The sequence below is a fragment of the Nothoprocta perdicaria genome, unplaced genomic scaffold, assembly GCF_003342845.1.
Source record: "Nothoprocta perdicaria isolate Ctin4 unplaced genomic scaffold, notPer1 scaffold_251, whole genome shotgun sequence".
NCBI lineage: Eukaryota > Metazoa > Chordata > Aves > Tinamiformes > Tinamidae > Nothoprocta > Nothoprocta perdicaria.
This window is the reverse complement of record NW_020455479.1, coordinates 32,432-104,520: the sequence shown is the minus strand read 5'-3', so window position 1 is coordinate 104,520 and position 72,089 is coordinate 32,432. Positions and strand designations below refer to the sequence as shown.

The window sequence follows — 72,089 nt, the reverse complement described above, 5'->3', positions numbered from 1 at the left end:
TGCCTGAAATATCCAAAGGAAAATAATCCTGGCAGTTGGAGTAAGCTCTCATAAACGTGAACTAAGAAAAGAGGCTCTATATCCTTTTTCCAATACGTACGAAACTGTGATAGTCTGGGTATCAGAAACGATTACAGAAAGATTACGAGTGAAAGCAGAGAGCAGTGAAATAGGTCGGTGAAATAGGGAAAGAGGAAGAGGTCAGTTTTAACATTTCTTTTTATTTCTTTTCAAAACCAAAACTCATCTCTTTAGAATTCGATTAACAATTAAAAATAGTATCACAATTAATGTAACAGAATGATAAGAAGCTATTCTAGTATATTTATGAATTAATGGATATTAATAAGAATCTTATTTTTATTGTTTTAAAATTAGTATTATCTCTATAAGAGTTAAATGATTTCGTATTGTTTAATAATATTTCATTTTATGTTTTATGCAGTTCAGAAATACACTTGAAGACCATTATTTAAAATAACTGGTTGTTTAGTGCATCATCACAAGAGTTGCTGCTGTTTAGTTCTCCAAATAAATGCAGTTTTCTTCACATAAAAATTATCACAATAACAGTAGGATCAAAATATTTCAGAATGACCAGGCCAAAACGTAGTCCTACCATCCTGCTATCTTTAAGATTTTCCTTTCCTAAAACAACTGAAAAACAACGGAAACAGTATATTTTTTATTTTCAAGGTTAAATCTGCTTYGATGTGGAGGGAAAGAAAATTGTTTAGTAGATAATTGCCTCTGAAATCAATGTCGGTGATGATCCTACGCAAACTTGATCAGATTTAGTTCATGAAACTTTTATGCTTTCTGTCTGTAGAAGGGAAAGGAAAAACTTAAGAGGCATCATCTATTTTCTCTATGCGAATATGTGAAGACTGAATTTGCTGGTAAAATGCAGCCTGAACTAACTGCATTTTAATATTTTGCTGTATACTTTTTGCCACATGTAAGTCCCAGTATCGCAAAGTGTATTTATTATTATTTATACAAKAAATATTAGTACAATGTTTACTAGTTGCAATGCTATTGTCTATATATGTAGGGATGGATATTAGATAAATGAGTAGCATAGACTGTAGTGGTAACATGTATGTTGATGTGAACGCAGATTTAAAACCCTGGCAATCCACTGAGGAGTAGCAGTCTTTCAAACTACTARTATTTCGTAAAATGTATTGATTATTTGCAGAGTCTCCTTTTACTCTTTGGTTAGTTCTGCACATTACAAACCTGTTACCAAAGGAAAGACACAGAGAGCGCCTACATTTTGATAATAGTGCAACTGGATTCCAAAGTATTGGCTCTGTAAATGTTTTTTGTCTCTTAAATTATTTCCTGAAATATATCTTCTCAATTTCAGTTATCTTTTTTTGAGGATCTCTATTGTCCTGTAATATTTTTTACTTCATTTCTCGTTTTAGCCATTTCTTCCCTTTTTTTTTTTTTTTTATGTCCTACATATAGTACATGCACTGTGTAACTACCTTGATATTTTCTCTTGGATCTAGCATTTCTTTTTCATGGGATTTGCAATCAATTGTTTCCAGGGAAAGGTTCATATCAAGGGGATATGATCAGGTTTAAATCAATCCAGATCTAAGGTGCTGCCCGTAAATCTGAGTCCTCCCTCTATCAGCTCCGGGGTTTCTTTAGCAACAGTTGAGGCCRGGCAGACACCAATCTGGCTGAGGGCTTTTTTTGTGCTAGGTCCGTCTCCAGATGAATTAGGATCTTATCCAAGTGTAATGAGTTAGGAGGGGGGATAAGGGAGCAGGAATGTGTAGCTAGGAACGGGACCAACATGGGAGGTCCCCCTTGACGGCAGCACAGACTTATGTCTTGCCTTAGCTTCTAGGAGGTGGTTGTTTCACCATCAGCTTATTCCAAATGTGGGTTAAATCCTCCGGAACAAATAGACCAGGTTCTTGCCTGCATTTCTTCCCTTATCAGAAAGGGCTATCTTTCCCTTATCAGAAAAACTACTTGGTATACTGTTTATTATCTGCCATTAAAGAGTCACAAAGTTGCTTCATTATGGGGATGGTCCAAGAAGTTGAAATGTTCTATGTGATGCTGTGGTTTCCTGACAGCACTTCAGTTTTGAATGCTTATAAAGCTGAAATTTGAAACACAAARTAAAGAAAATACAGAACTATATATTAAGATACAATGCAGCTAACTAAAATATTCACTATAAACTCTCATAGTTACGTGCTGTGGCCTCTAGATGTTTCCCAAACATTGTGATGTGCAGCAGGATCCTGATGCTGAATAGAGTTGTGCAGGTTTCACAAAAATGTATTCTTCAGGTTCCACTAAAGGTAACCAATGTCTCCCACGGAGACAGTCAGTATCCAGCTAACAACTGCCTTTCATTCACACCAAATAGTTTGCTTTCTGCACAGCCCTGGCGAAAAATAAAACTAACAAATTATTGCACTAAATGGCATTTATAGTTTTGATAGTAATCTTTATTGCCCTGAACTTGTTCCTATCAGTGAATATTTTGTTTGGGTGGTATCAGCCATTCCCTTTACAAAATGCCTTTTCACCAAGGTATCTGATTGAAAGAAAGACTGCAAAATGGCCCAAGTAAAATAAATAGGAAAGAACCTAACGGTGGGCAATTAATTAAATAATTCATTTAAGACTTTGTTGGTTGTCTTTGAGTCTAGCACTTGATTTGGGTGCAGTACAGACAAGTACAACCTGCTGCCTTGGAGCTCTAGTGCGCTGGTCTGGGACACCCCCAGAAGTGTACTGATAAACGAAGTTGGAGGCATTATGGTGACAAATCAAATAAGTCTTGACTGATGTTGGGAACRAAATCAGAGAAAACAAAGTTTGATAGGCAGCCTGTCAAAAATAAAAACTTCTATTTATCTTGGARTCTGCAGTCGTGGCTTTTGATCCACAACAGAATCTTTTATTTCCCTGTTCAAGCAAATTGTGGGCAGACTCTTTTCATCATCATTCTCAGACCATAACTAARGCCATTAACAGGGAGTTATTGCTTGATTTTCTTTTTCTCTACGTCTCCATCCTCCAGTGCTTCCTTTCAGCCTTCAGGCCTGATAAGCAGAGGATACCGTGTGCTGTGCAGGTGTTTTGAAGGTGTAGTAGAAGTCCAAGAGACCTTCCAGAGAAAAAATATATATATATGTGTGTGTGTGTGTGTGTGTGTGTGTATATATATATATATATATATCTTGCTCTGGTCTGCCTTTGAAAGCTGAGCAGTGATGTATGGACCCATCACCATTGCCGGTAATCTGCGCTTGCCAGGATTTGGTCCCCAGCAGCACTGAGATTGAGGAGAAAGAATATTTGCCCTCTTCCCTCCCCAACCCTTCTTTAAAATCTGTAGCTACAGGGAAAATGGTGGGAGGAGGAGTGAGCGAGGGGCTTCTCTTGGGCTTGGCCTAAGTTCATCCTGCTGAGGGCCATCTGCTTCAAACGGGGGGTTGAGTCCAGCTTAGGGCGGCACTGCCCTCCTGCGTTCACACAGGAGAGGTGGTGTGGGGAAATGCAAAAAACACCCGGGGGAGAAACGTGTTTGCAGTGCAGAGGACGTGCCAAGGGTTTTTTTTATGAATAACGTTGACAAAAAGCAAACAAAAGGATTCCTGTGCCCAACTCGCGGAGCAGGAACTCAAGGACATAGAGCTCCAGGCTATCCAGGGCAAATTCTGCACTCAGGCCCATCCCAGGAAAAGCTGATAAAGTGGTTTGTGGGGTTTGCTTTCTGACTGAGTTTGCTAATTATGCATTCACAATGTAAACTGGTTGGAAATTTTGCTTTGCCTTTCCAAGCAACAAATCCAGTTTTGTGTAGACTTGAGGTATCCAGAGCAGGTCATAGCTCTTTAGATTCTGTCTAAATACATACACAAACGTATAGATATGTATGCAGTGCTAGAAGGATACTGATGCAGATGTGAGGTTGCTCAGGAGCATCTCATGACCACTCAGAATGCTGCGGTCAGCAAATTCAGAGATTTTTTTTTTTTGGAAGTAGAAAATATTCTTAGGCTGGAATATTCTTAAACTGGAACACGTGAGGCTTAGAAGATCCCACACGGAGGCAGATGTCCATATGGTCCCGGGTCCATTGCACCCAATGGAGCTGGCAGTAGCCCATAGGGTTGACCCAAAGCCCTAGGGTGACATCCAGTGTGTTGGGTAGAGGGACACGACTGAAATGACTTGGCAGAGAGGGGCAGGGACATGAAGAGTTGGGGAGAAGAGTCTGATGGTGGTGGCTGGAGTGAGCTGGGCTCCAGGGTCTGGCAAAATCTTTTACAGAAGGGAGTAAGAAAAGCAGCTGGTTTTGAAATGACACTTGATACAAGGGGTGTAAGAAGGAGAGCAAGAAGTATGGGAAAAYCTATGGCCATGTATGGCGCGTTGCAGCTTGCTACCTAGTGCCCTCGGTTGCTTTATACAAATGAGGGGTTCACTGGAGGGTCACACACTTACTCATCTAAGGAGTTCRAGCTGCATATTGAGTAGGACTCTCCTCCCTCTTTTATGCTGGTGTGTCTTGGTGGCCTCTTTAAAATGATCTTGGCTTCTAGAAGACAAGCACAAAACCCAACGTGGAACGCAACTGAAATCAGGAGAGGAGACAGTAAAACCTGGAAGCCTGGAGAATAAGCACAGAGCTTTGCTCAGCGCTGCTGGCAATGCACAAACAGGACAGCTGCTGGGAAATCAGCTTGGGGTTTAAAATAATAATAAAAAAGTCATAGTAGTAGTCAAATAGGGGTGTATAGTAAAAATATAAAAATGCTGGTTCTTGCTCTTTTGGTTTGTTTTGTAAGCAATTTGTAATCTTCTGTAGTTTTGCAATCAGTTATTTTCCCTGGTACAAAAATGGAAGTATTGATAGAAATATTCATTTTCAGATATTTTCAGATATTTCTAAGCATGGAAGCYGAAAATCAAAAGAAGTCATTACCTTAAAGCCCCGGGGATTCAATTTTAATTTTACTGAATGGCTATATGCAGATGAATCTGCTTGGGCAGTAAATATAATTATTTACTTGTTGGCTCAAATTCYATCCTCATCTGATTCTTTCTTTGGCCTTGAGCCTCTCTGCATGTTATGTTTTAGGATTTTAAAATTCAGGATTTTAAAATTCAGGAGACAGAGCTTCAGCATGCAAATGATATGGCCATCAGAGAGCCCRGGTCACATCTATTCACAGCTATAGCTAAGAAACAAAGATTTCTGATCAATTAATTGCCAAAGTGAAGAGCTGCGGTCTTTGCTGTGTCCTGAATGTCGCCAAAGGCACAAACTGGTGGTTGGAGTACTTGGGCAAAGCAATACATCTTCTCTGGCCATGTACGTTGCACAAGAWCTGCTGAGCATCTGCCTCAGTGTCCATATGGATGACTTGGGAAAATCTCCAGGGAAAAAGCTCCAGTAAATGCACTGGGTGAACCTGAATTTGTACCCCTGTGGGGATCAGGGAACACGAACTCCTAGTTTGAGGAGACAGGTGACACTGGCACCAAGCGGTCGATCAGAGGAATGACTCTGAATTGTGGTCACTTGTGATGATTCTTTGGGATTAGTGCACTGGAGCAGTACTTTGGAGTAGCAGCTCTCAGTCCAACAATGAGCAAGGCTGATGAATTTGTTCAGATCAATAAACAGAAGCAAGAGTTGCAGAAGCTCCTWCATCTACATTACATTTACTTCAAGAGGTGTATACTTCAGATCAGATTTTCTGTGGGTCCCTGGACTCACTGTCCTAATCGCACTAGTGATGTGAAGCTGTCTGGACATTCAGTTCCTGGTTCAGACCCTCGTCCCTGCTGCTTGGAAACATCTGCTCTGCATCCAGAGTTCCTGCATTAATCCAATTCCTGCACTAGTTTCTTCTGAGAAGTGGGTATGCGTCCACCAAAACTGATCTGAAGAACCAAACAACCAATTGTAAGGGGAGATCACAGGGGCTTCCCTTCTAATCTGKAATGTTGCTCCAAAACATAATGCTTTGGTAGATGCAATCGCTGCCGTCTTGACTGCAAACGAGGGCTATAATCCACCATTAAAATCAGGTAGACAAAATCTCCACTTGCAGACTTGTATCTTCTGCTTTCACAGGCAGATTTTCATACATATATTAACAATAGTATTTTCTATGGGAGGTACCCAGAAGTGTTACAGTGCAGCAAGAACTCTGTCTTTCTGATTGCCAGTCCTCAGCATGTCCTTATGAAGGTGATGAATTTCTTATGGTGTTGTCAGAGGAAATATTTCAGATTTTACTCTGTGTATTCTTAAAAGCTTACATAAAAGCTTCACTAGAGAAGGTGAAGATATCATGGATTTTTTTTTCCCCTCATTATTAAATAGAAATGATTTTATAAAACAACAGGACACACCTTTAAGTATCAAAGAATGCATAGTGCTGACAATATAATGTTTGCATAGGTAATAAAGATTTTTTTTAAAGAGGTATGTTATTTCTGCCATTCAGAATAAGCAGCTTGAGAATACTCCAAAATGGGTAGAGATTTGGATCAAAAAATGAAAAGGGCATTTGTTTTATCCTAGRATTGCTTCAGGAGCAATACTGAGTTGCTAAAATCTTGAATCGGCAATTGTTTTCCAAAGTTACCATTATCAGCCTTGAAAGTCTGGGTTTTGAAGAGGGATCATAAACCTCAGTACTCTGGTGAGTATGGAATTTAATATTGTTTCCTATTGATTCTTATTGTTAAGAATATGGCAGTAGAAAATGCTCTCCTGCATTTTGAAGCCCATTTTTAACAATGGGCACCAAACGTGGTCAACATCACAACAGCAAGAGTGACAAACCGAAATCCTCTGTTTCCTTTGCCTTAGCAGGAACTCACCTATTTTTGTAAAAACAGTCTTCTGGGAAGCATCACATGCACCATTGCCGGTCTATTTGAGAACTAGGCTGAGGTGCACTGCTTGGTCAATGAGCCCAGTCCTTCGACAAGGACTGGCTTTTAAAGTATCATCTTGCCCACAGGCCTTTTTTTGGGGGTTCTTAGAGAAAGATCACATTTTACAGTAGCAATTCAGAAAGGGACATGCAGAGAATAACCCGGACTTGTAGGAGAAGCTTATTAGGCCTTGAAAGCAAGAGCCTTTTTCAAGAGGCTTCTTGTCCTCTGTGTGTGACCTTCACTAGCGTCTTCCTGCCTTGACCTGGTGATTTATTTCCCTCTCCCGATGTGACCTCATGTTTTATTATCAGTTGTCGTGATCAACWTTACTGGGACAGAGGGTAGGTACACGTGAGGATGACTATACCCAAGAGGAAGCATGTTTGCAATGCTGCCCCCCTTGCACCTCACAAGAGAAATATCCATGACCCAGTCTGCAAACAAAGGGATCATCAGAGAGCACCAGGAGTGCCCAGGCTTTTTGCCTTCACCATGGACGTGAATGGTACATTGCTCACTAGTACATCGACTCGCTTTGTTAGCATTTTATATCTTGCAAATCGAAGAAGCTTGCTTCTCTCTTTCTCCTTATTCTGAAGGCCCACAGACTCAACAAGAATTTACCATATCCCTGTAAAAGAAAAGGAAAGGCTCAGAAGTTTTCTTCTTAAATTTCAGGCCAATCAGCAAGTCTGTTGAGGTTTAGGTGCCATAGGTTTGATCCTGTTCAAACTGTAAAACTTTTGTAGATGTCTAGTTAAAGGCAACATGAAAGAGCACAGCCCTCTCTCGCTTTTGTGGCTCTGCTTCCCAACTACAATGTCCCACACCAGAGAGGGAGGGTTGGGAAAGCAGGAGAAAACCCATCAGAAATTTAGCAGCTTAAAAAAAAAAAAACCTGAATGTTTATAATCAGCTTGAGAGCTCAGTGGATTTGTGAAATCGTTTGGGATTAACAGGCTATTGATTGCTAATAAAACAATATTTAGCTTTGTCTGATGAACAGCAATGGAAAAAGGTGTGGGCACCTTGTCAAACACGACCCATTGAGGAGGGATGATGGGTTAAGTGTGGGGGTCTGAGTGGCAGCGTGGGTGCCCAGGCTTCAAGGAGGACTTGTCACTTGTTAGTGAGGCTGGTGAAAGGAAGGACGCCAGCGCCTGATGGCTGGGGTAGTATTGATGCAAGTTAGCTGACTAATCAGATTGAAAAAGTCCCATGGTATTTATGTCACTTTAATTTTCATCAAACAATCGGAGACGACAGGACTCTATTAAGGAGAGGTTGATCCAGAACTAAAGCTAAATAAATTAGGGTCTCAGTTTAATCAAATTATCCCTCTGCTGGCCTTGGATTAACTGAGGAAGACGGCGTCGGTAGAGGCACTTTCGATTGGCTGGGGTTTTTTTTATTTTTTTTTAAAGAAGCTGGTGCAAAGAATGGGAGATTTAACACACATAGCTACTACTCAAAATACCTCAAGCATCCACCTTTAAAAAAAGTGCAAATTAATATTTATCAGGAGAATTTGCAATGGGACTGAAGTGTATTTCAAGTTTTGTGCTTTTTTTTTTTTTTTTGTGAAATGAACTTGTGAATGTGAGTTGAAAAGAGGCAAAAAACTCTCAACAGAAGAGCTAAAAACAAGAAAACTCAGAAAAAGCCATCACAAAAATCTAAGCAGTAACCTAATGCCACTGAGTGGCTTCTTTCTTGATTCGGAATAGATGGTTTGTCTTACGTGCTCCTCTATTATTCTGTAGTCTGCAAAACTGCATCCTCTTCCTCTACTCGCGTCGCTGTTCTGCTCTTGCAGGCACCCTTAGCAAGCCTTGAAAATCTAGGCACTAAACCTCCAGCTCCAGCTGCAGATTCCTTAAATATCAAGGCAAATCTGCAGTAAGGCTTCTTTCCCCTATGATTCCAACATTATTCTTTAGGTATCATATTGCTGTTTAGGGCTTCAGAGGATTTGAACCCTATTTTCCACCGACTTCAACTACCCTAGGTGAATATAGACAAGAGCCAATGCTGCTCAGCGAGGTGTTTTCAAATGCTCAGTCCCTTGCAAAAAGGGCTTTTGTTTCCAAGTGACTTTTCTAGGTATTTACCTCCAGAGATGGCCAAATGCTTCGCCTCTATCATTGCAACACTAAATATCTTGTAGATATTTACAAATCACTCTATCTCAAAGAGCTGCTGTAGAGTTTTTTCGTTTGTTTGTTTTTAGTATACAGGTCTAGTAGTTCTGTTAGTTTGACCTGTTGGGATGTATAAACACCACAAAATGCCAGTCCACTTTTTTTTTTTTTTTTTTTTTTTTTTTTTTGTGGATTAGCTGAAATTGTATTTTTTTATGGTAAAGACAAGGCTTCAGGTAAATACTATATTTTACTTCAGATAAGAAGATGATTTCAGAAAATGCTTCTTTTATAATTTACCTCGGTAATGATTTGTTCTGATTCCAAGTGGTTTTCCCTATAGAAGCATAGATATAGAAAGCAGTTAGATTAACCTCTGTTCTGAAAACACTGATTTTTCCTTAATGTGCCCACTAGCACCTTTGTCTATATATATACACACATATATTTTTATACATATATGTTTGCACTGACTGGAGTTATTGCATTTGGACGCCAGTGGTCTGTAGACCTTTCTCAGACTACTGCCTAAATGCACATTTTAGGTGCTTCTCTATGTTGATAAATATATTTTGTTTCAGGGGAGCATGACACCTACTCAGGTGTCATRAGTATGCTGAGCATGCTGACTGAGACTGTAAATTCAGACTAGCAGCACTGCTTTTGATATCACTATTTYTTCCAGATAATAGGAATAAAGAAAGCCTTTTGCACCTCACTATATTAGTATTTGTTCCCTCTGCGTATTAATGGGGACTTAAWTTTTTCTGTTTTTCTTTTATTTAATCTTTCTCATGCTCTTGATCATTTTAAGAGTCAAAATTCCCCTTTCAGCTAAGAGCTAATAAGAGAGCAAGAGATCAGCAGCATTMATGCTGCTTTACTTGCACTGATGCCCCTTTAATACTCCGCAGATGTTTGTACCTATTTCAGTTGCATCTCTCACTGTTACAGCTTTGCAACAGTGCAGTGCTCGGAAGTGATAGCTTTCTAAGAACCTCCTTGAGTTTGCTTTATTAATTACAAGAAAATACTACAAACTGGGATGGGAGAACTGAATACCAGTGCCATTATGTTCTGTGGGATCAGCAGCATCATTCTTGGCACTGCATGTAGCAAGTGGGTGGCCTTATCTCAGGTATGTCACATAAAAATTGAGATGATTTGCGCTTTCTTAGGTAAAAATGGTTTTGTCAAAATTGTTTTTGGTCTTGAGCTTCATGGTTCTGTGGATTTTTGCATGTTCTATTGTAGATGTTGGGTGTTTGAAAAAAAAAAATCTAACTCCAGTTGCTACCGCATACTTGACCTAGGTGACTGACTGAGAAGCAGTAGGGTTTGCTGGGCAATGTTATTTCCTTTAAAACTTTTTTCTTTCTTATATATTTGACCAAAACAAAGAAATAGTTGTTTCATTTGTTGCCTAAGTAATATTTATTAATATACTTCATGTGCTTTTCAAGGATGACAAATATTGAAGGATGAAAGGCAGACACRGGTAGAGGATAGAATTACACGTGTTTGGAAATCAAGACGAAGTGAAGCCCACAAGTGATAGGTTGGTACTCTGTTTTGTGTGCAACCCTTGAACAACTTCTCCAGTGTTGTGTTTGTGGATCTGGAGGAAAGTTGGAAACTCATTTAAAAAAAAAAAAAAGGAAAAAAAAAAGTAAATATTTGATTTTTTTTCCCCTGGGCCCAGATTATAAAATTGTAATCCCTTACATTGTAAATCTTGCTGTACCATGCAAATCCCCTTATAAGGATTATGAGATTGCAACAAAGATGCTCATATTTCAAGAGGTACCGGTGTGGCTTCTATACTTTCGCTTCAGAATTTAACAGACTCTTCACACTGCACTGATCCAAACGGGCGCTTTACGTTTATGGAAAACCTGAATGTGTGCAATAATTAAAAAAAAAAAAAAAAGAAAAAAAGGTTCGGTTACAGGGCTGTGTGGCACACTATTCTCTGAGCAGAGTGAACAAAAGCAAAGAGTGCAACGGAGCAGAGACGATGCAATCAGTGACCCCCTGCCCCTGCCGTGGGGGAGAGCTTGGGTGTCTCACAAAGGAGCTGCTGTTCCTGCTCTTGCGCCTATCAGCCCAGGGACTCTCGGCACAGTCATTATATCTGTTTTATCTGTTATTATCTGGTTCTGGGATCAGGCACGGAGGCGAGAGCAGGAGGGAGGTGGACTTGCTGGAGTCTTGGGCAGTGCCGCTGAGCAGCGTTTGCAGAATTGCTGTCATGTTTCCTGTAGCAGTTATTACCATTGGAGACTGGGTTAAAAAAAAATAGATAAAATTAGGTCATATTMTTTTTTTTTTTCCTCCAAACTTGTCATTCTGGTCACAATAATCACAATAAATTACAATAAATCACAATAAATTTTCATGGGATTCACAAATAACCACAATAAATTTTCCACATTTAAATTTTTCATGGCCCTTTGACTGTAGCAAGGGCTTAATCTCGGTAAATCTAATCCACGTGTAAAAACTTTTCTTGTGGTTTACTTTCAGTTGAGAGGAGGATAACACAAAGGAAAATTAAGCTACATAGGGCGGATTTACAAATGTAGATTAGAGACAAGAGATTGTAACCMCAGAGAAGGATATTGGAATTTCCAGATTTTTTTCTTTCCTGCACTCYTCCCCCCCACACACAATTCTTTMTTTATTTATGTATTTATTTTCTTTATTTTAACTGATGGATTTGAATCTCAACACAATTATATTCAGGAAGGCCAACTGAACTGCGACCCTTAGGAAGAGGCGAGGAAATAAGGGTCAAACGCTAACGGGGCAGCTGCCACCTCAGCGAGAAGGGGGATGTGGTGCGTGTTTTATTAACCACACTTGGCGCCCCAGACCAACAGCGAGGCGCTTCAGGGCCGCGACGAGCTCGGCTCCTGCAATGCGGAGCCGTTGGGGACCGTTTGGCCGGGAAAAAAGAGCTCCTCGTTTTGAGCAACCGTTTTCCCGCCCGCCCTTACAAGATGGCGCCGCCAGAGGGCGCCCGCTCGGCCCCGCCGCGCCCCGCCCACGGTGACGCAAARGGGGCGGGGCGCCAGCCCGGAAGCGGCGCGCGGCCTTGTGGGTGTTGGAGGCGCACGTGGGGTGGCGGCTGGGGCGCTATGGCCGGGCGGGCGTCGGTGGCTGCTCCCGCAGGTGGGTGGTCGTGTGACGTCACCAACGGTCGCTGCGCGGTCCCTGCCTCCCGCTAACGGTCGCTGCGCGGGATCTGCGGCTACCTAGGCCCTCCTGTGTCGCTAACGGTCCGTGTCCTACCCCTGCCCGTCAGTGACGGTCCCTGTCCGTGTCCCGGGGGGTACCTGGGCGCTGCCCCCCTCACCTTTTCCATCGGTAACCAACCTTTCCTGGGCTTTGCAGGGCYGGGTCGGCCGCCTTTGGAAGAGGAGGAGATGCTTGAGCTGTCCGACGGTGAGGAGGCCTGGGAGGAGGAGGAGGAGGAGGGCTCCGCGGAGCGCCCACAGGCTCGCTGCCTCTTCTGTGACAGGTGAGGACGGCGACGGGAGCCCTGAGGGACCCACAGCACAAAAATGTGGTCCGTGTAAGTGCTCAAGTTCAGCCTGTATGAGGCAGGCAAGTTAGAATATCTGGAAGGTATCTTGACACAGTGTCCTCTTCAGCAGTCTTCAGAGCTGAAGCTCTAGAGATTTAGAGCTCTTTAGTGCTGAAATTCTGTTGAATATAGTTWAAAGGAGGGAGAAATGTTAAGAAGAGATAGGAATTTCCCCTTCTTCATCCTGAAGCAATATAGCAGTTTATCTCTTGACGTCTTTTGTTTTTTCTCACAGTCAATAAATACTAGAGAACATTTATTTCTATGCTGGTAAACAAATATGTACATGCAGTTTTTATATCTGAGAAGCAGTCTTTACTCGGAAGTATTTTGGGATAGTTAAGAGGTTCTTAGTACTGTGAAACAAAATTGATGTGTTTATTATGATTTGTTTGCAAAACATTTTATTAAATTCATTTTTCGTTGGGGGGAGGTGTTGTATGTCTAAATAGACACCTGTTCATTCTTGACCTGAAAAAAAAATATAAATACTGTGAACCCCTTGCCTAGCAAGTTAGASTGTAAATAAAACCTACAGGAAAGTTACAGAATCTAAATACTGCCATATTAATACTGTTTATTTAATAATTATTTACAGGTTGTTTAGTTCTGCTGAAGATGTATTCTCCCATTGCAAAATAGAACATCAGTTTAATGTTGGTGATGTGATCAGTAAGAACGGTAATTTTTTGGGACTTCTTTGGCTTTTTCAYGTGTGTATTGGCATCTTTTTAAAACAAATGATGATGGTGAGGTTGTTTTTAACTYTTTCTAGTTTTAGCTGAAAAGTCAAAGGTTGAAACTCCAAGTTATTATGGAAAAATGCTTATCTTTGCGCTTGCTGTATCTTATATCTTACATGCTCCGATGAAAATATCCACTAGTGCTCGAAGTAGGAGTGGTCTCTGCTGGCTTGTGCTGGAGTCCCTACTGTCTCCTAGATTTACCTGAGCCAGTCAGACTTACTGACCATAGAGGAAAACTGGGAAGCAGGGGAATAAAATTGGAGAAATACTAGGAAACAGTCCTAAAATTTCCTAGAAATACTGGGAAAATAGGAGAAATACTACTTCAGAAGTGTGCRGTAAAAAGGAGAGATGAGAGGATGTGAAGTACACAGAACATTTAGGGAAAAGAAGGTCTGTATATTTGTAAAGTTGGCCTGTTTCCTGTCTAAAATCCAATGAAAAATATTTTAAAGCTATGTGGTGACGGCAGGTTGGAGTACTACTTGTTGTTGTTCTTGAGGGAAGTGCATAGTATATTTAATGCTATTTCTGAGATGGGTGGCAGTTTTAAGTTGACATTGCTGTGTATTTTTGATTTGAAAAAGTTCATTGATCCTATTTAAGCAGAAATTTGAAAATATAAATGAGGATGCRTAACGGGAGCAGTCATTAAGATTGTACTGTAGTAGATAACTTGAGGTAGCTGACTTGATGCAGGGTTGTTTGCTGAACAAAGATGATAGTTGTCAAGTTTGTGTTCAGTTTTTAATTTGTGGCAAGTGTATTCGCGCTAACTGTGAAAATTTCACATTTAGAGCTAATGAGAGAAAAATCGGAAAAATGTAGATAACATTAAGATTGAAAGGCTAACTAATGTCCGTATTATTGTTAAATATGTGGTTTCCTGTGACATAATATCTCTTTTTCTTTCTTTCCAGGACTTGACTTTTATGGATACATTAAACTAATAAACTTTGTAAGATTGAAGGTAGGTATGCCACGTATTGCATAGTTGTGTTTACAGAATGAGAAATCAAAATGCCATGCTTTAAAATTACCTTTTCTTTTCTTTTTTTTTTCTTTTAATGTAACTGCATGGAATTATGTATTACACTTCTATGTATAAGAAATCAAGGAATCTTATCTAATTGYTTGCTTTGTTTAGAGATGAGTATTTGTGAAAATGTTTTAATTTTAAATGTATTTAATTGACGTAAGATTTTATTGATTTCAAAAGAGAAAATKTCAGGCTTATGAAAAGCCCAAGTTAAATAATGTCATGTTGTTTTTATAACTGATGACCTGTGACTTGCCGTGGTTCCAGCACTGGCTTTACTTCTTAGCAGCTGAAGCTTCWTATCTCTTGTATGTGTCCTGGAATGGAAGAGTCTCTCTTTCCTGGGGGTCTAAGCAGGACAGAATCTTGTTGGAAAGGATCACACTTGGTCCTTTAGATGACATGTTTTCCTTTGATTAACCTAAAATTTATTTTCAAGAATCAGCAGGGAACCTAGAGTTTTAAGTTACACCTAAGTGCATCTTGCGTATACTGCAGCTTCTTATTTCCTAAATGTTTAGATTTAGACTGAATAGTGTCTTACACTACTGAGTGTATGTATACTATTCCCAGTACTTAATTTTTTAAATAGCTGTTTAAGGCATAACTAACTAAAAAAAAAATCATAGTGGGGAGGGAAAAAAGGAGGTGCAGAATATGACATCTCCTCTCCCTACAAAATACTGGGAAGATTCAGGTAAGAGAGAAGCCTGTGCTTCCCAAGTTGATCCCTGATGCACTGTTGTTTAAAAGTTTGCACAGTTAAGATCTTGACCTTATTGATTATCTCTGTCATTATCCATGGACCTCCTGCAGTCAAACACTTGAGAAACCTTGGTTCCTAATAGGAATGTGGACTTCACTTTCTATGAGTCTGCTCTGCCKGACCTGAACTTCTTGCTCTTAAAGTTTGTTTATTTGCTCTTTATTGTTTGCTGCATCTAGAAACCCACTGTGCCGTATTTRAATTCGCTCAGCAGCCCACTCCCTTGGGAAGGAGAGGAATACTTAAAACCTGAACTAGAAGATGATCTCTTACTTCAGTTTGGTAAAATAAATAGTGATATGACTGTACCATGTTATGTGGTATTGGTAGATTTCATGCTATACAATGCATTATCACTGTTTAATAGTGTTAGATACTGCAGTAATGATGTTAAGTCACTCTCAAGACTCCTTTTGAAAGTTTTGCCAGAAAATAACATGGTAGCTTTTAATGATTGATATTTTGGGAATCATGTTTTATTACCTGTGTTTGCTTAGTGTAAATWGTGTATTCATAATGCAGTTGAGCAGGTCAAAGAGGGTCTTCATCCAAAATTAGTTGGGAGATTTTATTTTAAACTTTTAATAATCTAAAAGCAGATGTTGAAAGTCAGAGGTGTCCACTCAGAAATAATATGCCATGGGGCAGTAATAAATAATTTGTCTTTTTGAAAGTGTCTTCATCTTTTAGGCAGGTTGTCTTTTGGACCAACCAAATACAACATTCCACTCCAGAGTCACTGAAGATTTTTTTTTTTTTTTTTGGCTAGTTCTAATTATCTCTATAAACAATTTGATATTCTTTTTTGGTGACAATTCGTCGGAAAAATTTGAAGTCATGAGACAATTCAGCTTGACTCTTGTGCTTATATTTGCTGCCATGATCATTCCACTTTGTTATGATTTGGCACTTATCTGTGCATTCCACTCACACCTCCTTCATGTAAGGCATTAGGTATTTAGGAGTGGAGGTTTCTTCTCTGTGCAACCTGTAATGCAGTTTGGTTTTGCTGCATGGTAATACAGACAGACATTATTGTTTGTTTACTGCAGGGATTTCATATTTCACTGGAACTCTGCATTTCTAATGTATATGGCTTGTCTAAGCTATAAATGGACAATCTGAGGTGCTCATTGCTTTCAGTTACACTGGAAATTGCCAAGACTTACAGATGCTCTGAAAATCATATTCTAAGCATCAGTGCGTGGTTTTAATAGTGTGGGCCAAGTTGTTGTGCCCAAAGTAACTTCTTACTTTATCCAAAAACACAGTAGTGCTGTCTTCTAGTCCACTGACRTCTGTTGAAATCACTAGCCAAATTTAGCAAGAGATGAACTAGAGTGTTGAGTCCATTTTTTGCTAATAAAAGGCATTATTTCATTATAGTTCCATTCACTTTGAGCTCTCTCATTTTTTTGTGTGTGTTCAGAAGCTTTGTAATAATCCAGGAAGTTGAAGTGAAAATCAGGAGTTAACATTAATTTACTAAGAAAGCTTGTTTTGGTTTGGTTTTGGTTTTCTCTCCTTGCATTTYACAATTAACATCCTTTTCAGTCCTTGTATAGGATAACTGGAGAAATAGAACATAGTATTGTATTTACTTTAAGCTCAGCCTAATATTTCGCTCATTAGTTGTTGCGAAGATTATTTAAACTAAAAGGAGGAATATCTGGCAATGCTCACAGTAGTTTTAAACTAAGCAGGAGATTTATTAAATTGTTAACTTCAAACTCACTTCTAGAATACTTACTTTTGCTGAGTAGTACTCTGCAGTTATTTCTTTCAAACTCAGTAGCTTGTTGTAAAGCAGACTACATTGCAAAATGTCTAAAGACAAAAACAGCAAAAATGGGAATATATTTATGAGCTGCTGTGAAGCATCACTATTAACTGACAGATATTTTTGTTCCGTTTCACCAGATATAGATGACCTCTGTGAACCTGCAAATGTTTTGTGTTCTAATGGGTTAAATGATACTGCAGTGCTCCTTGAACAACTGAAACATGCGGAACACAGAGCCAAACTTGCAGAAGCAGCCTTGGTTAGAGCCCAGGATGACCTTCAGAAAATGAAGTAAGTGCTAGCTGAGATGAAATGTTCATGTCTAAAGACCATGTAGAAATTCAAAGGAAGTGGTAGAATTTGGCTAACTAAAAACCTTGTCCAGTTTTGAGACTGTCATTTTCATTTCTCTCTTGTAGATCTTTTTATAAACTAACAAAACTACGCTTTGGAAAGCTTAGTATGGTCCTAAATTTCAGTTTGTTGTAGTAGCAAATTCCAATTCCAGTTTGGAGAAACCTTGACCAAAATTAATGAGTTGTCTTTCTGTTTATGGTTGCTTCTGATTTTAAGTGTAGGTTCTGTTAATAAGAATCTCCAGTGCGTTTAAAGCAGGAGCATTCCGGTAGCTGTATATGGTACTGGTAAATATGGAGATCTTCAAAGGAAGGATTGTTAATGCTGTACATACATAAAAGGGGGAATTTAAGTTTTTGGAGGCTCACGTGATATAAAATCCTTTCCAAATACGTCGCCTCATGCTTACAACCCCAGCAATCGGACACTGGAAAATTGTTTTAATAAACTTGGAAAAATAAGTTGTTTTCTTTTGTTGGAAGATAAAGCTGCAAAACCTCATTTTGTAAATTTGGCGAGTCCATGGTATGTTTTGAGCATGCCTACTTACTGCTTATTAAGTAGGTAACCCAAACTTCAAATTCATATGTTTGTGCAAATTCTGACAGCTGTGAGCCATTATGAATGTCAAAAATGGACAGTTTTGTCCAACTTTGCCCAACTTAACAGTGCTATATGCAGTTCTTATRTAACTACCTTATGCATTAATTCATTATCATCAACTGATAAGAATGAGAAAAAATTGCTTCTCTACTGCACACCCTGTTTTGGGAGTGTTTTTTTTCTCTAAATATTGCCTGTTGTACTCTTGTACCTTTTGCATTTAAAAGATATATGTATTTTCAAGTCAACGGCTGCAATTTTTTCTTGTGTCTCTAAACTTCTGTCAAGCTTATGTAAATGTCTTTTTGAGGGTTAATTTTCCAAATTACCTGGCTGTTGTATAAGAGAATCCTTAGTTATTCTTTATTAGCACAGACTCCTAAATCCAGCAGAGATGGGCTGGTAGCAATCTTAGATGTAGACACCTGTTAGCAATCTTAGATGTTACATGKAGACACCTGTTAGAATCTGATGAACATCTGTTAGATCTGATGGAACAGTAGCCCTAAATTAGTCACCAAGTAAGTAGTTGTATAGAGGTAGCCTACAGGCTGTCACTCATAGTGATATTTCTTGCCACCTTCTCTATCCAACTGAGTTGAGTRCATATCTACGTCGCAGACTCAGATATAGAACCATTATGGTTGGAAAAGACCTTCAAGATGATGCATCAAGTCCAACTGTAAACCCATCCCCACCCTGCCTGCTAAATGTCCCCAAGTGCCTCATCTACATGTTTCTTGAACACTCCTAGGACTGGTGRCTTGACCATGACGCTGGGCAACCTGTTCCAGTGATTCACTACTCTTTCTGTGTAGAAATTTTTCCTTATGTCTAACCTGAACCCCCGTGACACAACTTAGAGCGTGAGGAAATGGCCACGTTTTCCTGTTATAAATTTGTATGACTGTAGTGTGGCTTTTATACAAGAAAGTTTGAAATGAGTAATTCCAATTTAAAGCATAGAAACAAAGTCTGAATAGGGTAAACGTGGTGGCATATAAATACCACGAATGTTTTATTAATGGTCTTGAGTGCTTAAAATAAGAAAGAACTGTGTGTGTGTCAGGTAATGCACTGAGACTCCTTACGAGGGAATCATCCTGCAACTGCTTCTGGAAACCAGCAGAGGGAGATTCAGCACATTTATTACCTAAGCCAGGGCCATTATCATAAAAGACCCCATTGAAGTGTGAATTCCTTATCTTTTCAAGCCCCTTCCCACCCCTCACCCTACTGCCTCCTTTTCCCGGTCCCATGAACGTGTCTCAAGGGTGTGTTTCACATTGATTACAGGCAATTTGCTCGGGATTTTGTGATGGATGCAGATGTCAGAAGCGGCTCGTCAGCCAACGCTGTTGCAGACCTTCATGAGGATGAGGATGGTGTTTACTTCAGCTCCTATGGGCATTATGGGATACACGAAGAAATGCTGAAGGTTAGAAAGTGAACTCAACTGCAACTTACTGGGCTAAACAGGAAAGATGGAACAAAGTGGGCTGTGTGCCCATAAATATACTGCAGAGCAGCTGCATTTTTAACCCTTTCTGTACTTGCTCGTTTTTATCCTTAGGAGATGGGCTGGTGTTTTTTTTTTTTTTTCAACTTCTATTTCCTTTGTTCCTAATGCTTCCTGTAAAATGTAAATTATGTTTACTGTACAGGAAACATTAGGAACACTTAATCGTGTGCTYTACAGATACGCTTTAAGGTATATTATAAAATCTAAACATAGGAAACCATCAGTTTTRTCATGTGTGCATTGAATTTTTAGCTGTATGTCAGGTGTTCATTTTTTTAATGAGAACTGTTTTTGTATAAATGTGGTGATTTGCTGCATTGAAAGCTTTAAGAAAGAAGACCTGCTGTCTGAATTTTGAATCTTTCTGACATTGCCTTGTTTTGAACCCCCCCCTTTTTTTTTTCTTATGCATATTATACACAGAAACTTACAGTTTCTGTTGCTACAATTATTTCAAATGTGGGGAGAATATTGTGGACTGACTAAATGGTTAGTGTTTCACTGTTTCTCTCTGAAGGCTTCTTGAATATCATCTTCATAAATTTCCTTACATTTTTCTTTTAAAAACAAGCAAAAAGCATTGTACTGAAATAGTGAGAGAAGGGTATTGATGAATAGCAAGACCTAAAGTGAATGACCAAGGCTTACTTGGGCAGCAGTGCATAGAGGAGAGACAGCATTTGGAATTTTATTGATTAAGTTGGGGCAGCGCTAAGCCAATACGAGTGGGCAGGGTGTAAGGTTGAAAGCTTTCCAGCTCACTGCTTTCTCGATTGATGCTGAACCTTCTGGGGTTTTTTTTTGGTAGCTTCAGCAAATTCTATTATGTACTGCAGCAGAGGTGAAGTACTAAAAATAGTTGCTCTGAATATATCATTATAATAAACCTGTATAATTTTAAATGATCTTGGGTCACACTTATTATGCATAATTTTGCAGTACAGTTTTATGAAATCACTTGTACTTTTCTGTTACAGCCTATAGGGAGATAATCCCCTTAAATCTATTTTGTATTTTAGGATTTTAAAGTCGCAGAAGAACTTGGTTTGTTTCCATAATTTGTATGAACGTGGTTTTTGTTCTCAGTTTTTGATTTCTCCTTTTTTTTTCTGATGCGACAGACTTTGCTGTCCCTCGCTTAAGAAAGTATTTTTATACTTTCTCATTATTTCTGTAAATTCTTACCTGCCATAGTATGCTAAGCTAAATGTGCTCTTGGATTTTATGCTTCAGTATTTTGTAGATGGTCTTTACTAGGTAGAAGGGTCTAACGCTTTGTGAGCATCAGGGATCCCAAAAGCTATAGTTGGCTGTCAATTTACATATCTGCTGATACATGTTAAGGGCATCAGTTTATTACTGTGCTGATAGATTAAGATATGCTGCTAGTTTTCTTTTCCTAAGTTACAATAAATGTTTTGTCACATTCTTGAATATTTTCCAGCTTTTCAGTTCATATTGCGTTACAGTCAAGCCATGTTTTTATCCTTTTAATTTGGCTTTCCTAGCATGGACTATACAGCTTCAAATACTAGATTGTTTGCAAATTTGTAGCTTATTCAGAAATAGAATAGGTTTCTCTGATCCATAGCTGTATTGAAGGAAGTTCTGTATCAGGCAATTTTGTATATTAAAATGATAACCAAAAAAAAAAAAAAAAAAAAAGTTGTGAATTCAAGACTCAAGTTCGTGCCGTTGTACAGAAGGCTGTTTTATGTAGCTGATGCCGTGTTGGCGCTTTGTTACTGCTGTTTCTGAGAGATTTAACTGCTTAGAAACATCCCAAATGAAATGCTGCAGGTTAGAATGGTTTTAAGGTATTTTTTTCTTTCCTACAGCAGCTCAATTGGCTTTATATACGTAGATGACAAATTCTAAAGACTGAAAGCGTGTCAGTTGCAGAATCCTTGTAAGTACAGTAGCCAGAAAATACCTACTTTGGTCAGGTTAAAAGCAGGTTTTTCATCTTTGTTTGAACTTTATTGTACATATAAATAAGCAAAGTGAGCATTGTTTTTATCCTTTAATTCATAGGATAAAGTGCGTACAGAAAGCTATCGTGACTTCATATATCAAAACCCACATCTCTTCAAGGGCAAGGTGAGTAAAACAGGTCAGAACATCTAGTCGTTTCTGCTGTAGATTTTTTTTTTTCTTTTTTTTCTCAAATGATAAAAACCCTTCAGGTTGGCTACCTTGTGGTTTTGGGAGTGGAATATCACACTGACAAGATTTGATTTAACATACTCTGGCTTTATTAGGTGGTAGAGTGCCGTTCAACTGCTGGAGGGTGCAAAGTGCTGATAACAGAAGTGCTGATCAATGTTGTCATTGTTCTTTGTACCACATCGGGATGTTCATTAATTATGATGGCATGGTTAAGTCGAGCCTTTCTTGTCCAGTATTTTAAGCAGGATATATTTGAGAGAGACTTTTCTGTGATTTAAGTCTATCTCAATATGTGCCGATACAGTAAAAATATCTTAGAAGCACTGTGTAATTAGAATTGGGGAAGAATATAACTGCAACTGATTTATTGAACTGATGTTGTTTAATGTCTCCAAACTGAATTATTCTTAAATGACTTGAGATCAGGAGCTACTACTTCATTTACCATGGGGAGGGATGAGTTCTGTCTTTGTTCATGATATTGATGTGGTTATGACCCCTACCCAAGCACCATCCTCCTCTTATCTTCTGTATTTCTCTTGGCTATTTCTAATGAATTTGCTGTGGTCTGAGATATACTGTGAAGCCTTCTGTTCTGCATTTTCTTTTTCATAGCTTTTCTGTGGTTGCTAGTTGTAGGCTTTTTTGTTTTTTTTTTTCCTCTTAATGACATTAATTCTTAACTCTTCCTAATGCAAGACTTACGACAGTTTTGAAAGTAATACATATACACAAATCTAGTAATTCCTGAGCTGATATTTGTCTTAGGGCTTTACAGTAGGAGGTTTATGTTTTATTTCAAGGTAGATAGCTGAATGTTTGTTTTGACTTTGTGGGGTTTTTGTTGTTTTGTTTTGTTTTCCTGGCAACTAAAAATATATTGGGAAGGGAATTTTTTCGCTTTTGCTTCTGTCCTCGTCACAAAAGTGTTTCTGTTATGGATTCCCAAACCTCTGGTTATAATGAGGGAATTAGCCAAAGCGTCTTAGAAACATGCTGCCAGCCATGGAAAAATGTGAAAGATCTCATTGTGTGTTGTAGAAAGATATTTTCACAGATGCTCTTAAACCCGTAACTAGAGGTTTTTGCAGGGCAAGACTTAACTTACATGGAATGTACTATGGAATGAAACAGTAATTTTTCAGATATTGATTATATTTCTCCTCTGTTATGTGAACATTTTGATAGACATTCAAAACAAGGGTGCAAGTGACCTATTCAAAGCCCCGGCTGTTTTTATGTTTTGCTTGAATTATGTGTAACATAAGGCTTTCATAGCCTTATTCATAAGTGAAACTTCAAAGCTGAAAAAAGTGGACTAAATTCCGTTCAAGTCTGCTTACAATAAAAGAAGATTAAATTATGAATAAGAAGAATATTCAAATATTGTGTTTCCTAGATTCCTGTAGCGTTTCATATGGGAGTTTCTAGAAGCCTGTATTGTATTTCTCCTTAGAAAATACAGTGGTTTTTGTTGTTGTTTCTAAAATGACAACTGTGAACAGGTTGGGAGGGAGGAAAAGGGTTGAAAGAGGTTCTTACTAGCTTTTAATGAAAATTTACCCAGAGAACTCCAGTTGTACAGAATGGATGACAATGGAGTACTAGATTTGTTTGTTCTATATACTTTATGCAGGACCAACTGTGTTTTTTCTTTAGCTCTCAGCTTTCAAAGTAAATGATTAAAAACTAGAATAAATTCTGCTTACTGCTTTTGTTGTGAACCACTTGGTTATGAACCCTCTCAGAAGCTTGAGAGGGGAAACAGGACAATTTGGATTACCTAGCAAAATAGGTTAAAGTGGTCTTGCTCAAGAAAAAATCCATTTTATGGCAAAAATGAAGTTCTGATTTTTTTTAAAAAAATATTTATTTATTTTGATTGGAAAGAATAGTTGGTTAGGAAGGCAATATCACTATTGTCCGAGTGTTTATTTTAAAGTGGAAATCTGAGGTAGGCATCAATGCCATGTTGAGAAGGGAAAAAAAAAAATTACATAATAAAAATTCATTTATAGAGTAGATTGATTTGGTTGAATTACGTGTCTCTTGCTTTCGTGGATTTTAAGGGGTTTGTTTGTGTGTTTCACAATTACCAAAAGCAGAGTATCGGTGTCGCTTTGACTGCAGTAGGGGAGGATGTGATGCTGCCATGTACTGCGATACGGCCAGTTCTCCAGCCCAGCTGCTCTCCAGAGCTCTGGTGAGCGGCCATATGTGATCACTGCAAGAACGTGCTAGCCGCAGACCTTTATCCTTGGGCTAATTGGGGAGCATTCTGCTTGTCTTGCCGTTTCTCAAAGGTGTGCCAGCTTGTATGCTTTTCCTCCCCTGCCTTCCTGGCCACCCGTATCTCCTGCCTAAGGTTAGATGAGTTCCATCTGGGTTTTTAAGAGACCAGGGCAGTTGTCCAAAGTGGTGTCTGTTTTAATTTTTTTCTCATTTGTGGTGATTGCTCTACTTTGAGCAACTGTACGTCAAAATCGATCTTTTGCAGAGGTTTATTTTTGGCTCTGACTTCCAGCTTTCATGGCTCAGCAATTCTGTTAACTATCATGGGTACGGTGTTAGAATAGATGACGCTGAGCGGGCATGAGATTTCAGCAGCTGCAGGAGCCCTGGCTTTTATTTCCTATTTCTGCCTCCAGCCTAGGGACTGTAGCTGCTACACACAAAAATCTCATTGCAAAGGGGTCAAAGAATTGACTCCTACTGCGATGTAGCTGTGGAGAGTTCAAGTGGAACAAGTACCTCCATGGCTGGAACTTCTCTTATCATGTTTATACCTTCTTGCAACATGTAGAAAGAAAGTGTTACGCTTTTTAAGTCTGATTCCGGATTGTAAATTACTCCGTGAATGCAGTCAACTTGCTTCTCTGTACAAGTGGCTTCTCCAGCACAATGCAGGCTAGCTTGTACTGTGCTGCTGCTTTTTTAGTCATACTGGTTTGAGTATCTTTGTGCAGCATCCATCRTCAAAATGTATACAGCTGTAGGTAAGCATGCCTCGTGCAGAGCATTCAGATACTTAGACTGATGCAGTAAATCAGATGAAATTTAAAAGTGCACCTGCAGGTTCCTGTTGTGCCAAAGCAGGACTGCTGAATAGCTCATAGGCTGGAAAGTTTATCAGCTGAGTAYACTATTGCATGGAAGTGCTTTGTCAGATTTGATTCTGTCAGTAGTTTATGGGTTTGATTCTACAGTGATCTGCTGTTCAGAGGGACCTTGACAGGCTGGAGAAAAAGGCTAGCGGGAAATCCAGGCAGTTCAGCAAAGGGAAATGCAGAGTGCTGCACCTGGGGAGGACAGGCCTTGTCTGCTGATACAGGACCATGGCCAACCATCTGGGAAGCAGCTCTGCAGACAAGGACCTGGGGTTTTCGATGGACAAACTGGGTGTGAGCCAGCAATGTGTTCTTGTGGGAAAGAGAGCTCTCAGCTTCCTATTTTCAAGTGTTAAAACTCTACAAGCTACTACTTCGCAATTTAATCATCTGAACCATAGCTGGTTATGAGGTACTGTGCCCATTTCTAACAGAGGGTTCCCGAATTCTTTACAAAGAACATAAAATGAAAATGTGTAGATTTTGTTCAGGACCAGTAGATAGGAAGAAATATTCCTCATCCCTGTCCACTTGCAGTTCCTCCCAAATAATTRTTTGATTTTAATTGTTAGCTTGAGTGATTCACTGATACTGTTTTTTTTTCAGGCTCTGGCTTGTGATCTTTCTTATACGTAAAACATTTTAGTAGTTGCCCAAATAGTTGCTTTTATTATTTTTCTTCCCCATGTGATTAAAATCATATGTACCTCGAGCTAGTCTGCTTCACTGTTTTTTTGTAAAAGGCAGTAAAGTATTTGGAGTTAYATATAGTTTGACTTGTGGATAACTTTGGACATAATGGTAAGTTTTGCTGCTACCTTTTGGTTTTTTTTCCTGTTACAATAGGGTATAGCTCTGTATTAAAAGATATGTAGAAGAATCTTAGGGAAATAAACCGAGGTAGAAATAAATCTGTCTTACTCGTTTCAGGTAGTTTTGGATGTTGGCTGTGGAACTGGAATACTCTCCATGTTTGCTGCAAAAGCAGGTGCAAAGCAAGTGATTGGAGTTGACCAATCTGAAATTATTTATCAAGCAATGGACATCATTAGGTGGGAATGTTCAGAACATATTATGCTAAATTAATATTGCTTTAAATAGTTGATTTTTTTAARTAATCCTAGTTAATGATCAGCTAACACTTTCTTTTGCTGATGTCATATGAAATAATACATTCCCTAACACAGATTTTGTTGAGCAGTCATTTTGAACGCTGTACTGATGGAGGCAATTTAAACAGGTCTCTAATTAAGGCAAAATATTTCCCAGGCCTTCCATTTGATTCTGGTGTGCAGGCCAGTGGTGCCATGCTGCAGAATGACTGTTCCCAGTGCTTTGTCTGTTCTTACAGATGTTCCTACTGGTAGAACTTAGAAGAGGAGATAAAGGTTGTAAATTTTGAGGCCACAAATTTACAATGCAGACCTTTTCCTAGAAGATGTGACTGAAACTTCAAGTTCTCATTAAGATGAATCCGGTGAAAGTTATTCAGTTTTCTAGATTTTTTTRTAGGTTTCCATGTTAGAATTGTGTGTTTTGATGGTTGKTTTTTTTTATTATTTTTATATTCATTTTTTAAATGAAATTTAACTTTGCTGACTGATAGGTTTTATAATTACAYGATGTTAACTTCTAGTCATTTTAGCATTTTACTTCTAGTCATTCAAGCATTCTCTAGTCTAGTTTCTGAACACTGTTACATATAAAAGGTTCTCTCTTTGCTTATGCCTATATTTTGTTTCTTTAATAGAGAAAGAAGTGTACTGTCAATTTTCATGCTAGTTGGAAAGTGATTACCATTGCACTGTAATGTGTTTATGCATTAAAAAAATAAGCATGTGAATATGTGCGTGCATACATACACATGCGTGAACACACACACTCTGTATAGCCATTGAGAAAAGTTGTTTCCAGGAGAATTCCCAATTCCCATGCTGTGCACCGTGTAAACTCTCACAGAATAGTAAAGGGTAAAAGTTACCTTTTTTTGTCTGTCTTAAAATTATGGTGTATATATTCCAGTAGCAAAAAGACTTCTGTTCATCGCATTAGATATGATGCTCGTGATGAATTGTTCCTGCTTTAACAGAAGACTGTTGTGTGTAGAGAATATTTAATTGATCTTTCCAACAACCCACATGTTCAGGTGGCCCTTTCCCTTTCCCTCCCTTCATTCAGATCTTTCTCCCATTGTCTTTGAGATTGAATTTTTAATGTGATTACTGGTCTGCGCTGAAAGTCAGACAGATTGTGAGAGTAAGATATCAGGGTGGGAGAGAGGAGGTAGTGATAAGAGCTATAATGGAGAGAGAAATTTCTTTGGGAATACTTACTCTGCCCTCTCTCACAATAGCTATTGTGATAGTGGCATGTGCAAAAAAGATTGATATGGTTTATCAAGAGAGAACTGTTACAGGCACTCCAGCATTTAGCTGTTTCGTTTTCATGTAGTTTTTATTTCAAAAAAAAAAAAAAAAACCCAAAAAACGTAGCCACATCGTAGCATCTTGCTCCTTAGGCAGATTTGTTCATATTATATCTTGCATAAGAGATTAAATCAGATTATTGCTGTTACTAACCATTGCGGATGACTTTGGCTAGAGGCACAACGGGGAACGTGCCTTTATAATGGAATAACTGTAATACTGATCTRAAGGGAACATTTGTTCTCTGTGACTTTGCAGCTGGTTTTGTTTMATAAAAAAACAAATCGTGCAAAACATCTTTGTAAGGAAGCTAATTTCCATCGCTATCCTAGTGTGATGAGTTGACTCTAATCACTGTAGACTTGCTCTGGAAGGGTCAAAGAAGGAGAACTGGGAACTAGCAACTCTAAATAAGGAGGAGAGGCATTTTAAATTGCCTTCTACCTTCATGTTCTGCTGTCTACACATTTGCATGCACAGCACATCAGAGATGTACAGATCTACTGCCTGCCACGTTTGCCTCACAGTTAAGCTGCTGCAGTTTTTGGAAATGTGAGAATGTTCCCTCTGAAATGTAACTGAGAAATATTGTAGTGCTATCTAGATTAGGGGGGTGTTTTTGTTGCTTTTGATTTTCTTAGATCGTTTTTTTTAAATGGAACGTCTTGGGGAAGGAGAACAAATGTAAACATTAATATATTTCTGCTAACAGTAAAACGGAAATACAAACTAACTTGTTTAAATTGTGACTTTCAGGTTAAATAAACTTGAGAATATCATTACATTAGTCAAAGGAAGAATTGAAGAAGTAGACCTGCCTTTGGAAAAAGTGGATGTAATTATATCTGAGTGGATGGTAAGATGCATGAATATTCTTTACAAAACAGTTACTTTCGGGGGGAAAAATGCAGTACTGTATTTCATTTGAAAAACTATTAGAGTGCTGCTACTTCTACYAAAAATTTGTTCTGCTTGCAGAAGCATTTTTTAAAAACACGGGAGATGTGATGACAGTCCTGTAGATGCTACTCCAAAGTAGTTTCTGTTCCCTCTTGTTCATGTTGTTTCAAGTACAGTCAGGTGCAGTTTTTAATCCTTGAAAAATGGTGCTTTTGGCTGAGCAGCTCTAGTATTAAAGAAACTGTACCGGTCACTTAACTAGATTGCTCCAGTAGATCAAATTGCTTTAGTCCATGAAGATGACTAAAGACCATCATGACTAAGCAAGAATGGTGGTACTGGAGGTGAGGAGCCTGCGACTGGGGAGTCTGTGTCTGCATCTTCATATATTTAATTAGCAAACTAGCAAAAATCAGTTTTTCTAGTCTTCAAGATTGCTAATTATACGTGTGAAGATGCAGTTATATGTTACTATTGATGATTTTTTTTCTACYGTAAAAATAAAACAACTGATTTGAAACTGTGTAATAAAGATAATAGCCCAAAGGAAATGTATGATAGAGAATGTAAATGAGCCATTATTGCCTGAAAGCGATTGTTTTTRACAGTGGACAATTGGACCCTCTCTAGAAGCTCCACGTCCCTCTTRTACTGGGGAGCCTAGAGTACTGTGTGCAGTTCTAGGCTCCCCAGTATAAGAGGAACGTGAAGCTTCTAGAGAGGGTCCAGAGAGCTACAGAGATGATTAAGGGACTGGAACATCTCTCGTAYGAGGAGAGACTGAGTTGGGCCTGTACATGAAGGGGAAATGTAAGGAGGAAAGGGCCAAGCTCTTCTCAGTGGTGGCCAGCGACAGGAYAAGGGSTAATGRGTCTTAAGTTGCAACACAGGCAGYTCCATCTCYRTATGAGGAGGAACTTCTTGACCRTGAGGGTGACAGAGACCTGGAACAGGCTGCCCAGGGAGGCTGTGGAGTCTCCTTCTCTGGAGGTCTTCAAAACCCGCCTGGATGCATCCTGTGCCCCGTGCTCTGAGTGGCCCTGCTTGAGCAGGAATGTTGGACTAGATGATCTCTCGAGGTCCCTTCCAACCTTAACCATTCTGTGATTCTGTGTCTGCCTTTTGTATGTTGGCTGTTACACGGTTATGCTTGTTACCTGCCATACGGTTTGAATAAAGCAATCCAAGTGTTGGACTGAAGCTCAGAGCTGCCAAATAAGTCTGGTCCCTAGAAAGTGTGAGAGGAAACACCTTTTGACTCTTCCTATTCAGCTTGTGCCTRTGTCCCAGATCCCTATCCCATGTGCATTCTACGTAGAAAACTTGCACAGAATCACAGAATGGTTGCAGAAAATTTCTTCAAGATCAACAGTGAAAACTTGCATTTGAAGTTACTTTGTTTTTGACAAATTCTGGGTGTTCAGCAGTCTGGGAGCCCTTTAGATCATATGCACTAGGAATCCATATGTATCCAATTAATTGCCAGGTAAATGTAGAATTTTTTTTAGCTTTGTTTCTTCTATGATTTTTATATTACATATTTCAGATTGATGGAAATGTACAAATGTTATGTCTTAGTTGTCTAAGGCATCTTATTTGAAGTATGAACTTGATCTTTACTCCTGAATTAATCAGTTTCAAAGCAAGTTTCAGTCATTGACACTGGTTGTTTAAAAACAGTGCCATTATGCTTGGTGATTTCAGAGAGCATAGCGACTTTGCTTTTGAAATGTAGTTCTTGCAGAGAAATTTCTCATCAGTTGCCTAATATGTGCAACGAGAATTATGGTCTCCAAAACATCTTTCTTATTCAGGAGCTCAAGGTCTGGTTTTAAAGCTTTTAAGAGCTTAAGATACATTGTAAATCAGTGTCTATTATGATTAAATAAAGGATTTTGAGAAGCAGTTCATGTAAAAAATGAAGTATTTAACATTCCCGATTTCTGTAGTAATTTACCTTTAAATATCTTAATTATATAACCAAGAACATTCTGCATAATTAGGACTTTTAAATATTAAGAATTATTAATTAGGAATGTTAGCATTTTTATAGGTTGCTGCAATACAGAGATAAAGAGGACAGTGCAATGGAAGTAAGATTAATAGCGGGACAAACTGTTCTGGCACAGCCCGAGAAAAGCAGGATTTTGTCTAGGTGCAAATCATTTATCTTTGTCTGGGTTTCTAGTGTTGTCCACTGTCACTAGTGGGTGAATTTGATTTTTTTTTTTTTTTTTTCCTTCTCCTTTCCTGTATGATGTGGACTGGAGTGAAGTCCCTTCTTAATAGGAGAAAACGCATGCTTAAAAATTGATTGATCACTTGATKGAAAGTGTTGTTAAGTGCTAAGCATGGGCACCAAAAAGAACCCGATATTTGTCCACTTTCAGTTCTTCATTGAGAACAACCGTATGGACCAGCAGGCAAATTCCAATGGGAGCAGTGACTTTTACAACAAAGYGAGAAAAATATTCTGAATTTTGCTAGAAAACAGACTGCTTTTTACTAGTAACAATTTTTTACTSGCTGCTAGTAAGCATCAACCCCTTTGTGGAATCATTGCTTCCGTCTGTTTTGTATACAACTGTATTTAAGTCCAAATGATTTCTGAGGATCATTCTCCTGCTTCTGTAAGTGTTTTGCTAACCAGAGGCATCGTAGATGACATCCTGGATGTCACTGCTGGCCTGGTTTGTGGAGGTTTCTGGAGGCTTCCTGTCCTTACTTTGTAGCAGGACTGTAGTCTTCTGAGGTGTCATCCTGCTTGGTGACACTGAGGGAAAATGTRTGAAACGCTTGAAAGCCCTAATGGAGCTTTCAGTTATTGTTAGCAGTCTCAGGCACCAACCTTTGGAATTAATAATAATAAATAAATAAAAGCTTGTTTGTATTGTGGGAAAACTCAAGCAAATGTTACTTTTTTTAAAATTCAAATTATAGAATTAAATGAGTTGTGTTTATAAGCAAAGGTACAAATAAAAAGAAACAAATATTTATATATCCTGCCTAATGGCAATCTGATGCAAATGCAGTTCTGAATACACATCAGTAATTTGGTTTTTTTGCCTTTGTGTAAGGAATAGGATGCTTTCTCACGTAGTGATTCAGTCTGCAAATGGCTTGCAAATGTGCAAAATCTGGAATTTTGACTGGAATGCTGTGTTGCCTGTATGATTAGTGGGGAAGTACTTGTGTTAGCGTGAATTGGGCGTACAGTAGACTTGTTCACAGGCCGTTTCACACTTACGCCCCCTCCCTGGAGGTACACAATTTAAAGCAGCAAGGATGTTTTACAGTAATTAAAGCAATTCTACATACAGTACTTAAGTATGAATGGAGAGCTGCTCAGCAAAGTGCTGAAACGGGTGTTGAGTGGAATTATTCAATTTGTACCACATCAGGAGAAAGTTTTTACCGCTCAGTGTGCCAAGGTGGTTGTTCTATCATATGTATGGTTTTTTTTTTTTTTCCAGAATTTTCTAATTATTTACTGAGGTATCTATGTAGGGGTTTGTTTTTTCCCCTCTTATGTAGCTAAGAATATCTAATTAACTTGAGTTTGCTTGAAAAGACCTTTTTTTTTTAACTGGATAATTTTGAGATGATATCTTGATGGGTTGGAAGTTATTCCTGCTGTTCAGGAAGAAGAAAATATATATATCATTTATACTTATTTTATTTATACCTATTTTATATATAATATATATAAAGCAGCAGGTATATATATGTATATGTCATATATCTAAAATATACATAAATATATATATATATATAATGCAAACAGTCTTTCCTCTCCACCCTTCCTCTCATATTTCCATGATGGATAGAATGCAGTGATGGCTTTTTAACACTTATTTACAATTTTCTCTTCAGTCTTGACCTTCTATAGCACTACCATTAATATTGGGAGGTGCAGTCAATGTGTTTTTATAACACAGTAAAATATTTTATGTAGGAATTGAGGTATTTCTACTTTTTTAATGCTGTGTAGAGAGCATTCTTAAATAACTGAATACATTAACTTCTTTACAGAAAAGTAGAGGAATATTATGCTGRATACTAAAGTGCTCATGTTAGAAGTTCTTCCTATATGTAGGTTTTTCTGCCTTTGTAAATGCTTCTGTGTGGTTTCTGAATTAAAATAACTGCTTTGCAATGGAGTAGTTTATTTAAATAATAGAAATAAAATAACAATGCACGATGTGAAGCCAGAAAAGATATGTGAACCTTTTACAATACTATAAAAAAAAAAGAAAGAAAATTTTAAAAAAGCAGAAATAGGGATGCGTAATGGTATTCACATTCCTCGGATTGCGGATTTATCACTCATATGGGTATTTTATATCGCTCGTTCTTTGGACAGATCACATCTAGAACATAAGCTTTAAAGGCCTCTGACTTCTGCGCATTTTATTATTATTTGAATATGTCTYTTTTGGCAGCTGGAGAATATTCCACATACCTTAAGTTTTGAAAATATAGAAGTGAGAAACCWTTTGTTCCCTTTGTAGGGAGAAGCAGTCAGCTTTTCCATAGAAMATGCATTATATGACAGCGTAACATTGAGGTGCACCACGCAACGACTTTGTCTTTCCCTGAGAACATGCTGTCTTTTACGCATTTGAGTTTAGCCTTTAGCAAGGCGGGTCTGGGACGATTCTGCTTGCAAGCTTGTGTGATAGACATCTCTTCACAGTAGCTAATTTTGCGGGTGCTAATACACACTGAAGAAAACCCAGAACTCAGAGCATTGTTGGTGGGAAGGTAAGAGTGCCCCGTAGCATAACGGGGGGAAGACATCAGGTCTAATTCTCTTTCCAGATGGCACCCCTACAGGTGAGGCAGCAGCCTGTGAAATTACCTTCTAAATTACACTGCAGATGAGCACAGCGCAGAGAGCAAAACGTTTTGGTGTAGGTAATAAATGACTTAATTCACTACCAGCGACAGTTTATATAACTTACAGGAGCGGTGCAGAGCACTGAGGGGAGTGTAGGATTGAGGAGTGAAAACAACCCGAAGTGCCAAAGTGGAAGGCCAGCGAAGGAGCACGGGAATTCGGCGATATTTTTGGTTAGAAGCTTTGTGTTTGGTCTGTACTACCTAGCCTCGTTTGGCAAATGTGGTCAATGACGGGCGTTTTAGGCAGGAAGATGAAGACTCTTAAAAATGTCTCTTAACTTGCTATCTGCTAATATATTATATTTTATAAATGTCTTAACAGGGGAGTTAGGCTTACAGAGTTATGCATTACAGTTTGTTTTTCCATGCAAAGTGCCGAGTCAAATCTCTTAGCTGTATCAATTGTATAACATAGTTACCATATACCCACACACTTCCTTTTACACGCTATATGTATACACAGCTAAGAAGTGTGCGTGTATGTRTRTATATATATATRTGTGTGTATATATAAGCTGCATTAGCAGTTGTCAGCTTCAAATGAAATTCATTAGGCGCTGGCTCTTACTAGGATTTACAGGCAAATAACTTCTTAAACTCTCTTATATTTAATTGTATGAAGCTTTTGAGACAAAAAAAGGAATGGATAAAGTTTACCTGTAGATTGATTAGATATATTGCATGAATTTAAAAAAAAAAAAAAAAAAAAAAAAAAAATTTATCAATTCTTGCTCTTTCACTCTTCTGTTACAGGGTTATTTCCTTCTCTTTGAGTCTATGCTGGATTCTGTTATTTATGCAAAGGACAAGTACCTGGCAGAGGGAGGCTCAGGTTGGTGTGCATAATTCTTTTTAATAAATTTAGCTCTGGGGGAAAACTAAATGAACAGAGGGACTTAAAATAAGCTATGCATGGATGAGGAAGKTGCCAGTCTAAATGAAGTATGTTTCCATTAGTGGGAGCTTCAAGGCATTAATTTGYTCTATGGGTACTAGAAGAGCACTAGCTGGGGTATCTAGGTTTCAAGATGGCAATATTTTTAAGAATAAAGGGTTTCTTGTTTATTTTGAACTGCAGTTTCAATATCTTCACTACTTCTTCCCACAGTTTTCTCCCCCTCCCTGCCGCCAAAGAAAAATCTCCAGCAATAAATGGAGAAACTKCACATTTAAAAATAAATGCTTGTTTTCCAAGACATTATTTTTCTTAACTAAGTAGTTTTTAACTAAGTAGTCTTTCCTAAGTAGTTAGGATGTTAACCCAAAGTATTATTACTTAATTTTCAGCTAGTAATATATGGAATGCTRAATATATTCTTCCTAGGTCCTCTTATCGATTGAAAGAGAGTGTGTCTTTCCTACCTGGACCATTTCTAGATTTCTGTTCTAGGATTCTGTTCTAGGATTTCTAGAATTCTTTTAACCAAACTACAGTGCTGGTTTTCAAACCTTTCAAAATCTGCAGGGCTACACAGCAGTTCTCAGAAAAGCTTCAATTCTGCTTCACCCCCAGACACCCCGCTGCTTTTTTTCTCCCAGTGCTTGAAATGGTGTTTTAGTGTAGATTTTTAAACATCAGTTCAGAAAGCAGCTGCCCACAGCGAATCCATGTATGAATCAAGTTAATCTCTTCGGTCAAAGGACTGAACAGGGAGTAGTAGAAGCTGAGCTGCCTATCACAGTTGTCTCACACCACCTCACTGCACGTTTGAAAACGTCAGTATTGCATCCCTTGTTTTCCTCAGGCAGGCTTTTATTTACCTGCTGGAGTGTTATAACTTAGTAATTCGTGCACTTGTGTGCATTTCCTTGCGTACTCAAGTCTTCCAGATGCTTTGGCAGGCTTGGGTACCATCAGGAAGCCAACTTCACTCTTTATTTCATTCACTTAAGCCCCATGTGTGCTTGGTGAAACATGTGTTTSCACCCGCTTGTGCAGCATGTCATGCTTGTGCATCCTAGGCGTCATCCAGAGAATCCAGAAGAAAATCTGAAGGAAGGTTTGCGYTGACGAGTCATTGACATGGTGGTTGTGATCTTGGATTGCATTGATAGAGTTAAAATTAGTTAGATATGGGGAGTGCGAATGCTTCGGAAGAAGCTTAAATGGAATTACGCACGTGCTGAAATGGACTCAGATCTGCGTGTAGTTCTACTTTGTTTCATTGCTGATGGTCACCAACGTTAAGTATGTCCTCCAGAATATATTGTTTCTCCCCAAAGTACTGTTTCTGAACTAGTAAGTTGGATAGTGTACTTTATTTAGAATTAGAATATAGATTTTGGCTTAAAATCCTGACCTGTGAATTCTGGATATTTCTTTCCAATTCCAAAGTACCAACATTTTAAAAATTTTAGTAAGTCTTTTATATATTCTAACTGGTGAGTGGTGGAAATGGGTATTGTTCAAGATAGGAGGAGGATTTTACCATTAAATGAAAACAGTTATGTGATTTTTTTTCTTTAAATATATTTTAAGGGTTGATAGAAGAAAATAATTTAAACTCCAGAGCTAATATTGCTGGCAAATAGCTTTCCGTAAAATCACTTGCATTGTAAATGGATGCTGTGCTCTAAAACATTGGGTTAGGATATGAAATACCTAAATTGGCCAAAGAAAGGGAAAGGAAAACAACTTTTATCCATTCCAGCTCTGATATTATTTGAGGAAGATCCTGTAGAAACAGAGGAATGGGAAGAAAAACAGACYGGGTGCTTTTAACTGGGAGAGAAGATGCGTGTGGAGGACGTATTAATTCAAATGCAGGAAGCCATGTGCATTGATGAAGGGAATTACATGGCTCAGGCTCAGCGTAGTTGTTCTATCCCYATAGGAATAGAACCTTTCTCTCCATGGTTGGAGGGTAGAGAAGTGACAACGAAACTTTAACTTTCTAATAGTTTGTTTTACCCGTAAGTAGCTTAGCTTCATCTTAAGCCTGTAATTATTACTCACATGATGCTATTTTCTGCACTGCGTCTGCGTAGGTTTTTGTTTTGCTTAATTCCTCTGTCAGGGTTGTATTTCCCATTGACCTTTCCAGTCGTAGTCCAGGGTGGGTTTTTTTGCTCCTTTGTGCTAACCACGCACATAGTTAGTTTCACTAGGCTGCCTTAATGATGGGATTAACGACTGTGTAACAGCGCTTGCTGCAGTGCAGTTCCCTGTGACTGCGGCGAGCTGGGGGTGCCACAGTGCAGCAGGAAAAAAAGATCCAGTTGTTCACCATTTGCTTGTAAAGCTAAATACGCAAGCAAAATACCACTGTTTGCGTGTTAAAATACTTGGAAACGTCCTTGAGCAACGTGATGGGAGTGTTTTGCTTTCAGGAGTTTAGAATAATGTAGTGGCATCCAGCGTGCAGCTTTGGTGTGCTCTGGGTAGGTAGATGCTCGTAAGTATACATCCCCGTGTAACTATTAAGGGGGCCACCCTGTGACATTGTAAGGAGGCATTTTATGTTTAGTTAGCTTTCTTTGGCTGTTTTTTTAAACTTCCATTGAAACTAGAGCTAGMGCTTGTGCTCGTAGGCTCTTTTGGCAGCGTTGCAGGTTTGCTGCAATACGTATGTAGGCATGAGCTCAGTTGGTTTTCTCTGGTTTATTTTCTCTGCCGAGGAACAATGTGCTGATGTGCTGGCTCTGCAGCATTATTTAACCATTTGTGCTCTGTGAATCGTATAATCCTTTTGTTTTCTTTCTTTTTTTCTTTTCCCTGCCCCTCTGCCCTTCCTGAGCACACAGTAACTATTTTTTGAAGATGCTTGCAATTGCTACTTTTGTTCCAGCTTGCATAGCAGGTAAATGGCTGTCCCTGAGGCTCCTGCCAGAATTGCCCAAGGACCAGTTTAAATTTAGTCAGACAGAGGCTTTTAGGGTGTATATGAATAGCGTCAGATCTGTGGGCATGTCCAAATCCTGCTGAGTCAAATCTAGCAGCTCATTCTGAGGTGAAGTCTGCCTTAACAGAGAAACTCCCGAATCTGCTGTGAAGTTTAATATTGTCACAAGCCACTTTATACTGTCTCATACTAGGGACCGCTTGAAAACTGAAAAAATCAAGAGAAGCTGCTTTGCTTTGCACAAACCTTTCAGTGAGTGAGCTGGGAAGAGAATCTAAATATCCATATTCGTGCCCGGTCCATCATGTTGTAGCTCCTATTGGCATCATGGAGTGGATGATGCCAAAATGTGTAGTGTAATGTGAATATTATATAACAGTTTTATTTGGGAGCATAAACCCACCCAGAACCCACCTGATTCTTTCTTTGGAAGTAGTACTTGGTTGCTGATGTCAGCAGAAGATCACGTAGGTAAGGAAGGTATCACTCAAAACATAACTGTTTTTTGCTTGCTTACATCAAAATAGTGCCAGGATTCACCATGGAGTTATTTCTGTGTATCCAGAGGCTTGCTTTCTAACCCCTTGGTCCTGAAGCTTGAGGCATTCCTAAGGGGTAATGGATTTCCCATCTTCTTCTGGTTACCACGTGAGCTGTTGCTGGTGACAAATGTTTCCTGGGCACTGAGTCGAGAAGGACGCAGATGTCAAACCCGTGAATCAGTGAAAGCATTGCTGAGCACGTGCTTTTGCCCAATCAGCATTTTTTTCATTTAGCCTGTGAGAAGGAATAGTTATTTAATTACAGCTTTAATCGGAAAAAAAAAAAAAGACAGGTTTGTCAGGACAAGTGGGTTGAAAGAATAGAGGGTTTGGTTTTGGAGAAGCAAGGACTGAAATGAAAAATGCATTTTAAAGTATTTTATTCCCCCCCCCGCCAAAAATACAAAATGCTGCTGTATTTAGATGGTTCTGACAGATATTTAGATCAACATATCTACATTATAGTCAAAAAGAATATGATGTAGATTTCTAGGTATAGTTGGGTCTATAAATTTAGAATTTGATATACTGTTGGTTGTAGATTTTGCGTTTCTGTTTCTGAAGTCAGAACACACGCTTTTTTTTTTTTTTTTTTGCTCTTTTCAGTAGGCTAAACAAAAATGAAGGAGAAAACTGGGCTTTAGCACTTATCTTTTGCTTGTTATTAAATACTTCATGCAATCAATCATATGTTTCACTATTTCAAGAATTTGGCATCTGGACCATAAGACTGAATAAAAACTAATTTAAGTCACTCTCAGATRTCTAGTGCTTCCTCCTTGACAGACATACGAACAACTCCCTGATGATCAAGAATGTCTCAGAAATGTGAGCTGTTCTRTGGAAGGAATGTTATAAAATATTATTTCACTTCCTTTCCATTGCCTTTTGCAGTTTCACCCCCATTGTCGTGCCAGCATGTTTGTGGAAATTTTAACACTAGGGCCACTTAGGTCTTTTTTTTTTTTAATCTAATCCCTTTGCCGCCAAGAGCATTTCCATGAAAAATACTCTTTTAAAGGCTGCAGCTGTTTGCTGCTGTTGCCTGTCTTAATTTCTGGTGGCTCTTGAAGGTTTACAGTGCTGGGAGATAAAACCTAATATAGTGCAGTTGTCAAGCTAGGGAACAGCAACGGGACTGTGAGAAACTGGAAATCCTTACTGATGGCTCCAGAAGCTGCTTGCGAATACTAATACCCCAGATATTGATTGCTGCTGTTAGTAGCTGTCAGGTGTGCTGGAACCAAGTGATTGCAAACAAGACAGTGTGGCTGCCTACCTGTTTTGATTCTCATCAAATTASCTTTTTACTCTTAATTGTAGGTTATTCCCTAGGAAAGCCTGCTGGTTTGAGGTTCTCATCTATAATATGGAGGTGATGGCTGACAGTGGCAGTTCTGAATTCARCCTGACCAATATTATCAGTCGGAGCTGATGAGAATCAGGCACTTGACGAAGATTATTTGATTGTTTCTGGAATAAGGTCTTCTTGTAACAATTGCTTGTTATTCCGAAACTCTCACCTGGATTTTCCTTGGGGTGTCTGGCAAGCAGCTTAAGGCCATCTCTGTAGTAAAGCCAGAAGAGGATGCTTGAAATTGTTKGTTAAGCAGCAAGTTTGTGGTCATGTTCCAGGCGATGGGATTCAACTGATGTCACACCTTTTCATGAACAGTAATACTATTACCAGAGTAGTGTGCAAAAATTAGATGTCAATGTCTGATGTCTGTTATGGAACTCCAGAAAATAAAGTAGTTGTCTTTTATAAGAGCAGAAATAAGTTCTTTTATTTGTTCTTTTAAGATGTTAATCACTTAAAAACAAAAAAGTCTTAAATCTTTCCTTAGGCATGTCCAGAAGAAAATTTTGCTAATCTGTTTSTTGTTGTTACAGTTTATCCTGACATGTGCACCATTAGTCTGCTAGCTGTGGGTGATATGGATAAACATATGGACAAGCTAGTTTTCTGGGAAGATGTCTATGGCTTTGACATGTCTTGCATGAAGAAGGCAGTAATTCCAGAAGCTGTTGTGGAGGTGCTGGATCCAAACACAATTATCTCTACAGCTAGTGTCATTAAGGTACTATGTTTTTAAAATTGATAGTAGCAAGATTTTTAAAGATTACTTTTATTATTTTTTTCATTCCGTGTCTAAAATGCATGCTTCTTTAGTACTGAGAAAATGTGTTTAACTTGAGCATCTTCTAAGTGAAACAAATTCAGTCAGGTTCTCAATGTGAATACTTTAAATTCTATTTGTTGCTTTTTAACCAAGATTTATTTCCTAAAGAAAAAGATTTTTTTTCTCTAACGTGTCTCTCCTAGGTTATTTTTTTCTATCCAAARCCAAATGTGTACCTGATTTTTGGTGACTTGCATGATGCATAATTGAAATTACTACAGAAAAGGTCTGGAGCATACAGTCTGCCCTACTTTCCTTCCCTCTCCTCCTGAGCCAGAATACTGAGTTCCAGTAAGGATTACGTATTTCGGTGCCAAGTTGACTGATTTTTAAAGAACTTTTATTGGAGGATTGTTCATTTCCTTCCCATAGCTTCATCAAACAGAATGACTCCTGGGTCTGGAATAACAACAATAATCAAGTTCATCTTTATGCTTACTCTTCTGTGTTGTTTTTTCATAGCAGTTCGTCTTAGGCAAAAGAAGTGCAGCTTTTTCCCTATGAACAGGACTTCTGTTTGTATATGGGTTCATTTGTAAGAATACCCACAGAAGCAGTAACAGGGGAAGTACGGTTTTGTGTTAAATCAGTCTATCCTCATGCACGTTATTGTTTAAACTTTTTCCAGTATAGGATCGTATTCCAGAAAAGAGTAAAAATGATTAAGTTGGAAGTCAAACATTCAAATGTAAGAAATAACACTGATATTTCTTTTACTTGGATAACTCATTTGGTTGTCTTAGGCATCTCTCTTTTTTTTTCAGGACTTTTAAAATCATAAGTAAGGAATAAAGAATCCTAAAGGGATTTTTTTCAGGATTCCTGAAGAAAAAAAATGTAGTATTTTTCAGGATCTAGATTTTGCTTTTAGTCTTGTTTCCTGCACGTTGTTTGTACTCTGAACCTATATTTAGAATTTCTCTGTGTGGGTGTCTGTCATTAACAGTGCCTTACATTCTATCATTTTAACTAGCTGACGAGACCTCCTTTATAGATAGTGGGAGGAAATGCATGCTACGGGACTTGAAATATTAGGTCGTAAGGAGCCCTGTTCCTTTGATTATATGGAAAGGGTAGAGTGATCGACTCAAATGTTGTAAAGTACTTTGTAGACTTACGCAGGTAAGATAAATTCTGCCCTTACTGAATTAATCTGGACTCTCTCTTGTAAATTCAAGTAGCTATTGGCCTCTGAAAATGGGTATTCCAAAATCAAGAAACTGAGACTGTGTTAGTTGGGTGTCTACAGTTTTGATTGTGCAATTAGTGAAGCATAAGTACTTTTTTCACCAATACATATTGCTTTTTCCTAACTTTTTCTTTCATGTTCTGATTCAACTGCTTTCAACTAGTTCAACTAATTTGATTTGGTGTACAGAAAATGAAGAGCRTTTTATGCCCTAAATTATCAGCTGTGTGGAAGAGCTGAGCTATATTAACTTGCTAGGTGAATATATAAACCAAAGAAAACAACTTTAAACTGGAAAGTGTTGGACAAATTGGATCATAACTGTCATTATCAATGCAGTCTATAAACAAAATGTACAACTACTACTAATAAAATATGTACTTGCCAGGTAATGCTTTATGCCCCTTTTAGATATATACTGTTGTGAGCCTGGTGCAGGTATATGTGCACAGCAAAGTTTGTCACCGTGGAGCAGGTCAGCAACCTGTTATGCTCGGTGTTTTTATAGGTACTTGGTTTCTGTAAGAATCATATATTTTAAAATAATCTAAAGCAAAGGCATGAGCTCATTTGCTAGAATTACAGTACAAACTATGAAAATTAATGAGCTGAGCAATAATAGTGTTATAGGTAGATAGTTTTAATCAATAACCACTCCACATAACAAATGGATTGTATTTGGAGGGAAACTTCTAATATGTTCCAATTTATCATCTGTTTGTACAGAAGATAGTTCAGTGTGCTTATTCAGATGAGATGCTCCTTGTTTGGGATATTCTGCRATGTAACTTTTCAGGATGTTATTCCCTAGAGAAAGAAAAGACATGGTAATGATAAAATGTATATGATGTTTAGTTTGACTTTGGTGAGACGTCCTGGGATTAAACATTTTAGCTATTTGACTATGTAAACTAAAATAATTCAGTGATGAAGGGTGGTAAAGTGCTTTAACATGAAATATAAAAATGTTGAGATGTGGCTTGCCGTTTTCTCCGCAAATATTTATTGGGGCTTGAGCCTTGGACAGCAAAGCTTCTGCCAGAGCAGCTGTCCTCTGTCCCCTCTGTTTTTCCCCGTCTTGTTTTACACGGATAGCCCAGAAGGTTGTGTCTGCCCCTGAAGTACCTTGAAAAGCTGGAGAAACGGGCAGACAGGAAACCTAGGCAGTTCAGCAAAGGGAGAGTCCAACACTTGGGGAGGAGAAGTTGCATGCACGGGTGGAAGACGATGGCAGTTCTGCAGACAAGGACCGGGGGAGTCTGATGGACAAGCTGGACGTGAAGCAGCAATCTGCTCTTGCAGCAAGGAAGGCCAACAGCCTCCTGGACTGCGTTAGGAAGAGCATTGCCAGCAGATCTAAGGAGGATGCTTCCCATGGTCTCAGCACTCYTTTGAGATCACAGCTGGAGCGCAGGGTCCAGTTCTGGGCTCTCCAGTGCAAGAGAGACGTGGACGTAGTGGAGTAAGCCCAGAGAAGGGCCTTGGAGATGAGTAAGACATTGGATCAGCTGTTATATGAGACGAGGCTGTGAGAGCTGGGACTGTTCAGCCCAGAGAAGAGAAAGCTCAAAGGGAATCCTRTCAGTGCGTAAGTAGCTGATGGCAGGATGTAAACAGGATGGAACCGAGCTCTTCCTAGTGGTGCCCAGTGACAGGGAATAGGCACAAATGGAAATTCATGAAATATATAGGAAAGAACTTCCGTTTAAACATAGAAAACTTATGTTTAAACCCTGAGGGCAGGTAAATATAGGGGAAGTTTGCCCGGAGAGGTTGCAGAGTCTCTATCCTTGTATCTGTTTCTGCCTTGAGAGGCAGCAACCTGCTTTAGTTGACCATGCTTTGAGTWTTGAACTGTGCGATCTACAGAAAACCCTTTCAATTTAGCCATTCTATGACCAATAAACACCTAACTTGGCAAGTCTAAAAAGGATAGTTTTAACCCACATTAGCTCTGGCTCGCTCTATGGCTGTAAGAGCAAGGAGTAGAGCAGGGAAGGATAAAAATGTGGGGGGTGATAAGATGTCTCGATGCCAAAATTGCTTCCGGAATTCAGAAGTAAATTGAGAAATTGTGACTATGTAAGCTAAATTCTGTTGAAGATTTGAAGAACTGACATCTAGWTACTGAAGTGAGCAACTATCATGAAGAATTTCAGATACTATTTCTATTTCAAATCCACTATCAGTCAAAGTGTCTGCTTATTTGGGGAAGAGTGGTTGTAGGTGTTTGGTCTGTCYGTGGATATGACTGGATCATGTTTAGGGCTCTTCTCCCCATTTTTGAAGGGCTCAGTTGGTACTGCCTTAGAAAAGCTGTGTTTTTGTTGCATCTCAACAACTTTAGGAAGCTTAGCCAGCAGGAGACCTTAATTTTAATTTCGGAGTTTTATTGACAGAATTGTATTATTCCTTTCAATAGCGTATCGACTGTAATGCTGCATCCATTCCAGATTTAGAATTCYCTGAGGAATTCACTCTAACAATTACGACGAGCACAAGGTGTACGGTAAGACAATTTCTTTTATGTATGATCAGTGTCACATTGGACTAACAGACAGTGAGTTAATTAAGCTTCATTTATCATCAATCCTTTGCCTTGAAATGTTTTTCTGCTTTACACAGGTGTGCAACCTTTTTTGTAAAGATGAGTGATTGTAAACCTCCAGTATTATGATATAATACAGATAGATGGGAAAAGGAAAAGGTCTTGCCGTTGGTGTTACTGTTGATATTTTCTCCTGTCCTCAGTCGCATTCAAAATACGAATTTTTCGTTCAGACATATTTTATTGCCGTCACATTTAGAAATGATCCAAATACTTATAATTCTTGGAACTTTTCAAAAGAAGATAAAAATAAGAGACTCCAGGGAAAGAATATCTTACATATTAAACATATGCAAGACTGAAGGAGTCAAAACAAATACTTCTCTTAAATCTGAATCTCTTAAACTGCTAGTAGTTAGCAGGTTTTTTACCTGTATTTATTATATACAAGTTAATATATGGCTTACGTTAAAAAATGTACGTTGTAATTACATTGTGATCAGTGGCACTGAGTCCTGATTGAGGCCTGTAGTTAGCAGTGTCCCCCAGGGGTCAATCCTCAGTCCAGGGGCAATCTGGATGAAAGGATGGAGTTGCCCCCTCAGCAAGTTTGCTGATGATACCGTGGGAGGTGTAGCTGATAGCCCTGAGGGCTGTGCTGCCATCCAGAGGACCTGGACAGACTGGACAACTGGGCAGTGAGAAACCTCCTGAAGTTCAACAAGGGCAAGTGCAGGGGCCTGCACTTGGGGAGGAATAACCCCAGACACCAGGACAGGCTGGGGACTGACCTTCTGGAGAGTAGCCCCACAGAGAGGCACCTGGGCGTTGTGGTGGATGACAAGTTGGCCATGAGGCAGCAGTGTGCCCTGGTGGCCAAGAAGGCCAATGGGATTTTGAGGTGCATTAAGAAGAGTATCTGAAGCAGATCGAGGAAAGTGATCATCCCCTTCTACTCAACCCTCACGAGGCAGCGTCCAGTTCTGGGCTCCCCAGKACAAGAGGGATGTGGAGGGGGATGATCAGGGGCCTGGAGCATCTGCCCTRTGAGGAAAGGCTGAGAGAGCTGGGCCTGTTCAGCCTGGAGAAGAGAAGGTTGAGATCTGATAAGCTTTTTTCAGCTTTTGCCTRTTACTTTTTCATCCCTCAGTGGGCACTGCTGAAGATGAAAGTTGAAGACTAGAATTCTGCCAGCCGTTTTTTTAGGTAGTGTAATGGTGGGAGTGGATTAAATGSCCAGATTTAAGTGGAACTCACTGGAGGAGCCTGTCATACTTTTCCTTCCAGCTTTTATCAATCTGTCTGCTTTTTACATATGTACTATGTTTTAACGACTTCTCCCTATGGGCACTGATCCAAGGAAGCAGGTTGACTTGGATAAACTGGCTTCAGGTGAATCTGCATAAATTAGTGTTACCAGCAGGTCAAGGGAGGTGATCCTGGCCCTCTACTCAGCTCTGATGAGGCCACACCTGGAGTATTGGGTGCAGTTCTGGGCTCCCCAATATAAGAGGGATGTGGAGCTTCCAGAGAGGGTCTAGCAGAAAGCAACAAAGACGACTGAGGGAATGGAGCGGCTATCGTACGAGGAAAGACTTGAGTTGAGTCTGTTTTCCCTGGAGAAAAGAAGGTTGAGAGGGGATCTTATCAAATATCTTATCAAATACCTGAGTGGAGAGTGTAGGGAGGAAGGGGCCAAACTCTTCTCAGTGGTGGCCTGTGATAGGACAAGGGGCAGTGGATTCAGGTTGCAACACAGGCAGTTCCATCTGTGAGGAAGAACTTCTTCACTGTGGGGGTGACAGAGCCCTGGCACAGGCTRTCCAGGGAGGCTGTGGAGTCTCCTTCTCTAGAGATCTTCAGAACTCGCCTGGATAGAACTCGCCTGGATGCAGCCTGTGCCACATGCTCTGGGCGGGGAGTAGGACTAGATGATCTCTAGAGRTCCCTTCCAACCTCAACCCTTCTGTGATTCTGTAAACAATCTCAGTAACTTGGAAAAAAGAAACAGAAATATGGTCACAATGTATTGCTTTGTTTTTAAGCAATCTGTAAAGCAATCTGTAAAGAACTTGGAGAATCTCTAAGCCTCAGTGCAAATGTAACTTTGCAATTCAAAACCAGGGAAGYGTTTCTTCCATTTAATATCACTGTGGTCTTATTTAAAAATTGTCCAAYTTCTAATTTTGTTCTTAGTTTCTCTTTGGATAGGTCCAAAGTAATGGTTACRCAGCACAGACACTGTTTTGTGCTGCCATTTAGCACTCCCATTTTTCCTAAAAGACAAGTAAGTGCTTTGCATGCTGTTTTTTTTTCTATTGCAGCAYTAGACTTTTGAGAATTTTAAACTTGAAAGAGTGCTGTAACTTTGTAAAAGTGACATTAGATGTATAACTAAGGAAGAAAGGAATGAGGTRCTGATGTTAGACTAGTGGTGGTAGAGACTAAAATAATAAGTTGACACAATTTTTAACACCATATCCTAACATTAAAGGCAAGATGGCCTATTTTTGCTGACTTGATTGCACTAATTTGCTTTTACATTTAATGTAAACTATAAATATTTTTTATTCACTGTTAAGAATATTCTTGTCAGGTTTGGGAAAAGCTTATATTAAGTTTTGAGATCTGTGATACAAAAAGGAAATTTGTTCTTGATTTGACCACTTAAAAGCTGATTAGTGAATGGAAAATTACTACAAAATCTTGATTGTCTTGATGTTAAGGTAAAGGAATTTGTAAGTGTAATTTCCCCTAACATTAGACCTTTATTAAAATCTTTCTTGTGTTTTGTGCCTCTGGATTATTATTGTATCATGGGTGTAGAAATTCCTAGCTGYGTTTTCTACCTTCCCGGGATGGCCGGCGAAGCTGCTCCCAGCAGCGTTTCTGAAGTGTGTGGTGAGTGCAGGCCCTAAAAGAACATCCGACCTCGGGGGAGTATTTTGCACTTTATCATTTAAGATTATTGACTCTTGGACTGAAACTTCCATTCTTTTGATGATAGATTGTCGAAGTTTAGTTGGAGGGTGACATTTCATCCATCATATCAGGCTGCCTAACCTTGCAGTAAATGAACAATAAAAGTCCATTATTTATATTGAGAATTTTTGATGAGATGCTCTCAGATTGCAATTCATCCTTTGGAAAGAATATTTCATGCTTTTTTCTTAGTTACATCTGTTTTTTTTTGTTGTTGTTGTGTTTTTTTAATTTGTTTTGTGTTTTTTTTAAAGAGAGAGAAGCTGCTTTTGTTTCCCCAAATTTTAACTTAGATGGATGTGACTTTTGATTTTAACATTTTTAATATAAACATTTCAAAATATTTTAGGATTTTTTTTAAATTTTAGGGAAAAAAACCTTTCACAAGTACAGCGATTGGAAAACTCATCTATATCTGCCAATATAGGACAGTTTTAGTTCACAACTTCCCAGCCCTGRAAGTGTGCAGAGAAACTTGTCCCTCCTTTCCCAAATGCTGCCATTAAAGGCAAAACTAAATTCCAGACCAGTGTTGCTGTCAGAAATTTGATTTTATCCATAAGTAGTGCAAGCTAATGGAAATCTTAGGTGTACTGAGGTTAGTAACATTGATGCCATGGCTCAGTTGGATGCCATCAATGGGTCATTGATACCATGGTCAACTGGAGTCTGCAGTTGACCTTTTTCCTTAGAAATAGTGCCCAAATAGTGCCAAGCATGGGAGGCCTTGTTGTTATTGCTAACTTTTCTTCTTTTGGCTTAATAAAACCTGCTACTTCATGAAAAATGGTAAYGCAAATGCCATTAATATTTTTCTAAATACAATCAAATTCAAATATTTTTCTAAACACGATCACTGCCCATGATCTCAGAAGGCCTCGCTGCCGACCTAATTATCTGCTTGTATAATAGTGTCAATTAATTGCAGCGGAGCTGRTTTGATGAAAGCCATCAAGGCAGGAGGCTTAACAGTTTTGTGTTTTAAATAAATGGAGCGAGGCAGGACAGAGGTGCCCAGATTTAGTGATGAGCTGGAGAGCATTAGTGGAACCGCAGATCCCCAAACCTCAGTATTAATTGGAGCATATCTAATTTGAACCTGTCTTCTAGCCTGTAAATACATTCAAATTACTGGGAATTTAAAAATAAATTTWAAAAAAAGAATRAAATAACACTAAAAATCTTTACATGGTAACGGGGGGAAAAAATACATCAAGCAGACAAGCAGAGTTATTATGTAATGATCCTTACAAACCAACTTCTGTATTTCAGGTGCATCTTAAATGTATTGCAGGTTATCTTGCGATGTATTTGTTCTGTGTCATCCACCAAATAAAATTAATCCTTTAGACAGTTTTCCATCCAGCTTTCAAGCAAATGATGAGTCTTCAAGAAAAAAAATCCAAATTAACCTGCAAAACATGGAAAGATCTGTGAAAATAAATATTGAAATATGACAGTCACCTTATATGTGCTGCTTTTAACTGCCTTTGGAGGAAAGCATTTCAGGACTTTTGCTAGAGCAAGTATCGTTTCTGYTAGTTTTACTTCCTCCTATGGCTCACCACTAACTATTATCTTTTAGGATCTAGCTACTTTATTTAGCACTATAAATGCGGAAGATGGAAGATTTTCAGGTCACAAAGCAGTTGCCTGCCATCGTTATATGAAGTTGACTCAAAGCGACTTTAATGCAGGTTGTCTTGATTTCGGTCTTAAAAAGAAAATAGACAAAAAATAAATTTAATTAGATTGCAAAAGTGCATTTTCTGGTAACGAACTAGGATTTGTCACTGCTGATTTTAATGAGACATCTGGCTAATATCAGTTAGTAGATGCTGTTAGGAAAATATTCCATTAATTGTATTCTGAATTGATCACTGTGTGAGCCTTTGAGATAAAATATAATGGTGATTACCCTCGGTGTAAGAATCAATTGACAAACTTTCTCTTTTGTTTGCGAGCGTTTCCCCTGCGAGTCCATCAAGGTTTGTCTTTCCTAGCTGAATAACAATATCCCAAGGGAGGAACGTGGCAGTATCTCTTCATTGCTCCCAGGAGAACGTGTCAGAGAGCAGTGCATGTATATAAAAAGTGGGAGGGAGGAGGGGAGCGAGAGAAGGATAATGACCCAGAGGACGTGACTGAGGTAATAAAATCTTTACGAAGGAAAAAAGAAATAAAGTTGGTTCTGGAGAAGATTATTTTGACTTAAAAAAAAAAAAAAAAAAAAAAAAACCACCAAACTTTGCTTGTTAGAATCTTACTTGTTAAATTAATCTGTTCCTTGCATTTGGGAGCCAAATTTAGTTGTTAACATGTATGTGTTTAGTAAGTATTTAGTTCCAACTCGAGGTGAGCAACTAAATGTTGTTAAATAAAAGCTGGTACCGTTGTCAAACATACCTTGAAGGCCAGATTTCTGTTTAAAGGAAAGGTGCATTACAGAGCAGGATTTGCCCTTCTGACTTACATAGTTATTTATACCCTTCTCTACAGTAATCTTCAGAAAGTGATTCTTTTTAAAATACAAAATTGTTAATTTTTAATAATAACTTTTAGCTTTTTTTATTATTATTATTCCACTGTGGGGAAAACACCGTTGCTCTGCTGCCTGGATTACAAGCATTCCATCTCCATGCTTGGCTAAACTCCATCAAAAGCACATTATCCTCCCACTTCTGTGGCCAGCTGTCTAATTGGATTTGCTGTAGCCACTCACTGTTGGAACATGATACTAGCAAAGCGCAGGAATGATAAATGACCCACCGTAGGTGATAGTGATGATGATGATAATTTTTAATTTCCTTGTTCCCTAAGTGAATTGCTAAGTTAGTCGCTCTGAGTTCTCATAAGGGCTCAGACAGGCTCATTTGTTTTGTCCTGTTAAGATGCTTCGTGTACAGCCAGCCATTTTCTTCAGTAAAATCGTTGTTATTGAGTATCATTTTAATTAAAATCTAGTCTCTTCTTTGCGTGTCATCTAAGGCCTCTAAGAGGAAGGTTATAAATAAAGAATACATRTTAATATTCATTTATTACATATATGTTACAGCTTTTTGTGAACTTAATGTATTTCGTACGTATTACATTAATGAATGAAAATAATTTAGCCTCTAGGTAGTTTATTTAGGAAGGAAGAAAAAAAATGGTTGAAGACATGAATCTTTTTGAGGAAGAGGAATCTTTTTGTTCCACTACAATTGCAGTCTTTCATCTTTGCAGCAACACTGTACAAACCCTCCATGATATTTTTATAGATATCTAAGATATTTAAAATAAGCTGTTAATCAAAACCCTGGGTTTGCAAAGTCAGGTAGAGCCAGAGTTTGACTTAGGCTGTGATTTTAACTTCTAGAATATTTTATTCTTGTTGTCATTTACAGGATGCTGCTTTATAACCTAAATAACACAAATCTGTTCCTAAATATTTTTCCCTTCTTTAATTAACCTTAGTTTCCTGGGTAAGCATGAGGTGTTTGTTCTGGGATGGTGTTTGTGTGTGATTTTTGGCAGGGTGTGGGTAGGGAACTGTTTTATTTTATCTGAGCAAGTTTCCTTTTCTCTTTGCAGTTTGTTTATTACTACCAGAGAAAATAATGTGTTATGCAATGTGTAACAACAGAAACTCTACGCTCTAAGCTCAAAAGTTATTTATTACTAGTTCGGAAATCATTATTTTTGTTCAAGTCATTCATAGGTTTCAAGAGACTAGCACTTGAACAAAATTGTAGAAGGGGCTTCCTGCTGTTTAGTCCTTGGAGAAGCTGGAGATGTGCTGTCAAAGGTGGAGCAACAAGCTGAGGCAAGCTGCACAGGAGGAAATAACAGCTCTTGTTGTGCTTAAAACCAGCCAACAAACATCCCATGACAGTAAAACGTCATCTTGAAATTCGGGGAGGGAGTTAGTTGCTTGTTCTTGTAAAAAAAAAATTGCTTCTTGAGCAAAAATCTCACCTTCATCTTAATATGCTGCTGTGTGCGTGGTTGCTTCCAGTAGGACACTTGTATGGGATCTCTTTTGCCTTTCCTATTTTGCTGCKTAGCTATATGTGGTAGATTTTATGGCAGGAAGGGAGGACTTGCTTTATAAAAACTTAAAACTTCTTTTTTTTTTTTCTTTGGTAGTTTTAGGTACTTAAAAGCACCCCTTTCATCTCTGTTTGCCTTTTCTCTTGCATAATGAGGCCTGCGCTTGGGGTTTGGGGCACTGATTCAGCCTTCAGGTCTAAAATGTAGTTTGACTGCCTTGCTGTCTATAGAAGCCAGTCTGCCCTCAATTCTTAATTTATTTTTAGTGTTGCAAGCTTGTCTTCCCTCTCCCCAGTGATCACATCCTAAGTCTTACTTGCAGGTATATCAACGGTATTGACCTGTTGACTGAAATGTATTTTTGTGACTTAGATCTCTAGTGTCCCAAAAAGATCAATAAAGCTAGTCTGMTGGGTCAATAAAACTCTGTCAAAGCCTTCTCAATCTTAACTGCAAAAGGTGTATTAGAGGCAAGGCCGTGATTCGTTTGGGAATGAGATTTTCCGCGTTGAGCGATGGGCCTTGCTTCGGGAACGGAGGAGCTGCTGTTGGCAGCATCTAGCGCTCTCCSCTCGTGAAGATCCCAGGATGTGTCCGTGCATCCATCCTTCATTTTCTAAAGAATATTGCACCATGTTGCAATTTGGAGCTGCCCAGGCCTCTCTAGCATGCCATTAGTTGAAAATAACACAGGTAACAGACAGCTAACGTAGACTAATTTCCTTTAAGGCACTATATTCGGGATCATGTCACCAATTCAGGTTTTAGACTAGCATGAAAAAATACCAGCACCATATTACCTAATGGTAAAGCCATGTGCCATTCCACTGTTATACTCTTTTAAATTTATTTAACATTGTTTTTTCTCGCAATTCATCTACCTGTTAACATGAAGCATGTGCTACAGAACTTGTTTTTTGCACCTATTCAAAATAACTGGTTTCATAGATTTCGGTAAGCCGGAACAACACTGGTACTGTGAAARGAAGGGAGATGCTGATGCTAATTTGCAGTGAAGTTTCTTGTATTAGCATCTTTCAGCTCTTTATGTGCATTTTTAAAATGCCTGGACTCCCATTTATTTGTCATTGAAAAAGCAGGCCAGCATTGGAAGACTTTGGAAGTATTAAAAGCTGGAAGGTAGGTTCCACTCCTGAGTTACACGCTGAAGAAAGGCCCTTTTTGAGGAGTGTTCCCAGGAATGCTATGGGGAGTCACTATTAGGAACTACCAGCTCCTGGAAGGGCTAGAGCAAGGCATTTGTGAATCCTTTTCCTTATCAGTATGTATATAGAGGAAGAATAATATTCCCTGGTTAGTTATGCTTCCAAGGAGCTTTTATGGAAAATGGATCCAGCCGTGCCAAGAGCGAACGCCTCCTCCTGCCGYGTCCCTCGTTCTTGTTCTTTTACTGAGGGTTGTGGGGGCCATAAAGGACAAGGACTGAATTTTAGGCTTCTGGGTTTGTAAATCTAAAAAGTGCGTGTGTGTTTTGTTTGTTGTTTGTTTTCTAATATGCAATTCTACTTGCAGTTAGAATGTGCTTATTTTAGAAAGTTTCTAGCTAAAAATGTTGTGTAATATAACAGAGACAGAGCAGACTGAATATTTTTCTGAAAGTACTACTTTCTTGAGTACAACAAAGTTGAAGTGTGTGTATATATATATATTTTTTTTCCAAATAATTTCTAGCATATTTAAAAACAGAGAACAAAGCCTCTTCCTATAAGTAAAGGCTTAAAAAGGAAAAGAAATCCCAGCAACTGTACTCATAATGGACATTTTCTTGGATGTCAGTGATACTTACATATTTCTCTTTTCYTTTTATTATAGGCAATTGCTGGTTACTTTGATATATTTTTTGAGAAGGACTGTTGCAGCAAGGTGAGTGTTTTGGGTTCTGCATGTTAAAAATGACTTTGAAAGCTGTCTTTATTTTATTTGGGGGTTTTGTTTTTCTGCCTCAAGATTTTCAGCGAGTCTGTTTTGCTATTATAAGAGCTTCATGTGTATGTGTTGGTAATTCATTGACGTAACGTGATGTTAAGAACGTTGTTCTTAATCAAGCTTTTAAACTCTTCCAATGCAGGTCTTGTTTTCAACTAGTCCRTTTTGTACCAAAACACACTGGAAACAAACAATTTTTCTTCTGGAGAAACCARTTCCTGTAGAAGCAGGTATATTTAAATTAACTTGTGGCGTGGCATTAATTGTCCAATGTTGCTGTTCCTGTTAAATTTGACATTTAAATATTTGAGTTATCTACATGTTAAAAGGGTTACTAAATAAATACTCAAACTACTTTTATATCTAAACAAGGTGCTGGAAGATGCTCTAAATTTCAATATTATTTTATTTTATTTTATTTTATTTTATTTTATTTTATTTTATTTTATTTTATTTTATTTTATTTTATTTTTTGGCAATTTAGTGGGATTTAAGAATCAACTGGGAATGAAGCTCCACTCTGCTTGTCATTTAATAAATGTACAGTAATAGATGCCCCCTTCCCGAAGAGTTTATACATATAAATAGACCAGACATAGTGAGGACAATCTATTAAAACTCGTGTGATGGTTACAAATGAAACAGAGGTGAAGAAGTTTAGAGGTGAGATAGAAGTGTTGAGGCAGCAGGACACTGTGGGCTGTTAACAGACCTGATGACCAATATCTGGTGGTGGTGATGGTGTCTGGGCCCCAGTTAAACTGCACTGGTAGGTGCCTTTCTGGCTTTAATCCAGGATGGCTTTTTGCCAAGGCCTTTTTCATAGAGACATTGTTGTCTATGGTATTTCACAAATATTATTTCTCTTTTTTTGTGCTTTGACTTCACAAGTAAATGCTTGTTATGTACTTAAGTCATTCTTGCTTGTTCTTATGCCCTGTCACCACGTGGGATACACCTGCACATTACTGCCCTTAGACTGGGTTTATGTTCTGTACAGTTTCTCTTTCTGGATCAGGCTGGCCAAGGTCTCCTTGTTGCAGCTCATTAAATTTCAATGTCACAGAGTATGAAGCAAAATTTTTTAAAGTGCAGTGGCATTTGTTAGAATATGCCCATTATTTAAWATTCATTTGACATTTAGCAAATGTCTGGAATTACTGGGAGGTCTGCTGGGCCCTGGTGCTCCAGTGTGCCAGGTGCAGTGACTTCAGAAAGCCAACTGCAGAAACTGCTCAGAAGTAGTGAACCCGCCTAGCTGACCTTCAAGAATACTTGGGCCATAACTCCTTGCTTTCCCTTCCTTAGCTAATATTTATTGCAATTTTTCCCTTTACAAATCATGTTGATGCTATGCTTTTCATTTGTTTATTTTCTGTTTCTCTCCTTCTCTTCCTAATTATTTAAGGTGCTTTTTTTCCATCCTTTTGCCCATTCTGTCCATTCTCTTCTGTCAAATGACCACTTCAGGATACTCTACCTATCACTTTAGCACGAAAGAAAGTTCTGAGAAAAACTCTGAGGAAATCTACCTTTTCCTGGGTAATTACAGTGATGAGTTCTGGAGGGTGCTTCTTGTTCATAGAGGATATAAGCCCAGCAGGGAAGAAGTTATGTCCTGATACTTAAACAGAAGGTTTTGGTTTATTTTGTTTTGGGTTTTGTGGCTGTTGTTGTTTTGGTTGGTTTTTAAACTGTTCTGTCTGACTTCTGTTTCTTTGTTGCTCCAAAAATCTTCTATTAAAGATTATTTTGCACTGTGTTGTGAACTAGAAAATGTTTTCAGTTGTTTGATGCCATATTATTGGTTGTAAAGGAAGATATATTTATTTTCTGAAAGAGTAGGTTAAGCCTAATTAATATTTTTGATTTGCTGCTGGGTTCCAACTTGGTAGATGTCTGTGATAGACAACTTTGTATGGGATGACAGTGGATAATTTCTTTTGGTTTAGTTTAGCTTTAACATGTCTCTGGAAAACAATCTTCTAATATATTCTGAAAGGCAGTTTTTTCTCCTTGCAGGCTGTGACCATAGACTTGAAACTGTTATAAAACAAAATAAAAAACAGCATCAACAACATTTAGGAATGGAGTAAAACAAAAAAAAAAAAATAGAGGAGGAGGAAACCAGAGGATATATTAGTGCCTGCAATATTGTTTTTCCTAGGCAGAAGAGTATTGTATYGCGGACTCCCTACGGAGTGAAAGACTTTACTTAGCAAACCTTTTATTAACCTGAAAATGCCTTTATTCTGGAAATTGAAACTGAGATGCCAGTGCGCTATCTTTTACGTTTGAACCATTAATAAAGAAAATGTTTTGCTATCATTGTATTGTGGTAGTATGCCTATTAAACTTTACAAAAAGAAAATTAGGAACAGAGTATCTTCTCAGCTGGTTCAGGCTCAAGAATTTACTAAGTAAGTATAATGTTCACAGAAATAATGTAAAAGGGCCCGCAGAGCAGAATCTTCTCAGTGAAAGTGCATCAAGCTAAAACCCAAATCTGTGCAAGCAAGTACTGTCAGCAATCAAACAGTATATTGTCAGCATTTTGTGTTCTTGATTTTTGCCCTGATGTGGGAATAAAACTTTTGTTTTCCTTGGAGCTGAAGTGGCCTAGCATTGCAAAGCTGAAGCAGAACTCATCTGGCTAAACTCTTGTAAAAGCCTTGACCATCTTCAGCTTCCCAGTTCCCATAACTGGGTAGCTGGACATGCTAAATTGGATAGCTTAAAATTTGCAAAATGGTAATTTATCCACCTGGTGAGTTTTGTTAGAATTAGTGGGAAAAAAATTGGTACAATTAATCASTTTTGATCTTATGTTGTAATATTGCTCTACCATCCATGTCACTTGGAGAATTTAATTTCCAGATGAGATTTTGGTGTCTGTTTAGCATGTCTACAGTAGCAACTTGGTGTCCTYGTAACACTGCTGCTTGTTCACTGACAACCGATATCTCTAAATATCGTACTCCTTTTAAAAATTTTTAATTATTTAATTTTTGAGGTAGGACTAAATCTCACTTGTTTATGGTGTATCTTCTGAAATCTGCTATCTAAAATACTTCCGCTGGCGTTTCAGAAACACGTTTCAGGTGTGTAGTTCAGGCACTACCTGGAGATACCTTCTCGTACCTGTTTTCCACTGTTGAAACATAGCTTCCTGTCGAAGCTCTGGTCTGTCATAGATCAGAGGAATAATAGTGAAAAGCCACGATTCCTGCTCAGTACAGAAACTGCTCTTGGATTGGCGATTCACTAAAAGACATGGCCAAATGAGAAGGTGGTAGTCTGTATCCCTGCGGCTGTCTACAGTTTAATAAAAATGAACAGAAAGATCAAGGATAAGTTATTGTGTTTAAGAGAAATGCTCTTGGTTCTAAGACAAATGATTTCTGCGTCTCAGTCGTTTTGTTTTCAGAAGATGGACGGTATTTGAAAGTTGCTGTCTAGCCAACTTTCTCAAAATGTAATGCTTTCAAGATTTGCTCCTGTTGAGCTGTGTGCCAGACCTCTGTGTGGTGTAAGATAGTCTAACCTGGAGAGGAAAGCTGTTGCCTAATTGAGAAGGCACATACGACAACTACTTAAAAGCCTGTGTTGTTATAGTATAGGAGTTTGGGAAAGATGCTTCTCACCAGTTGCTAGGTAGATTAGATGTCTTTGGCCCAAATCTGTGCAGTTTCTTAGCAGCTCTGTCTGGAACCATTTCGGTTAGACCGTTCTTTAGGTTAAAGATTGCAGGTTTTAAKGAGCGTAAGAATAAATGCTTAGAGGATCCAAATAAATGCAGCTTTGAGTCCATACCTGTCTTCTCCTTTCCCCTGAAAGGACATTATGAAGCAAGCAAGAAGGAAACTGGGAAGATCTTGGTTGCTAACTACTTTCATTAAATTACTCAGTCTCTTGTAAACCAAGAACAAGGGCAAATTAAATTGTCTTGAAAGGCAGAACAATTTTTGACATTGAGTTCATTGTTGTGTATCATTCCAACCTTTTAAGTAGGTCTTACAGATATATATGATGCAGGAGACAATGTGGACTCCTAGAGTTAAGTCAAATCCGTTTAGAGGCACCAAGCTGCAGACTGAAAAACACTGGTGGTTTGGCCTGGACACASGCATAATGGTAGAGGCTCTTGCTCCGAGAGGCATCTTACCTCACAACCTGCACACTTGCCCTAGGGATGGTTGTGCAGACATAAATAAGAGTTACTGTTGCTGTTGTGAAGTACATATACGATAACTGATGATAAAGAAGCAAATTGGGAAGYTCCGTCTCCATCTGAGGAAGAGCTTCTTTCCTGTGAGGGTGCCAGAGCCCTGGCACAGGCTGTCCAGGGAGGCTGTGGAGTCTCCTTCTCTGGAGATCCTCACAATCCACCTGGATGCCACCCTGTGCCACGTGCTCTGRGTGTCCCTGCTGGAGCAGGGGGGTTGGACTAGATGATCTCTAGAGGTCCCTTCCAGCCTCAACCATTCTGTGATTCTGTGATGCTGTGAAATTAAAATATTTTGAGACTGCTTTGAGTTGGCGTTTCTGTAGGGCGCTTTGCACAGTGCGTATGCAGAAGCGTGTTAGTTTGGCAGTGGGGCGGCATGCGAAGTAGCAACATATTGCTCCTTGTAGATAGCAAGTTTGTGCAGCAATTATTTCACTTATTTGAGAGATGAGGGGAGCAAACTTGCAGACTCACCAAGGCATAAGAAAAATGCTGCAAGGGGATGGGATCTTAATGCATTCAGCTTTGTCCTAATCAAACTGCAGCCATACTGTGGGGTTTACTTGCATTCATCTGAGCATGATAAGAGCAAGGTGATACAGCTGAGTCCCAGAAACGGCTTCCTCCAGGCAGCTTATAGGACACCAGAGCCATTAAAAAGCATCACTCATTTGGTATCTGCATGACATTGATTAATTGTTCAAAACTGCCTTTTTGTTACTTGGCTGCACAGCTGTTGCTTGGTTCATCCCTCGGAAGGGACGATTTAGAAAGTCAAATTTAATGTGGGTATTGCATAAAAAATAGCCAAAAAGAAAGGATTGCTTAGTTGCATTAAGTTTCTTTACAAACAAAATCTGAGTGTTCTGTTCTATGARGTCAGGTGCAAATTATTTATGAAGTTTTATTTAGATTTCTGTTGTGTTGCTTTGTATTAAAATGTTTGAAGTGGTAAGACTTACAAATGCACAGAATGACTTAATTTGTGTGCTGTTGATTCGTAGTGTTGTGTGGTATTGTGTGGTGKTAATATAGTGTTAAATGAGCTTTACTTTTAGTCTTTATAATTTTAAAAGCATTCAGTATTATAGAATATCACGATATATTTGATTCATTTTGCARTGCAGTTCTGAAAATCAGTTCTGTGTTAATCTTCCTAACTGTAGAGAAGCTGCCTTTTTTCTTGCCCCTTTTTGCCCCACAAATCTGTCTCTGTTTAAATTAAATGAAACCATTATAGCAATTCCTTACAAATGGCATTGTATTATATCAGCCATTTGTGCCCTGCTAGTACAGCTGCACTGAAATGAAAGTGAAGGAACACAATTTGGATCTTTTTCACATCACAAATAAAACTAGCGTGTCAGGATGGATCAGCTGAGAGATAACAATGCGACTTAACTGAGCGCCTCACCAGGTTTAACCGCAGTGACCTAAGTTCATTGTTGGGACAACTGGTTATACCTTCGAAAGCATAAAGAAAACCTTCGTAAACTTGCTTAATTCCAATTAATAGTGAACAATTTCTAATGCAACATAGGAGATGGCATGCGTCTGTTATGATACTGTTTATAACTCAGCAGTGTAAGCATGGTAATTTCCTTTTTATTCTTGCAGGAGAGGCCCTGAGAGGAAGGATAACAGTGTGCAAGAACAGAAAGGATCCACGGTCCCTCTTTATAACCCTCTCACTGAAGGATACGAAACAGACCTACAGTCTTCAGTGAATKTACTGTGCATGTAACTTTGAGAAATGTCAGGTGTAAAGGTTTCAAGTAATTGTTGATAACTATTCTAGATCTACAGAGATAGCAAAAATGTGAGCTTATGGATGAGTGTGCATACCTATATGCAAAGTCTCTAATTTGAGAGTTTGCTGTTTGGACGGTTGGTTTTTGATTGTTTTTATATGGAGATTGATGGCAAAAACGGACCTGTATTCTGCATGCTGTGAGGAAGGATGGAAAAGATCATCTGAGGTCAGATGAATCTGCCGGGCGTGAGAAGATCTGCATAAAGTCTTTGCTCTGAGGGACAATAAATTTGATCTGTGCCAAGGCAATTTAAGTACTTGGAAAGTCATAGTGGAAGTAAATTTGGAATTGGGACTGCAGTATTACAGCAGCAAAGACTTTATTTTTATAGCTAAAATGTTTTACCACATTTCAGTTATACTCATCTAAATAAATGATCTTTTTGTGTTATGCAATGTAGTTGACTGGATTTCTTTGTTTTTTTATTTCCCGTTTAACTGAAGATTCTTACAACTGTCCAGTGATGGCTCATTTATTTGTGGCTAATCATTTTGCTGTACTTATCTATTAGAAAATAAGTGATTGCAAGCATATATTTCAGCAATATTAGGAGGAAAAAAAATTATTAACAAACAGTAGTGATTGCTGCAASAGTGAATTTGGTTTGGCTCCTTACAGACACCAATTCTATGCGATCAAGGACTGACACGCATGTCCTAATGTTTTAAACATATTAAACCAAATAGAATTTGGTATGTGTAACCTTTTGAAATTAATGTGCCTATTTTGTACATATATGCTTAAAACATATACAACATGTACATATATACTAAAAAATGAGGTAATTCCTTCCTTTGAGATCTGCTCAAAGAAGTTTGCATAACTGTGTATTGTGTCATGGTGTGAAATACCTAGTTGCTCTGCCTCTRACTAGAGGTTACTAGTATTGTACTAGTACTACTATTTTTTTTAAGGTGTCCTCATCACCATCTAGATATTCGAGGGTTTGGTTCACACAGACTGCATTAGAAATGTTCAGGTGCTGAGTACTTAATCAATCTGCTTTACTCATTTTGATGGCCTGAGCGACTACTTAAATGTTAGAAGGATTCAGACCCGGATTGACACGCTGCCTATGTTCACCTAATTCTGAATATGAATTGATTGCTCACACTGAATGTAAATCCTCTGCTTTTATGAAGGGAAGCCTCAGCTGAGATGTTCTCTATGTTTTCAGAATTTGTTTTTCAGGATAAACCTTATTGTGAATTAGCTATAATAGATGATTGCATTAAAATACCAAACACTCAATATTTATTTCGTAGTAGTATCTGACAAGTGTGGATGTTCTACAGTGATGCAGTTGATGTAGAAGTCCCTGGTTTTGTTTYTCTGGCTGGTGCTGTTTCTTCCTTTCCACAGTACCTTGATTATCTTGGCCTGGTAAAATGATTGAACCTGGTTATCTGAAACTCAAACTGTTTGACTCTGTATAAAAATTGACCTTGCAGATAAGGTGTGAATAGTCATCAGACTGATTAATGGAGTTTGTGACATGGTTATCAGTGTATGTGCAGGCTGGTAGGTGGACTGCTAATTTTACCCTTTGCAGGAAAACACTGCAGAAATATGAGGACAGACTAAGCAAAATTGTGATATTCTCATGTTCTCAGGGATGATCTCAGTACTATAGCAGCTCACAGTCAGAGGATCTGCATCCTGAATCCAGCTGTCTGACACRCATTTACTATGAGACCCCAGGTGTCTTGAGCATAACTGAGCCTATTTTAAGATATGGTTGTTGAACTCAATAAATAAAACTCAGGCTGGAATGGACCTCAAGAGATTGTTAAATCTGCTTATATAGATTCAAAGTGGAAAACAAGAAAGCAGGAAAATGAGTGGGAAAGGAAAGCAGTGTAAGACATAAGCAGAACTTGCATAGCCTTCAGTAACAGAGCAGGAGTCATGAAGAAATGGTTGAAAACCGTTTAAAGAATGTTTTAAAAAAAAAAAAATCTAGCTATAGTAAAGACAGTGAAACAAGAATAAGAGGTGGGAAACATGCTTATATCTTCAGGAGAGAAAGAGGAGGAGAGGTAGCAAGGAGAAAGGGAAGCTTGAATGATGGACACATGTGCAATTAATGTGTGTATGCATAAAACCAAGAGAAGCACTTAAGTCTGGCTGAGAATTAGGATATAGAGAGAAGATTGATCAATGGCTGTACTTCAGCAGAATGACAGTGTTTTGATATTTAAATTCAGTGAATTCAGACCTCAGAAGGTAAGAAAAATATCACCACCAACAGCAACAAAAGAAAAAAAAGTCTCTTGTCAAACGTGGGGCAAAGAGTGGGGGAGAGAATTTACTTGTGTTGCAAGGAGGCTGAATTTAATTTCTGTATCTCCTAACAGTACTTGTCTGTTAGATCAGCTGATACAGTAAGTTTAACTAGCTTACATTGTTGTTTTAACTCTCCTAATAGCAGCTCATCACAGGGTAAAATCTCTTCCCCAACTAAGAAATGTAAGCTAAATATATCCTATGGGTTATCTCTGAAATTCCCCCTTGGCATTTGCTTATCCCTCTCTCCTCCCTGAGTTCGTTCTTCTCCCATTCCTTCTCTCCTTCCCACGTGCTGATGTGTACAGGAGCAAACCTCACCTGTGGTTGTCCTGTTCATATCACCCATTGCTTCTCATATACGTCTTGTCTGACACAATATGCCAATATTTGCTCCTGCCTCACTTTCAGTGCATGTCTCTATTTTCCCTGGCTTTTGTTCTGTCCTTTTTTTTTATTATGTTTTGAGATTGGTTTTCTTTTGAATTTGGGATGCTGAGTATTTCCTTATTTCTCTTCTCTGAAAGCTCTCAACTCAATGTCTCCTTATGCTGCTTAATATATTGTCAAATCTGCTGCTGACTAGTGTTTTTGTCACTTGTTAAATGTAATAGATATGTTTTAACATCTCTAGAGCATGGCTYGATATTTTTAAGGAAGGTATTTGAGAAATTCATCATTATTGATGTTTAATGATTAGTTTGTAAGCTACTAACTCAAAAATGCTGCAGGTCATTGAGCCTGGCAGATTCATAGCTATAAACCTGGAAGAAATTTATCCTATTTTCTTTAATAYTCTACAATTTTATTTACTTTATGGAATGGGAAATCACTTGACAAAATCCTATCTTGGTATAAATAACTGTGGGTAAAAATAGTGAAGAATGTTGAAAGCGTAGTCGAAGGTACACATCTAATCCACTAGTTTGGCCTTTCTCTAGGAAACATTKCAAATCATAGAACTATATGATGTGAAAATCTGTGCCCAAAGTCCATTACTTTTGACTTTTTTTTCTGTAGTGCATTTAAATATTTGCCTAGTTGAGCTATGAAAGTAATTTTCTGGTTCTGCACATCAAAGAGTAACCAAGAAAGATGAAAATATGCATGGAAGCTTCAGGTCCTGGAGTTTCTAATAGCATATTTTTCCACCTGCACATTGGCTTGAACTGCTAAATTCTGTTCTCTAAAGTGTRCTGTAGTGAGACAGGTCCAATGTTCCTGATCCAGATGAAAGCAAATGCTCACTTTCAATTCCCTGCAGGTTTCATTAACTTGAGAAAGCTATTTTGGGAARTATATCTGCTAGCCTAAAGAGATAAGGGGTAGTGAATACAAACTGAAACAKGGGAAGTTCAATCTCCATGTGAGGAAGAACTTCTTCCCTGTGAGGGTGCCAGAGCCCTGGCACAGGCTGCCCAGGGAGGCTGGGGAGTCTCCTTCTCTGGAGATCTTCAAAACCTGCCTGGATGTCACCCTGTGCCCCGTGCTCTGGGTGTCCCTGCTGGAACAGGAATGTTGGACTGGATGATCTCTAGAGGTCCCTTCCAACCTCAACCATTCTATGATAAGCTACTAAAAGGAGAGAAAAAAAAAAAAAAAAAAGAAAAAAGAACTGAAGAAACATAAGATGTCCACCAGCCACCAGTAGCCAGCTGGTAGGGGAATGGAGGATGACAAGTAGAAACCAAAGGCTTGTGTGAGGACTGCAGTGATGGTGATTTGAGTGTTAGAGTCGGGATACAATTTGCTCCTACTTGGACAACAATGATTGACTGCGTAATAATGAGTTTTAGGAGGAGCTCCAAGGCAGCCCCCCTGCCCATCATCTCCACATCTGATCAACTCCTCAGGAGTTTTTTTCAATGTTTGTGTATTTTTTGCTATTCTGTTTACACCGTGTTAAAGAGGCATTAGCAGATGTTGACACTACTGAAACTAGTGGCATCCAGTTAAAAGACAAATATTCAATTGCATATGAAAGCCAGGGAATACACAGGGAGAAATGAATATTCAATGATATAACCAGTGCAAAGAAATATGCAAAGGACTTATGTGATTAAACAGCGTTGGGGTGTGTGTTTGTTTTATCAGGTTGATTTCTATCTATATAAAAGCACTGTAAAGGCACTTGAATATACAGAAAGTAAATTTTGCTAAATTAGCAAAGGTCGTAGATTTTGCTTTGTTGAAAAAAAAAATGGAAATGGAATCTTTGGTTGCATGACCACAGGTTAAAGAAATTTGCTTGATACACTACTTGGCCTTGCATAAACTTCATAGATATAGGTGTTAACTTTGCAGCTAGAAGCTGTGTGTGTGTGTGTGTGTGTGTGTGTGTGTGTGTGTGTATTGTTGGCCAAAGACAGAAGGACAAGGAATGTGACAACTACTGAGGTTCTGTTCAAGTGGAAAGTTAAGTTTGTTAATAGGATATTTCAAAAGCTTGTTTTCTCCCTATGTTTCCACATTCTGTTCCCTCATGTGTATTAATCAGTACTGAATCTGGATCTACTTGGCCATRTCTCCTATAACAGAAATGAACTTTTATTGCTTTCTGAAGGGCAAGAGTGTCGCTCTTTTTCTTTGATCACCTGTTAATGCTTCCAGGTTAATCCCACTTAATGCCTGGACTCTACTGAATGAAAAAGACTTGCCCAATTGGAAAAAAAAAAACCCAAAAACAAGAAACAAGCAACCTGCAGATATATAACATTTCTATTGCTGTTCCTGTGATGATTAGCAAAGTAAAATAAATGACTCTTAATGACAGCAATAACAAATTAAAGAAGAATAAAGCTTACTCAACATGTTAATTCTATTTTCCACTTGGGTACTACTCAAGACATCCATGGAAATGGAGTGAGAGCAGATATGTCCCATGGAAAACCAAACAAAACCACAGTTAGCCTTTTACACTGAAAGCTACAACCCATGTAAAATTATTCTCATTGGATTTGAATGACAGATACTAAAATCCTGGTTTACGTTGAGATTGAGAGGGCTTTGTGATTTGTTTTCTTCCAAAAAAGGCTAAGCAAAACTGGAGGTGCCCATTTCTCATGTTTTTCATATACTCTAGCGGTTTGAAAGACATAGCTTTTCTATACAAAGTAAGGACAGTGATGTGACTCTCCTTAATCTGAAGTGGTGAAATCTGTACACAATGATAACATGAAGTGACCAATATAGACAAGAATGTGGGAGATTCGAGTACTTGCAAGGAGTCTACATTTGGGAATAATGTTATCAGAATATAATCCATGCTCTGCGTGTTTCTCTTTATTTCATCACACCTGGCTTAATTTTATTCAAGTAGATGATATTCACACTACACGAGGTATTACTCAATACACTTAGATTTAAAAAACAGAGCTGTACAAAAGAGAAAGTTTGTCTAGAACTGCCCGAGTAATTTACATTGCACATATACACGTTGCTCTTCAGTTGCATTGCTCTTCAATACTGCTGTTGACAATAGTTTCATTAAAAAAGAATTAACGCCTTCTACTGCTTAATATTTCCCCCAGGGTTGCAGTTTGCCTGGATGAAAGATGCAATTTGGGGATAGAAGAAAGAAAGGTCAGTTGGTAGAATGATGCACTGAARCTTGAGGCACTTGACGTCATGTACCATAAATTGAGAACCCTTGAAGGAGTGTTGCTCTGGTCTGGATAATCATAGTTCAGATAATTAARCCTGAAACACAAGTAGGGTTCAGTAAGTAGAATTGAACTTTGATTAAACCTTCTGATGGGTTATGCAAAGAGAAGAGCTCTGAAGAGAGGGTATTTCCTAATAATATTGACTTGTGTCACAACACTGGACGTTCTTGAAGCAAAGTCTATTCAACTGGAAAATTGGATTGAAGAGAACTTCTCTGCAACTCGGGTGCTACAGCTGCACTCTGCCTGCCTGTGAATTATCGCAAAGTCTGTCACCGAAAATAGAAGGTAGTAGGAAACACCAGCCTGTCTCTTGTTTGATGCTGATATTTGCTCTGCCGTTCATTTGGGAAGCTTTGTGTGTTTAGAGTAKCCACGGGTTCTTAGGCCCTAAAATAAGCTCTGCTTAGAGAATAGTAAATACTTTGTGGGAATAGAGGCAAGGGAGGAGAGAAGGATGTTGGAAGGAGCAATCTAGCTGGAGATCGGTGTCCCCTGTCTTTCTTGTCGGCCACTTAGAGAAGATCGTCTCTTGTGAGGTAGGTTTTCAAAGTCTTTAAGAGTGCATTTTAAGCCATAATTTTGGTCTTCTCAGTTGTTAAGATGAAAGGTAGATGTGATGTCTGGCTAAGAAATACACCAGGGAGCAAGGCCATGGTTCAGACTTTTCCCTAACTGMTTTTTATCTTTTTCATACCCAAGTAATTTTTGAATCAGATTCTTTTTTCTTGCTTTAGTCATCCATATGACAGTTCATTGCTCTTCACCTAACAGTGTCATTATTGAAGCAAGTGGGTAAGAGAGAGCTGTCAAAAGAAAAATCGTAGCAAAATCAACAGTATCAAATCATCTTGCATTGAGCTTTTATGCTTGCCATCTGAGGCATTTAATTCAGCCATGGAACCAGCAAGCAATGGCTGGTTTCTTATGACTGTTCCACAGATGGGAAAGCTGTTTCTCTGTGCACCTGTATTTATTACTAGAAATTGTCCTGATAGTCAACAGAGATGGGAAAAGGCATTCCGTACAGGGGAGTTTAATGGTGTTTCAATAAATTATGGTTCTTTCACATGCCTGCCAGAACCTGGTTGCTTTTGCTGAGTTCCTACCATTGCTCCTCTGGGATCATTCTGTGCTTGAATGTTTTCAATAACTCRGAGTGTTTGTACATCTTGTTATAGCACTGCAAGCAAACCAGAAGGCATTCTCATTAGTCAAAATGCCTTGATAATGCATTACCAGTATTATAAAATATATTTCTATTAGGTTCACTGCTAGTCGTTTTGTTTTTCAGCAAATTCTATTATAGCCAGTTCCCTTTTGTAAAGCACTGGAATGTACAGATTTTTTTTTCTTTTTAAGAGGATATGAACACAGTTCCTAATTGCCTTACCCAGTCACGCTGCTTCTTGTGTGTTTTTTCACTATTTGTGTTTATGCATAGTCCAGCTGATTTGGGAAGGTTTGGGGATGGGGAGTCAGTATTTACTACGCATTAATACTTAGTCTGCTTAAAAACATGATCGTGGGCAGCTTAAAGGAAGGTTATCTTGCTGTTTGGTCCTATGAATATGATGATAGGAACACAGGAAAATCTTCAAACTGAACATACTAACCAGACATCAAGAGACAGTGATAAATCCGGTTCCTGAGCTCTCTGCTCATGCAGAGTGATTAAAAGAGAAGCATTTGCTTGTGGAGAAATGGAGAGAGGGATGGTAGGGGCTAGGTAAGTATGGCATGTGCTTTTGTGCATAAAATACTTCAAATGCACCAGCTCTTGCCCCAGAGCATGTCCAAAGGGCAACTACCAACAGGACAATAGGAGGAGAGTTGCACCAGGGGAGGTTCAGGTTAGATATTAGGGAAAAAAAATCTACACGGAGAGAGTAGTCAAACATTGAAGAGGCTGCCCAGGGAAGTGCTGGAGCCACCATCACTGGCACTGATCAATACAYGTGTAGATGAGGCTCTTGGGGACAGAGTTTAACAGGTATGGTGTTGGCTTACRATTGGACTCAGGGAATTTGCAGGTCTTTTCTAACCATAATGATTCTATGMTTCCCTTCCTTATGAGAAGAAAAACATCTCAGATGGAGTTAGAGAAGTGCAATTTACCTTTCCTYTAGAACTGAAGCCAATTTAAAGAAATGGATGCTTAGACCATGCTACTAATGAGGATGTATGTGGTAGAGAAGATTAACAGGAGGCGATAAAATACTTGCATGGAACTTGATGTAGTAGTTGTCCAAGCTTAGAACTCTATGTGGTTTAAGAATATGCCACGAGATCCTATTTAGAGAGGCCTCTACAAGTCCAAATTCTTTTTCTCCTCACTCCCTACCAGCCTCTTAGCAGCTTACGCTGAGAAGTTCTTTTTCACAATAAAGAGCATGGAAACAAAAGTGAGAGCAAGAGATATCACCTGGAGGATTTTTACAGGGATTTACATGGGGATCTGATGAACAGCCAGCTGCAGATTGCATAGATGACACTTCATCTTCTTGAGGTATGTCCTCTGGACTGCAGGTTGCCTTGGCTTGTCTCCCTGTAGTTGTGTGGAGTCTTCCAAGCGATGTAAAAACTTGCCRTGGGTATTTATAGAATACTGGCTCTAGATATAAGCTCACTAGGCTCAATACCTTCAACACTGGCCATGCRAAAAAATAAATACTGCATGTTATTTTGCCTGGCACCTAGTGGAAGCTGTATGTGGGGTCTGATTGCCTGTTGCCACTAAACCTGAAGTACTTGCAGAAGTGCTTGATGATCCTAATGGGTCTAAAGGAGTATCAAATCTGGAATTTTTAGGTTATGAGCTTCTGGTAGCATCCAGATCATCTCTACCAGAAGGAGCAGAGTCTCTGCAGGAGGCTTCTAGATCAGTTTGCTGTTTCTCCTTGGGCTGCAAATAAATTTTCAGGCTGTGGGCTTCTCTGGTCTTTATTACTCCTGCATCTGAGACGCATGCTTCCAAATTTTATTTCTAAATCAGTATTACATCCAAGCATATGCTTGCATGCTTCTTCACTTTCCTTGGAGGTTCTTCAGCTTTCCTCGGGATATGGACTGTGGGATCTGGAATTTGTTCCTACAGACCAGAARGACTTGGCTTCTTTTTACCTGAAATGATGTCATTAATGATCAACAACTTCAGCCAAAAAACAGAGGAAAGAATGCTTGGTAACATCACATTGCTTCTGCCCTAGGAGACATGAGAATACTGATGTTGAGGTAAYTGGTTTGTTCAGGTGGATGTAATTTATGATAATGCTTACACCTGTGCAGATATACATATATACACATACACATTGCATACATATCACAGATATATATATATATATACACTTGGGATTAAATATATATATACACAAATATGTGTATATATACATATATCTATGTGTCTTCGCATCTAGCAAATTGCATAGCTGTGGTGAGGTGGCAAAACTGAGCACAAACTGCCTGAGGAACAAGAATACCACCGTTGGTAAGTCTCTTCAAAGTCTATCATAATGATTAATTGCATAGTTCCTATCAGTTTCCACAGTCATAACAAAGCAGGGTACATCTAAGATGGCAAGGGAGAGATTATTGCAACAATTGGAAGAAAAAAAATAAAAATGCATGCGGGGAAAGAGAGAAGTTTTAGAATAATTTTGACTACSAAGCAGGTGGTCAAAGCTGCCATGGGTGATGGAAGAAATCAATGACAGAGTAGCGTGTTTGTCATGGCAAAGGGGACTCTCCTTTCAAAAAGTCAGGTGACATTTTCCCAGTTTTTCCAAATTTTCATCATGAAAATTAGTAGCAAAGAATCCCAGGGGAACTATTGTGTCAGAGCTGTGGGAACTAGGCTTGCCATTTGGATTTCTGTGGATCTTTCTAGCTAGGACAGGGCTTTAAGTTTCAGACTGATAAAACCCCCAACATATGGAGTCATGAGCTGCCATGTTGCTAAATTGTATTTTTATGATTGGTTTTAATCCATTTTGGCTGTAATCCATTTTGCTAGCACTATTACAAACTACCCCTTCACCAACCTGAGCAATCAAAGACCACAAAAAGCAGCAGATAAACAAAGTGTATTTTTYCCTACTGCTAACACCTAATTTCAAATCTGTCCGTTTCTCCATTAATTTCTAGTCCCTTGTGCCTATTCCCCAGGCATGGTTTTGAAGATGGTTTTGAACTGTGACAAATCTATTTCCAGGATGAAGTCGGGCTTTCCTCTGTAGGATCTTGCTACCTTCATTGTCAATGTAAGTAGTGGGTAGTGTTGGGCAATTGTCACCTTGGTTGGACAACAATGAGGAGCTCTCTCTTGTAGTTTGCACACAAGGCAACTGGTTACCTGCTCTCGGTTACCTGCTCTTTTTTTTTGTTTGTTTGTTTCCCTGTAACTGATCTGGTTTTGCTGATTTTGATTTCTTCATAATAAAGTCCAATGGGATGTCAYGGCAAAGGGAGAGAACTCGTAAATCCCGATCAGCTTATGATACGTGCAAAGGACAATAAATAGATGAATTGCCAAATTGTAAGGGACAGTAAAATTGCTTAGGTTTTCAGGGAGGATTTCTAGCAATGTGATGCAATTTGGAAAGCACTATAAGGGATAKTAATAGATATATATTAGTTGGACTATTGTAGAGTGTGCTCAAGACGTTTTCRTGCTCTTATGTCCTTTGACTAGAGATTATGAAATATGTAATGAGAACTGATTYATCTAGGCTGATTGAGTGGCACAGTACCAGTACAAGTCCTTGGAGACAGACACATCTTCTCCAAGGAATGCATTGCTGAATGGGAGGGGAGAAAAGGAAAGGTCCTGTCCGTGTTTACCCAAGTTCTTCAGCAAAGTGACCTACCTAGGGCCACCCTGAAGGGTCCAGCCTGGGGTATCCGTGGCAAGATTCCTCCCTCATCTGCTCTCATGCACGGGCTCTCCACCCTGGACCCACTGACATCTGAGAGCAGATTCAGGGTCATTACTTTGAGATCATCCTCCAAGAAATGCTCAAACAGGTTTTCRATATATAGAAGCTTAGCTGCTTTTTTCTAAATGTTTTTAAGTCGATGGCTTTGATCTAAATCCAATACCCAAAATACAACACAGAGATTGTTCTGGGGACTAAATAATATTTGTAATCTGATTCTCTGTTTCAAATATTGCTGGAGTTCTTTCTCCAGAATTAAAGCAGAAAGTATCCTGCAGTTCAAATGCAGTTCAGCCTAACCAGAAGTACTGTGGGATTGCTGAGCATAGGTCTGTGCTTAGYGAAGGGCAAAAGTTCCAGCTTTATAAAGCTTTGACTAACAGCTGAGAATCATTGAATAACAGCCACATGTGTACGAGTTGCAAGCCAGAGTCTCCGCTGTGATGCCAGCCCCTCTGTGCCATCTGACRGTGCAATGGAGCTGAAAAGTGGCTCGCTGATATATCCCTATCTGCATTTCCTCAACCATGGGGTAGTTCCCAGCTGCTGCGGTGCTGGCAGATCTGCCTTGTCCTTACCCAAAGTTGTACGCCTCAGAACGGGGATTRTGCCTCAAATTAAATGCTAAGCCCRTCGAGGAGGGTGTAATTAGGTGCAGCACTTCCACCAGAGAGATGCCAGCTGGGCTGTTTAGGAGCATGTTGAGGTCAATTCAGTTCAGAACGAGGAGTTCCTGCTGCTTTCCCTCAGCCAGTTGTACCCAGGTGCCCACGGCTGCAACTGAAAATCCACCCTTTTCAACCAAAATAAAGGAAAGCTAGATTTAAACCAGGACCTTCGAAGTTCCTTGGATCCTAGGTCCTTGGAAGGACCTTATTGCTTCTATGATTGTCTTACAAACTATTCACTGATTCAGATTTGCAGCATTGGGTTGACTAATCCCCATTATATAAACAGATGGATTTATTCATTTTTTACTCTTTAAGATGAAGGGTGGGATTTKCACACGCTGGTAGAGAGATCACAGTTGAGTCATTACGTCTATATGGTAATTATGATCTAATCCACTAATATAGTTGGAAAGACAGAAGGAATAAGAACAGGAACCATTCTCRTTTAAACAAACTCAGTGTCTGCTATGGCAAGAACAGAGAAAAAGTTGGTGGAGGGGGATGAGGATTATTTTCTTTTTCCAGTCAGAACTTAGAGGGTCCACATGACATATATGTTATATTTGCTCTCCAAACAGGAGTCTGGGCCTGAGTGTAACACATCCACATGATAACTAGATCTAGATCTCCCTGTTGCACTAGAAAAACTATTCTTGATTGCACGTGGATATATAGATTGAAATATACTGAGAACTCTGGATACTTAATTAACTTTTTTTTCATTAAATTCAAAAATGAAAGCTTTTTTTTTTTTTTTTTTTTTTTGGTTATTGCAAAATGGAAAGTCAAACCTGTGTTAATTACGCCCTATGTTGAGATTATGCCCCGTGGTTAAGGGAGATGTCTAGCCAAATTAAGAAACATGTATGTATGGGTTAAAAAACTGTTGGGAGCATAAATGCCTGGCCAGTGGTGCAGAAATTTCCTCCAGCTGCTTCTGGGATTTTTTCTCCATCTGATCCCCACTTTCCTTCATTTACATTATTGCAGTGGCCTCCACTGAAGAAGTTCAATCTCTCTGGGAGCTGCCTCCTGTTTTTACAGTGAGCGTGCCCGATTTTGACAATAATCTGCAAATCCAAGGTCATCCGGTGGGTTTTCCAGATTAAAGCAGAGGAGATGACGAGCACATCAGAAAATGTGAGGTAGAGCCAATAAACAGCAGGAGGCATTTCACACGAGGAAAATATGCAGGTAATTATCACTTTAAAGATTTTTACGCTCTCTATTATCTGGATATAATTGACTGAGAAGCAAAATATCATTGCCTGATAAAGTGGCTCTTTGGTTTTATAAAGAGTCCTGACTCTGCGTGGGAACATTCTGTTCAGGTAACTGAAGGCTATAAATACTCATAGGCATGGCTAGGATGAAAAGAGGGAAAATATATATATATAAAGAGAGGTATTAGTTCATATGATCTGACATTTCAGTATCTGCTTTTGGTTGGTTTTGTTTGGTTGAAACTGGGTGAATRCAATGTTTTTCATACCTCTGCATTGAGGTTTATTGTAGTTAAATGCTTATCTCGGTTAAAATTGTAAGAAAGAAATATATATACACACACACATATACATTATATATATATATTTCTAAATATATATAACACATATAAATATATCAGTATTTCTGTGTTGCCCCAAGCTGGAGCTTCACAGCATGGTCTCAAAACTCTAGATGTGGTAGGTTGGTATATGTTTATATACCATAGGGTATATGTTTATATACCATAGGGTATATGTTTATATACTAAGCCGGGTATACAAACCAGGGTTTTATAAATAAAATAAACCTGGGATTATTTATACACCGGGAGAAATCTGGTGCCCGATAACATCTGTGCACTCGCATCGATCAAGTCAGAGCTGTGAGTAGGAAAGACTCTCACACTCGCTAAGGACTGGTTTAAATTCACGTCTTCCCTTAAGTCTAAAAGTTGAGCGCAAAACACATTTGCAGGTCGTATCTGCAAAGCGCACGTAAAGATTAATCAATGTTTTCACCTGTAACGCCTCTTTCTGATCTGCTTACTCTTAAGAAGAAAACTTGTAATCTTAACCGAGCATTTGAGATAAGACAAGCGGTGACTCGACCGCGGCGCGTTTGCAGGGGCGGTAAATCCTGGGAGAACCGGGATGCGCAGGGGAGGCTGCGCAAGTTTAGTGCCTGTTTTAGCGCAGCTTTGCAGGCGAAGCGAAAGAGAGGAGGGCGCAGGTTTAAACCCGGGAGTT

General features: G+C 38.8%; 1 protein-coding gene across 1 annotated transcript; it reads left to right on the top strand.

Moving 5' to 3' along the window:
- The first annotated feature begins 12,511 nt into the window (after nt 1-12,511).
- PRMT3 (protein arginine methyltransferase 3) lies at nt 12,512-58,620 on the top strand. The gene is made up of 15 exons (XM_026040212.1): nt 12,512-12,609; nt 13,274-13,356; nt 14,342-14,391; nt 15,406-15,508; nt 17,147-17,300; nt 19,266-19,407; nt 21,526-21,591; nt 25,698-25,819; nt 27,950-28,049; nt 33,749-33,827; nt 39,273-39,460; nt 43,174-43,260; nt 52,147-52,197; nt 52,403-52,490; nt 58,106-58,620. The coding sequence occupies exons 1-15, from the start codon at nt 12,515-12,517 to the stop codon at nt 58,213-58,215; spliced, it is 1,518 nt and encodes a 505-aa protein (XP_025895997.1). The 5' UTR covers nt 12,512-12,514; the 3' UTR covers nt 58,216-58,620.
- The last annotated feature ends 13,469 nt before the right edge of the window (nt 58,621-72,089 follow it).